The sequence below is a fragment of the Pinus tabuliformis genome, chromosome 7 (genome assembly GCF_031772625.1).
Source record: "Pinus tabuliformis cultivar Carrire ecotype Pingquan chromosome 7, CPIR1, whole genome shotgun sequence".
Classification (NCBI taxonomy): Eukaryota; Viridiplantae; Streptophyta; class Pinopsida; order Pinales; family Pinaceae; genus Pinus; species Pinus tabuliformis.
Window position 1 is genome coordinate 1,965,378,351 of NC_142293.1, and position 72,089 is coordinate 1,965,450,439.

The 72,089-nt window shown below is 35.2% G+C and overlaps 2 protein-coding genes across 2 annotated transcripts; both read right to left on the reverse strand.

The window, feature by feature from the left end:
- Nucleotides 1-15,011: 15,011 nt before the first annotated feature.
- On the reverse strand, nt 15,012-24,261 carry LOC149256336 (cysteine-rich receptor-like protein kinase 44). The gene is made up of 8 exons (XM_089455321.1): nt 23,617-24,261; nt 23,352-23,439; nt 23,126-23,265; nt 22,810-23,024; nt 22,668-22,697; nt 15,720-15,917; nt 15,431-15,575; nt 15,012-15,317 (listed from the first exon to the last, which is right to left on the reverse strand). The coding sequence occupies exons 1-8, from the start codon at nt 24,259-24,261 to the stop codon at nt 15,012-15,014; spliced, it is 1,767 nt and encodes a 588-aa protein (XP_089311447.1).
- Nucleotides 24,262-46,083: 21,822 nt separating this feature from the next.
- On the reverse strand, nt 46,084-49,353 carry LOC149256337 (cysteine-rich receptor-like protein kinase 2). The gene is made up of 6 exons (XM_089455322.1): nt 49,243-49,353; nt 48,717-48,804; nt 46,905-47,009; nt 46,687-46,743; nt 46,343-46,577; nt 46,084-46,198 (listed from the first exon to the last, which is right to left on the reverse strand). Exons 1-6 carry the CDS (start codon nt 49,351-49,353, stop codon nt 46,084-46,086), a joined length of 711 nt encoding a protein of 236 aa, XP_089311448.1.
- Nucleotides 49,354-72,089: the final 22,736 nt, after the last annotated feature.

A 72,089-nucleotide genomic window follows, 5' to 3' on the forward strand; every position in this document is an offset into this window, starting at 1 on the left:
GAGGTTAGTAGGTTCATGTATATGTAATTAAAAATGTGGTGCAAAATAATTTATTTCCATATTTTTATTTTGTATAAATAATTATCTAATTAGTTTGAATTTTAATGTGTTATATTGTAGTGCCAGCTTATGGACACTTATTTTGCGTGACATAACTCACGTAAGAGTTGTGGTGGTACTTAGAGTGTCATAGTTTGTATATTTTAAGGCTCGTTTCATAGGGCATATATCCACATGTGTGATACAGACTTTGTATATTTTCATACATGGACATTTTATGGATGTACATCATGGACATTATTTTAGTTTATGGATCCTTATTATTTTAGTTTATGGATGTTCATGTGATATTTGCACTTTTTATACAATTTCATATGGATAGTTTATTGATACATGTATTCACTATTTCACTTTATGGATTTGTATTAGTGTTGTTTATGGATGCTCATTAATTATTGAAGTTTATGTATCTATTAAAATTATTTTGTTAATTTAATCATTTTTCTAGACACTATAGCTTTTATTAGTAAACTATATATTCAATTTTGATTTCCAATTTCATAGACTAAGAAAATAAGTACAATCTTAAGTTATGATGCAAGTCACTTTGATACTTAAAATGAACTAAAATATATGATTTATCAATTTAATATTTAACATGGAAAAATTCCAATCATGCTTCATATTGGCTCGTAGAAAGAGTCTTAGTGAAATCAACATGTATGTTATTACAATTCAATTTTAGAAATAAATTTTTTGAATTATAAACTCATCCGTGGTATATATATATATATATATATATATATATATATCTATATATCTATATATATATATATATATATATATATATATATATATATATATATATATATATATATATATATATATATATATATATATAGATATAGATATAGATATGAAATTTTTTGTGACCCAACCATATACCATTGCATGGACAACTTTTTTAAGTATTTCAATCAATTTCTTATCTCAAGGTTCAATTAAAAAACAAAAATATGATTGAAATAGGTTTTATTCAACATTATTTATTTTGAGATTATCTACAAGATCTTAGTCATAACATGATATAATTCAATCATATTGAAATTTAATATATCGTTCAAACAACAATATATGGCAACTTTTCTATACATTTATATAATGTTATCAAGTTTCCTATATTTACAAGTAGTTATCCAAGTATTTTAACCAATTCGTTATGATGGAAATTTAATTTTTATTCAATATTTAAAAACTCAAATATGATTGAAATAAGTTATATATTCAGTTTTAAAAGATGTGGAGATGTAAAAGTTACAGATACAAATTTTATTCGATTTTAGTTTGTTTGAGGTTTTCTACAAAATCTTAGTCATAAGGCACGTCGTCAATAATTTTTTTGTGCTTACACTGAAATCAATGCACAATGGTAAACTAATTACTTTGAAATTAATGTACACCATATATTTAGTTACATCATTTATCAGAAATCAACATCTTCAATGAAGTCAATGCATCTAATGCAAGCAATCAAATAGGATGAGAAATCAACATCTACATTAAAATCAATGGATCTAATGCAAACAATCAAATAGGATTAGAAATTAGCATCTACACTTTAATCAATGCATCTAATGTTGCAAGCAATCAAATAGGATTAGAAATCAACATGTACATTGAAATTAATGCATCTAGTGCTAGAAATCAAATAGGATTAGGAACCAACATCTACATTGAAATCACTGCATCTAATGAAATCTCAATCAAACAAGATTATAATAACATCTTTAATGAAATGACTGCATCTAATGCAAGCAATGAAGTAGATTTAGAAATCAAAATTTACACAGAAATCAATGCATCTAATTTGAAAGAAATCAAATAGGATTATAAATCAACATTTCTACATTGAAATCAATGCATCTAGTGCAAGAATTTTTCTTCCCTTTTTCTTCCCCTCCATCTATATCGATATCTCCCTCCATTTCTCCTTCTTTGTCTATCTATCTCACCGCCCCCCTCAAAAAAAACATGCACTTTATCTCTCTTCATATCTATCTATCTCTCCCTCTGTACCTCTATTTCTCTCCTCTTCCCTCTCTCTCCCGTCCATCTATATCTCTATCTCTCTTTGTCTATGCTTATTCATCTCTCTATATCACCCCACAATCATACACATTGTTTCTGCATATCTATCTATATCTTCGTCCCTCTCCTTCTCCCTCTCTCCCTCTCTTCTCCTTCTCTCCCTTTATCTCCCCTTATATCTCTCTTCCCTCCTACTCTCCTCTCTCCCCAACTCCCTTATCATGCCCTCTCTCTCTATCCACCTTTCTCTCTCTATATGTATTTATTCTTACCTCCTTCTCTCTCCGCCTCCAAATCGATCTCTCTCTCTCCTCCTCCCTCTCAATTCCTCTCTCTCTTCCTGTCTCTCCCACCTCCCACTATCTCTCCCCCATGTCACCGACTGACTCTCTCCCTCTCTCTTGAGCTTCATCCTGCAACTATACTGACTATCTCCCCCCTTTCTCATTCTCTCTCCCCCTTCTCTCCATCTCTCCTTCTTTGTCTTTCTATCTCACCCCCAAACATACACACACTCTCTCCATCTCTCCCTTCTCACTTTCTTGCTCTCTCTCTCCACCTATCTCTCTCTATATGTCTTCAAATTCTTCCTTCCCTATCTTTTCGTCCAACTCCATCTCTCGACCTCCCTCGCTTTCTCAAAGATTCTCTTCTCCCTCTCTCCATCTTTGTGTCCCCCTCTATCTCTCTTAGCCTTCTATGCCACTTTGTTTCACTTTATATTTCAAAAATTTTAAAATCCTTTGGAAATTAAGATATTATGTTTAAATATATATAATTTTTTTTTTGATGTCATACAACAATTTTCTTATATATATAATACATCTTTAAAATTCAAGATTTCAAAAGTGTGTTGTACATTCACCTAGAGGGAAAATGATAATTTTCCTTGTAAATATTATCTAAAGTTTTCCAAAATATTAATGTCCCAGCTACCTCCATCAAAGATACATAGAGCGCTTCATGTCTTCCAATTTAAACAATTTAGGTTTTGTTTCTTTAAATGTGGATTTAGGTTATGATTACTTAAGGATTTTAAAAATATTATATATTTTATCTTGTTAGATTTATAAAAAAATAGGTTAAATAAAATCAACATATATTGAGTCAACTTAAATGACTCTTTTTGTGTTAGTGACTCATTTGTTGTTCATGCCTATGGTGTATATCAACCACATTTATTAATGTGGTTTCTTTAATATATGTTATAATGTAATAAATTTTATATTATATTAAAGTTAATAATATTATATTAATCCAAAATTAACAAATTTAATATTAACATTAAAATATATTAATATTAATTTTTTTATATTAATATCATTTCATCATTTAATTTAATAATATTACTATTAAATTTAATAAGGTTTTTATATGACATTATAACCAAAATTTCTCATAAGATGTGGAATTTTAAAATGAGATAAGAGTTTAATTTTAGATCATTCAATTTTTTTTATAGAGGCCCAATCGAGCTACATAGCTCGATCAAGCCCCTGTTAACCACGTATATGGCTCGATCGAGGGTTTATGAAACCCTCGATCGAACTATATAAATTTGAAATTTAGGTGCTAGATCAAGACTCTTAAGTCCTAAAATCAACAATTTCAACACCGTTTCTACAAAAAAAAAATGAAACTCCATTTGTACCCTGGCGGACTTAGGCCTAAATTTATCATAGGTGGTGGAGTTGACCACATTGGATTTACAAGGAATCCTCTCTCTAATGGCATATGAGTGAAACATTAAGTTCATCTGATATTTTTCATCTAATTTCTTTTAAACATAATGTTTGATTTTTTTTTGAATTGTTTTAAAGAGGTTGAATAAAAAATCAATATCATAAAATTACACAATGAAAATATTTCAAAAATACGGCTATCTTCATTTACAAGCCCTCTTCAAAAGGGTACTTTTAGTTTTCAATTTATTTAAATAGTTGAAAAAAACCTTATGTGAACACGTGTTTGCAAAATGTATTTGAGATATTACTTTGCCAACTTCGAAAAATAATTAAAAAAATATATTTTTGCATAAAAAAAATAATATGAAAAGACTTAGCTCTATAAATGAATATCATTCTCTCTCTCTCTCTCTCTCTAACACACACACACACACACACACACACACACACACACACATATATATATATATATTAGACATTAGACAGACTAGGTTATGCTAAGTGAACACAAACATACCTCTTAAGATGTGTCAACATTTGCAAGGACAAGAATTTAATTTAATAGAAAATTTATATATTATAGGACATTAAATATCTTTGAAAAAAATATCATTAAGACAATAAAATAATTCTCCACAACTTGTCTCTTTACTCTCAATCAAAATTCATAGTGCTTATATGAATTTTGGGGGCTTCAATTTGATAAAAGAGGAAAAACTTGAAATTTCATCCCTACATTTGGCCCAAAAGTGTAACCCATCTTCATGCTTTCACCCTTAAGTTTATTAAATTATTAAAACTAAAGGAAAAAATGAAGTTAAGATATTATGAAAAAGTAATCAATCCAAATGTTAAAAATTAAATGTATTTATTTCTCTTAATAAGTGTAAAAAAAAACATTATTTAAAAAAATAATAAATTTTCATTGAGTTCTATAGTTAAAATGGACATTATACAATTTCCAAAAGTCGTTAGGATGAAAGAGTTTATAGACTTTGTGACACTAACAATGCTAAAGATGAAAATCATTACTCTTTCAACATATCCTCAGATTAGGTGTAAATTTTAAAATAATTGCGACAATGCCAACTTTCTTGAAATTTTAACTCAACAAAATTATGGAAATCAAGCATAAAAATAAAATTCTATTATTTTTATAGCTATAAATATCTCATAAAATTGTTAAATAAATAGTTAGAATCCAATTTTATAATATCTTATTAGTGAATTGATTATACATATATAAAATGCTAGGAACAAAACATGTATATAAGAATGGTAAGATTGTGTGGATGGATGAGTAATTTCATTTTACTATTAGACATGGATAGATTTTCATCCGAAACAAAATTTGAATGAAACACAATAAGGTTAATATTTAATTTTAAATGTTACACATAATTCCTCTTGTTCTACAAACTATAAATAAATAAAAATAATGTGAAGGGGCATTGGACTGTGGAACCAAGGGTCACCTAATTGTATATATCCAATTGAATGTTAATGTAAAATGATAAATTCAGGAGTTGCATTTGATAATGGTATCAAAGTCATGCTCAACTCTGAACTTTATATACTTGCAGACATGCTTCCCTCCCTCCACGAGAGTTTCATTGTTGCATAGTAATTCTCATGTCTAGCTCAAACGTTAAACCTCAAGACTACACAATGGTTTTTCAGCACAAACCTCCACTTGGTTTGCATGCTCACCTTCCATTTTGTCCTACTCTTCTTCTTCATTTTCTTTCTCTCACTACCATAAATGTATTCCCACATGCACATTCCACTCATCTATGTTCTATAGTCCCATGCACTCATGCTCTCCATGATCCATCTCGAAACTTCATTGGATTTACAAACATTGTCTTCCTCATAGTCCTATAAGTGACCACATTTAACAAAACCGCTACAAAAATCATCATTGTTCACAAACTTGAACACTTTATCTCCATTCCCAATATCTTTATTTCTGCTTATCCCTAGAGTTGTATTGCTATTAAATCCCTTATAGTATTCAATTTCCATTTCCATTATAGGTAAGTGAAACAGAAAATGGTGAATCTATAGCCCATATAGAAGGTTTAATGTGGAATTCTAGTTAGATTTTAGGATGGGATGAATACAGAGAAAATATTAGTATTTTCACATTAAAGAGAGATTATGCAAGTGAACAATTTGTCGACCTACTTGAAGTTCCAACATCTTGTCCAAGTTTCAATGATAAAGAAAGGATTGTATGTAAAAGTTGGAACATAGACACATGGACGTATGGTAAGGAAACTATTGCTTATGAATTCTAGGTGCTCCTTAAACCACTACATTACAATATATGTTTAGTTGGGAGCAGAAAATCAAAATATATAGTTCAATTAATCTCCTATTTCTATCCATCCATAAATACATACTATTTCATTAAATTATTTTCATGGAAATTCTTTAAGGTACATTATTAAGCTCTAGTATGAAAAGTTTTATGCTAAAATTCTCAAACACTTGCCAAAATGGACTTTTTCTTCCTTAAGGAGGGAACATAAGGATGTTAGGGTACCTTTCTATTTCTTCATGAAGGCCTGACTCTTATAGTTGAATAGAGAAAAGTGGGACATTATCAATGGGACTACCATGATTAGCATATCTCCCGATCTAAGAACATTGACCTGTGAGGCTATCTTGTTTTCAATTTAAAGTTCAAGCAAAATCCATAGTTTTCTTTCTATTCAAAGAGATATTGCTTATCCAAGCCTCAGTTCAAAGCTTGGTTGACGATGCATTTGTTCATCTCTATTGTTGTGATTTTGCTAATTGGTAAGGAGAACTATAGAGAATGGCACAAAATATTAGGCACACCATCATTTTTAATGACTTATGGAAAGTCATATATGAAGTAGAGGAGGACAATGCACCTAACGAGATGACACTAGATAAGGAGTTAGCCATTTGGGAGAGTAAGGAAAACAATCGTATGCCTTTGTTGTTGCTTCTCTAATGAAATAGGTGATTCATCATATAGTTTCCATTACAAATTATTATGGTTTATTAAATAATTCATAATATCTATATTACTCACATTTTGAATTAGAGCTTATCCAGCTCATGATTACAATTTTCAACGTTGAGTTGAAAGACGATAATCCCTTGCCTCTATCCTTTAAAATTAGATCCATTATACTTGATGTATATTCCATTGGAGTGAAAATGGACATTCCACTCACATAATGCATCAGAGGCATCTACCTTACAAATTCCATTTTCTTGAATCCTTGGAAGAGTGTGAACAACTTAATTCTGTTAATTTTGAGTCTATCACAGAGAAAATTGCCAAATCATAGAAAGATTTTGAGAAGAAGAATAAAAAAATTCAGTCCTCTAAACAAGTGGTTCATTGCTTAGAAAGGGAATAAGTAGTGACATGATTTTCCTAAAGGTAGTGGCATATAAAGAGAATGTGGAAGAAATAATTTAATAGGCAAGGGGTTAAACACCATCAGGGAGAAAGACTGCTCTTCACTTTATTCATTCCAATAGAGATGGATGGGATGCATTAACTTGTAGAATCCCTTGGGAGAGAATCAAAGAAAATAAAACCAAAAAGAAGATAGATGTAAAATGCTAGATCTAACTAAAGTGAAAGCACCTGAATCCACTCATTATATTGTTTCTCATTGCAATATTGGAGTAATGAAATATTTTCTTCACATCTAATTTTCTTCTTAGAGAGATTCATGGCCACTTGATATACACAACATGCCACATGAAATTCCAGATATACTTGTTTGAAGACTTCAACAACAATGTGTATGAAACAATATATTTTGTAGACAAATCAAGGCTCAATTCCTTAGGACATGGCACCATCAAGTTTAAACTACAAATATGTCTTGAATTTCTTCTACATGATGTGCTCTACCTTCTAGGGTTGTGAAGAAATTTATTGTCCCTTGTGTATATTTTCTAGCAAAGCTGTACTATTCATATGTTTTACGGTAAAGTAGGAATAAGGGAAGATTCTAAAAACATGGTTTTCATGAATAGAGTGGAGGATGAGACAATACTAAATTTGAAAGGGACATATTCTCATACACATTCTTCTGCATATATCTATCATCATGATAAAGTTACATTTCCATCTAGCCTTCTATGGCATTTTATATTTGGACATACCAATTATGACATGCTTACTTATTGAAAAAAATGGTGTTTCCACTTTTCCTAGTATTCCTAGGAAATGGAAGAAATGTGATGCTTGTATCCTTAGAAAGCATAGTGAATAATCTTTTCATCATTCCACTTCTACAACATGTAGAAAACATGGTCTAAGACATTATGATTTATTTGTCCATATGTCAGTACTTTCTACGAATGTAATTAAATATATGATAAATTTCAATAATGATTACACCATAATGTGTTAGGTGTACTTGTCAAAAAGTAAATCTCAAGCTTTTCAAAATTTTAGAAATTTTCATGCATGGATTGGAAATGAAGCACGATCACATATTGGCTCTCTTCATACTGATATGGAGTAGAATATACTTCAAACTTATTTGAAAACTATATTGTCCAACATGGGATACAAATTCAAATAACAATTCCATACAATCCTAAACAAAATGGTGTAGCTAAAAGACTGAATAGGACTATCTTGAAGATGGTTCATTTAATGATGTTTTAAAAAAATGTAAAGTTGATGTTTTGGGTTGATGTTGTTATATGTCTATTGTCTGTGAAAAATAAATGTCCATCTCATGTTCTTACAAATAAGACTCGTGAAATGTGGTATGGATGCATTCCTTCGGTAAAGGATCTCAGGGTCTTTGGTTCTATCTTCTATTCCATAATTCCTAATGAAAAAGAATCAAGCTTGATGTAAGGATTTAGAAGTGCACATGCTTGGGGTATTAATATACCAACAAGGAATATGATTTTGATTATGAGGTAAGCAAGAAGTTTATTCTTTCTAGCAATGTTATTTTTCTTGAATCTTCTAAAAATGACAACATTGTTGAGAGAGAACTTGATCATTTGAATATATTCAGTCATGCAAAAACATATCATGAATTTAATAACAGGATTCCACATCTTTAATGGGGGTCCCTATCTTGAATCAATATATGGAATCTTGTCTTAAACAATATCTTCCCCTCATGAAGTTCCAACCACCCCTTCATATCAAGAATACCTTGTCAGCTACCCAGCCCACTAATGGTTGATTAAAGATATGGGGTTTATATAGATATGACCTTCAAAATTAATTATGAATATTGAGTTGTCAAATTTCCTCTTATTTTAATCACCTATGACCTTTTTCTGATACCATCATCATATTTTTCTTATTGAGAGCTTTCCAACAATATAAATTTCGTCCTATTTTGAGCTCTACTCACAAAGTATGCCCATTTGAAAATCTACCCTTTAAGGCCACATTCAACATTCATATAGTACCACATGGATGAAAAGTGGTAGTCCTTGGACACATGTCATGCCTGCACTAGTCCATGTCTACTAGCCTAAAACACTAGTAGGTATATCGACTTTCATCCCCCCAAGTGATGTTTTTACCATTTAAATAATCTTAACCCATTTTTGCCAAAACTAAAATTGGGATATCAAATAATGGAGCCCAAACTCTCCATCGAATTTGTTCATGTGAAATAATTTTGGGCTTGGATAGTACTAGTCATTGGGTCCTTAGGAGACACAAGCAAAATTCTCGTCTCCTCAGCGTGATATAGGAAGAAACTATTAAATTAAAAGGTCTGACCTTTCTACCACCTAATAGACTTATTTGGTTGTGTTAATATTGGGCATTCAAACATATTGCAAAAATGAGGGAAATATTCTCATTGATGACCTATCTAAACAAATATATATCATCGCTACTAAATCATCTAGCTAGTCTAACAAGGCCATCACAATCACCAACAACCTCACTAGTATACATCAATGCCTTCAACATGTTATCTAAATTGTTTAAGAGTTCTCCAATGAAATTTATAACACTTTTCATTAGATATGCTATGACAAAATCTCTCATATGGGTCCTCATATTACTCTCAATTCCATTCAAATGTCTAAGGAGAAAATCTTTCCCTTCCCTTCTTAGTCATACCTCTTATTTGGTTATGGTAAATATCATCTACGATAAAAAAATTAGCTAGGACTATAGATCTACTAGTTATATTCTCTTCAAGAACATCATAAGAGAATATGTAGGTACACAAGTAGGAATAAGAACATAACAAAACTACCATCACCCTTAACACTAGATTTACTCTTTCATCAAGGCATCACTGGAAAATCTACTAGTATATATCATAACAAGTAACACATAGGCACTAATATCTACTTAACAAGAAAGTCTTAGATACAAAATATATTAACATAAATTCCATTTCATTCATTATGGTTTACATTACACACTTATTATATTAAGTATTTATCTAATTACAAACAAATATCTCATGCAACTAATGAAGGATGAAACATATTCCACCCCACCATAAGCTTAGCCATAGTGAAATCTTTCTGATAGTTGGTAAAACCCAAGCTAAGGGAAATTTTCTTAGCAGCATATGGTGGCTTTTCTGAAGGCGGTCTTCTTCATCCAATAATGCTATATGAACCCATGTTCCCAAGGTCTTCATTCCTAACACCATGAAATACTGATAGCTTCGAAATATCTACCACCTCTAGTTGACATTCCCCTAGCTCTAACTATTATATGTTGTGATGAAGTCCCTCCTAACTGACTTAACTAACAATGACTACTAGGTTGAATCCCCCCACTTCCTTTACTAATTACAGTATGCAACACACTACTAGGAGAAGTTACCAATATGGATAGCATTGCATATGGGGTGGTAAGTTTGGCGCGAGAGTTATTCTAAGCAGGGTCCTGAGGTTGCACATTATTTGCCACTCTCTTGCTAGGTTGTGAAGATTGTCCTTCCTCTTCTGGAAACAAGATGTCAACGTGTGCTAATTCCAAACTTGTTTAGTATCCACTACTATTTCTCCTCATGTGTCCTCTTATCCTCTCCTCTTGAGTACTTTTGTCAACCACAGGTATTGATATAGACCTTTCTCTTCTATCACTAGGTCCTCTAAATATTCTACCACTATGCAAAACACCATCTTCAAACTCCATCTCAACCTATCTCTTCCACACTACTCAATTGAATCTCCCTTGGCATACCCCTTATTTTGTCCTAGTTAAGAATCTCCTCTCCCTTCTTCTTTCCTTATTTTCCTCTCTTGTTGCTTCCCATTCTTTTCTCCTCAGATCTACCCCCTGACCATCCCCTGGCTTACCTTAAGCACATAAGGAATTTAGCAACTCATGGCGTGAGGCTCCATCTTAAATACACCTTTGTCACATAACAACATATTTTCAAATTTTGGAAGTGTTCTAATAAATCGTCCTTGTGGTCCTCCCAACAACTTGTGTTCAACAATCGTATATGAAACAATAACATCAATAGAAAAGTATGTGATATACCCTCTAATTACACTCTTCACCCATAATTCAACAACTTGTGTGATTTGATTATCCATAGATTAGAGTCTTCGAACATGTTCAAGAGTCTAAGTCTGATGCTTCTCCAATCTCCAATGTGGGTTTTGGTCATTCAACCTTTTAATCCACCTTGCAAGTAGTTCTATGAATTCACAAAAGAAAATTTCATAAAGATATTAGAAAAACATGTATTTCTCCAACCATTTCTCAACACTAATCTTACAGTTCCCGATTTCACCCACAACAAAGTCACACAATTTAGTTCAGAACAACCAATTGATTTCTTCTTTGGTGGGATTCCACATCCCCTTCACTCCTAAATCCCAGTCTTTGCATGGTGGACCTAACAAAGTACCTAATGGTATTGACCCTTGTGGAAACGCCTATAGAACATATGAGGTCTCATCTAAGGAACCTAAGGGGGGTTGCGAGAACTAGGTTTTTGAAACCGATAAGAGGATGGGAGCCAGTTCACATCATTTCCTCAAAATATCTAGTTTCTTAACACCCAGCAAATTTGTTCAATACCCTCACTACATGTGCAACACTTTATCCATAACAAACTCCTATCACATGTGCAACATCTTATCCATCACGAAAATTAGTAGACAAAACAAGAGTGAAAAATAAAAGGCTCCCCATAGTTCCATAGCGAAATAGACGGTTTATTCATCATTAATTCTCAATGATAACCAAAAATAACAACAATAAAATATTCGAGACTTGAGATCATCAACAACAAAATAATTAACATCAAAGCATATTAATACAACATATATGCCCAATTCTATGAAAATGGATGGCTCACTAGCCTAATTTCTCCTTATAAAGCACATTGTAAAGATACAAAGTTTCATTCCATAGTCTCACTACAAATACAAAATACTAATATGCCAAACACTAGCCAAAAATACCCAAGACACCATATGCAAGAATGCTCCAAAAACTCCCTTCTCCCCTCCAAAACTTTAAGCGGAATTAACTCTCCCTAATTTATACATCATTACATTAACACCAGCGTAGATCCATCTTAAATATGGACCTAACATGAACATAAAGGGATCCAATTTCTTCACATGTAATATTTTTTATGAACTGACATTATTGATCCGAGAGGCTCATTTTATAGCCCAGTATGATGTGTAACGATGCCATTCTATAGCCGAGTATGATGTGTAATGATGTCATTCTATAGCTGAGTATGATGTGTCAAAGTTGAAATTTCGCTCATGTGGGCCTGTTAGCTCCGCTCTACAATGCCAAGTTTTTAAGGACAAAGACAAGCTTGGTCGGTGTTGTTGCGCTCAAAGGAAAGCTCACAGTGGTCATTTTCTTCTTTCTCCCTTACCCTGCTTATTCTCCTTCATCTCCGTTTGCTCTGTTTTTCCTCTAAACTCGACAGATTAACCCCTTCGGCCTTAGCCCTAAGCGATAAACCCCCAATCTTGCCATAAAACCTCAAACCATATGACATCGCACTCATTAACTCATCGCCTTTTATCTCCGTTGTTTATCTTCCTCGCTGATCTAACGGTTCCCACCACGCCCGATAAAGCAACGTGCACGATCATTCCTCCACCGTCCGATCCATTTCCGCCCGATCTGACGGCATTTTCTCTGCCCGCGCCCGTAACCTGATCGAACGATAGCCCGTGATGAGAGCGGTTTTTCTCTCTCATCTGCCGCTACGTCTTGATTGCTGAGTAGCATCGCACGCCCCTGTCCTTTTACTGCTCAATGCCCAAAAGCGGTGCGATCAATACCAAAACCGCCCGACCAATCCGCTCCCGCTCGTTAACACCTGCGTAGCTCCGCCGCCCGATCACCGTCCGATCTGTCTGCCGAAGATCTGACGGCCCCGATTCACCCCGCTATTACCATGGCCGATAGCCTCTGCCAAGCCATCACTGCCATCCATCTTACTGATCTGAAGGCCATCCTTCCCTCTCATCTAAATCATCCACTCGCCCATGCAGTCCACGTCCCCTGACCACTCTGCTTGCCTGAGAATGAAGATAACCGGCTTACTAGTACCAGTCACTGACAGACACCAACAACCATGTTTAAACAGACAATGTGGCAAAGGGGAAAAAGGACGCAACATGACCCTGTGACTGCATTTATTAGTTATGGAACCCCACTGCTACAAGCACTCCAACTGCCTAAGAGGACAACAAAACACCTGAGAAAATCAGATTCATACATTACAACAAGCAAACACAGTCAGAGACTCCATCAGGCAGTTAAATGTAGTTGGTGGTCGATTATGACCCCTCCATACCTAAATGGCTAAGTGCCCTTGTAATGTAAATCTATAAATACCCAGAAACAAAATGTAATCAAGGTTGATGGTTGGTATTTTGATGTAAGGTTCAACTTCTGGAGACTGTAGATATTTTGTCACTTGTAACGTTTCGTCTTCATTTTCAACTAATACAAGCTTCTTTTGCTGTTAACTACTCACTTTCCATTTTCTTCTGCTCTAAGTTGTGCCTGATGTGATGTATTCTTGGTCTTTGAATTTTAGCACTACAGAGTTGTCATCCTATCTATGTGTTAGATTATTGAATGTATTATTGAATAGGTTACTCAGGTTTCTTTCTATCTAGTGCAAGAGAGTTGTCATCATGTCTGTGCATTAGTAGAATAGATTTACAGGCTTCTTACTGGTTGCAGCCGGCCATCACATGGTCTTATGCATCTGTTGGTATGGTCAGTATTATCCGTATTCACCCAATCTCTAAACTATGAGCATTTGGTGGTCTAAAGCCTTGTAGTCTGACGGTGTTCGTGCATGTCTGGAGTGAAACAAAGTAGAAGTGGTTATCTGGCTTCGACAAGCATCATTCCTTCCGAACTACAACCTAGGAGAGTTTCTTTGGGTGATAACAGGGCCAAAATAAAAAAATCGAAAAATACAAAAAATAATGTAAGCTCATAAAAACATTTATACCTAAAGAAATTGGATCCGACTCATTTTAAATCCGTATTTAAGATAAATATTTTAAATATTTCGTATAGTTGTTTAGGAAATAAATTAAGAAAAAACCAAATAATTAAGAAAAAAACCAAAAACATTGGTCATTTAAAAAAAAAAAAACAATAAAAAAACTAATTAACATTTATGCTGAAAAATATAAATAAACACCTTAAAATAATTTAAAAATAAGCACATTCTCATTTTATTGTATAAATATTAGGAACAAATATAAATGAATAAACAAAAATCACATTATCAGCAATTTTAAATAAAAGGAAAATAAAAACATTTTTATGTAATTACATATAATCTTTCGTCTCATGCATGATAAGGTGAATTGAATACTACTCGGGATAGATTTATTTTCAAACTAAATTCCGTAGTCGTTCTCAAGGTAAACAATTTGAAGTGTTTACATAGCTTAAACACTAAACTGTATCATGATTTGTGATATCTAGTTTCAGTGATGTAATTAATGGAACAAGGGTGCTTTATAATAATATATAAAGAATTTATTATTTCTTTATATAATTTAAAAAAAATTATTTAATTTTATCCATTACTTAAGGGATTTATTCAAAATATAAAATATAAAATTCATAATTTATTAATGATCTCTTTGAAATAAGACTTCAAACATGAAATTCAAAATTCAATCCCATGTAAGTTACGCAATAATTATTATATACATTGCCATTGCCGGTGGACAAATAAGTTCTATAAATTTTACCATTGGCTATTTTCACCTGGGCTCCACAGTGCCTGATGAAGGATCGACACCTCCTGAATGGCTAGGACGCCGAATTTGGTGAGGTGTGTCCACACTCTCCACATCTACGAATGCGGGCCTTGTCGGCGAAGAAACTTGTTCTCGCTCACTCGTCAGCATACACACCACGCGGGACATTGTAAGCCGCAACACTGCAGCCGCTTGGGTGCACAGAAGACCAATTTTAATCACTCTCATCGCTTCCTCGCACCAATAACTGCCCTCCAATGAGGGATCCATAAGTTCTAACGTTCTCTCTTCCTTATATATTCTCCATGTCTGGTATTTGACCAATATCCACAAAATATAAAACATCAGTTAAAAATAACCATAATTCTATGGACGTTTTACTAGCAATTTTATTTTAAAGATGAGATCTACGTGAGCCATACCGCCTCGAGAAGAAATTCCGTGTGTTGGGGCAAACTCTGATTCTTTCTTCCGCTGATAATCTCAAGAACGACTACTCCGAAACTGAATACATCTGCTTTCTCTGTCAGCTGTCCACAGAAGGCGTATTCAGGCGCCATGTAACCACTGCACAATGAAATCCACATATCTTAACCTTCTTAAAATTATATGATGATTTCTCACAGATGTGAATTGTAATGGGTTCATATCCTGTAATTTATTAATAAAGTTGGGGACATCAAGATATTGAAATCTGAAGAGAATTCTTACAAAGTTCCAGCAATCCTAGTGCTAACGTGGCTCTGATCTTCTCCAAAGAGTTTGGCTAAACCAAAGTCTGCTATTTTGGGTCTGTATTTATTGTCAAGTAAAATATTGCTGACTTTAATATCTCTGTGGATGATCCGAATCTCAGATTCCTCGTGAAGATAGGCCAGCCCACGCGCAGTTCCAACTATGATTTCGTACCTCTTGTTGAAAATATAATTTCAACTGTGCAATAGTTGAGCCATGCAGCAGCATGAAGACTATAGCCGCGCACTTCACCAAGGATTGGGAGGCAGAAACACTCAAAATTCAAAATTGCAGGCTTAAGAATCCACTTTAAATCTCAACCGTTAAATCTGGCCGATCAGCGGTCCAGATCGTGTTGGCGTATCGGCAAGTCGGCATATCGGCGGGTTGGAGCATCGGAGGCAGGCAGCGGCAGCGATATGAAACATCGCCGATGAGCGATCGCCGATATCGCATCGGCGAAGTCGCAACGGAGGACTTACAAAGTGGTTTTGTTTTTGTGCGATGAGCGATCGCCGATATCGCATCGGCACATCGCTATCGGCAATGTCATAGGGTCGGGGTTTTTAACATAAGTAATGTTGCGATGCGATGGAGCGGACCCGACAACATTATAAATAGTTTTTGATAAACTTACAAGTCCACGCTCAGGGCATTTTCAATGTATTTAATGTATTTTCACAATCGGGGAAACCATGGGTACACAACTTTTTATATATGAGCACTATGCGATGAAGCATGAACCCAATGGGTTTCCAAAGTCAAACTATATAATATTTGAAATCCGCCCAAGGCCATTTTTCATGATTTAGCAGTGTTTTGCATATGTTTTCAAATATATATGAAGAAGTAGAGGTTTGGCGCGGAGGAGTTAAAGTGAGCATGGAACAGTACAACGTAGCAGGTAGAAGCTTTCAATTTTCAGCATGGGCGAGAAGGAGGCAGGTTGCACTCAAGCTCCTGCACATTGAATTTTCAACTACCAGAGTAAAAGCTCAACTCAGCCAAGGACGAGAAGGACAGCCTCGAGCAGTTCCCAGTATGGGACTCCATTTTTGTTCATTAAAACTATTCAGATTATGTATGTAAGTTAGATGTGTATTGTATTTTGTGTGTGTGTGTGAACAGAAGCGCAGCAGCGCAAGTGTATGTTTGCAATATGCAGCAGCGTAGACTGTAATGAATGTGTTTTTTCTTTTTGGTAAATCCCTCTGAACAGCAGAGGAAGAATATTGTATCAGGCTTTTCAATTTTAATGAATACATATCCTTGTTTATGAGTGTAATACTCTGTTCTGATAAATAATTTGTAGCCTTCCGCTGAGTTAAGATTCTGGAGAGAAACAGAGCATTGTCTCTGTGTGCATTTTATATTGTGTTTTTGGGATTTTGACAGAAAAATCCCCAACAGTGGTATCAGAGCTAATCCAGGCTCTTTGAAGCAGTCAAAGAAGCTGAAGGAAAGACTTTTGCTGTAGCACCTTCTCTAGCAGAGCGAAGTTCAGCAAAAGAATCCAAGTTAAAAGAGAAAGAATGGCAGGCACCAGCACCAGCAATAGTATGGGTATGCAGCTCCCACTATTCGATGGCAAAAATTATGACTATTGGGCAATAACAATGAAAGCCCTCTTTGCTTCCCAAGACTTATGGGAAATTGTTGAGGATGGTTTTGAACAACCAGCAGATGAAAATGAGTTTAATGCATTAACTCAGGGAGAGAAGGATCTGTTAAAGAGCTGCAAGAAGAAGGATTCAAAAGCCCTTTTCTTTCTGTATCAAGCAGTGCATGGAAGTGTGTTTCCAAGGTTAGCAGCAGCTAAGACATCCAAAGAAGCATGGCAAACTCTTAAAACAACCTATCAAGGCATGGAGAAAGTGAAGACAGCAAAGCTACAATTGCTGAGGAAAGATTTTGAGAATCTGAACATGAAGGAGTCAGACAATATTGACTCATTCTTTACTCAAGTAATTGGCCTGGTCACACAAATAAGATCTCATGGAGAGATACTCGAAGAAAGGAGGATTGTGGAGAAAATATTGAGGGTCTTACCCTCAAAGTTTGATGCGATTGTCACCACCATAGAAGAGACAAAGGATCTCTCAAACTTCTCCGTTGATGAGCTTCATGCATCACTGATAACACATGAGCAGAGGTTGAGTAGAAATGAAAGCTCATCTCTTGAGCAAGCCTTCAAGACCCAGATGTCCTTTGGAAGAGGAAGAGGTCAAGGAAGAGGAAACAAGAGAGGAAGAGGCAGAAGCCAGAACAGAGGTGGAAAGAACAGTCCAGCAAATACTCAAGGAAGAGGCAGCAATCCAAATCAGAACCAAGGCCAAGGCAGCAGCCAACAAGGAGGACAACATCATGCTCAAGGACAAAGGTATGAAAAATCCAATGTCTAATGCTATTATTGTAAAAAATATGGGCATTATGCCAGTGAATGTAGGAAGAAGCAGCATGATATGAATAATAGATCTAATGCAAATATTACTAGAGAAAATGTCAGCCAAGGTAATGTGCTGTTAGCTTGTAATATGGCTGAAACAAATAGTGAAGATATATGGTTTCTAGATTCCAGTTGTAGCAACCATATGACAGGGAACTTAGCCCTGTTTTCTGCTTTAGATCAAAGTGTGAAGTCACAAGTCACACTTGGGACTGATAGCAGGATTTCTGTTATGGGTAAAGGTGAAGTTAAAATATTTACAAAGCAAGGTGAAAAGAAAACCATAGCAGATGTCTACTATGTCCCTGGAATGAGATGTAACCTCTTGAGTATTGGACAGCTTGTCCAAAAGGGTTACAATGTTTACTTTGTAAATGATGTGTGCACCATCATGGATATACCACCCAGCAAAAGATGTATTGCTGAAGTGAAGATGACAAGGAACAGGATGTTCCCTCTCCGGATCAGGGCAGACTTGAAGAACAAGAAGGAAATGGCAGCAGTCACCCAAGAGGCCTTCCAAAGCGTGCCAAAGGATGAAAATTGGTTATGGCACTTGAGATTCGGGCATCTAAATTTTGGAGGTCTAAACCTATTAAGCAGAAAAGGAATGGTAAGAGGATTACCATTGATAGAAAAACCGGACAGCCTATGTGAAGGTTGCATTTTGGGGAAACAACATAGAGAAAGTTTTCCATCAGGGAAAAGTATAAGGGCAAAGGCACCCTTAGAGATTATCCACTCAGATTTGTGTGGACCCATGCAAGCTCCATCATTAGCTGGCAGCCTATATTTCTTGATATTCATTGATGATTTTACAAGAAAGACTTGGATATATTTCCTCAAGAACAAGAGTGAAGTCTTTGAGAAATTCCAAAACTTCAAAACACTTGTGGAGAACCAAAGCGGACTGCACATAAAAGTTTTCAGAACTGATAGAGGAGGTGAGTATATCTCAAATGAATTCCTAATGTTTTGTAGAGAAAATGGAATTCATAAACAGTTTACAACTCGGTACACCCCACAGCAAAATGGAGTTGCTGAAAGGAAGAACAGAACCATTATGGATATGGCGGGGAGCATGTTGAAGGCAAAGCATTTGCCAATTGAGTATTGGGCTCAAGCTGTACATTGTGCAGTTTATATCTTCAACAGGTGTCCTACAAAAGCAGTCATGAACGAAGTGCCAGAAGAGGCATGGAGTGGGAGAAAGCAAGGAGTCACCCACATGAGAGTTTTTGGATGTGTGGCCTATGCACACATACCAGATCAGCTAAGGAGGAAGTTGGACAGCAAAGGGGAGAAATGCATCTTCATTGGATACAGTGAGGAATCCAAAGCCTACAGCTTGTATATCTCATCTACCAAGAAGTTTTTTGTCAGCAGAGATGTTCAATTCATTGAAGAGGAAGCTTGGGATGGAAGCATAGAGAAAACAGTGAATGTTAAAAACTGTTTGTCTCATGATGAAGATGATGAGGAGGTGGCTGAAATGAATCCCCAAACAGCAGCACCAACACAAGAACAGCAAGGTACACCATTGAGGATAAATGAAAGTGCTTCTCCAAGCACACCACAAGGAGATTCAAGTGCATCTTCAAGCACTTGCACACCAAGTGAAAGAGGTAAAAAGTTCAGAAACTTAAGTGACATTTATAATGAAGGAATGAATTTCTTATTTGCCTTGTATTGTCATGTTGATGATCCTATTCATTTCGAAAATGCAATTAAAGATAAGAAATGGATAGAAGCTATGGATGAGGAGATGAATGCCATAGAAAGAAACAAGACATGGGATTTGGTAGAGCTACCAAAAGGTAAAGAAGTTATTGGAGTCAAATGGGTCTATAAGACCAAATGCAATGCTGAAGGCAAGATAGAAAGACACAAGGCAAGGCTTGTTGTCAAAGGGTACAAGCAGCAATATGGGAGAGATTACGAAGAGACTTTCGCACCGGTTGCAAGAATGGAAACCGTGAGAACAGTGCTGTCCATAGCAGCTCAAAACAAATGGAAAGTCTACCAAATGGATGTGAAATCAGCATTCCTAAATGGAGTGTTAATGGAAGAGGTTTATGTGGAACAGCCTCTCGGATATGAGAAGAAAGGTGAAGAGCACAAAGTGTGCAAATTGAAGAAAGCTCTTTATGGGCTGAAGCAAGCGCCAAGAGCATGGTACAGCAGGATAGATTCATACCTATTGGATAATGAATTCGACAAGTGTGAAGGAGAACCCACAGTCTACATCAAGGAAAAGGATGGTAAAATTTTAATTGTTGTCTTGTATGTAGATGATGTTATTTTCACTGGAAATGATATTTATCTTATTGAGAATTTTAAATCAGTCATGAAAGAGGAATTTGAAATGACTGACATGGGTTTCTTGAGATACTTCTTAGGCATAGAAGTAGATCAAAATGAAAAAGGAATTTTTATATCTCAAGCAAGATATGTAAATCAAGTTTTGGGCAGATTTAAGATGGAAGAATGCAAGGCAGCAATCACTCCCACAGTAATGGGATTAAAGCTCAGCAGAGAGGACAACAGCAAGGATTTTGATCCTAGCTTATATAAAAGCATTGTGGGCAGCCTTATGTATTTAACAGCAACTAGGCCTGATTTAATGTATGCTGTTAGTTTGATTTCCAGATTTATGGAGAGGCCGAAGGAGGCACATTGGCAGGCAGCAAAGAGAATTTTGAGGTATGTGAAAGGTACCAAAATGTTTGGAATTCTATATCATGCCTCAGAACATTCAGATTTAGTTGGATACACTGATAGCGATTGGGCTGGAAGTGTGGATGATCGGAAAAGCACATCCGGTTATCTTTTTCACATGGGTTCAGGAGCCATTTCATGGGCTTCCAAGAAACAGCCAATTGTGGCGTTGTCTACAGCAGAAGCAGAGTACGTGGCAGCTACAGCAGCAGCATGTCAAGGAGTGTGGATGAGAAGAATGTTGAGGAGCTTAGGCCAAGAGCAGGCAAAAGCAACAGTAATTTATTGTGACAATAGCTCAGCTATTGCACTGTCCAAGAATTCTGTGTTTCACAAAAGAACGAAACACATTGATACAAGGTTTCACTACATCAGAGAATTGGTGAACAATGGAGAAATTGTTCTACAACATTGCAGGACTCAGGAACAGGTAGCAGACATTTTGACAAAGCCATTGGATCAGAAAAGCCTTGAATTTTTGAGGAAGTGTTTGGGTATGATTGAATGCCCGACAGTTGAAATTAAAGGGGAGTGTTGAAAATATAATTTCAACTGTGCAACAGTTGAGCCATGCAGCAGCATGAAGACTATAGCCGCGCACTTCACCAAGGATCGGGAGGCAGAAACACTCAAAATTCAAAATTGCAGGCTTAAGGATCCACTTTAAATCTCAACCGTTAAATCTGGCCGATCAGCGGTCCAGATCGTGTCGGCGTATCGGCAAGTCGGCATATCGGCGGGTTGGAGCATCGGAGGCAGGCAGCGGCAGCGATATGAAACATCGCCGATGAACGATCGCCAATATCGCATCGGCGAAGTCGCAACGGAGGACTTACAAAGTGGTTTTTGTTTTTGTGCGATGAGCGATCGTCGATATCGCATCGGCACATCGCTATCGGCAATGTCATAGGGTCGGGGTTTTTAACATAAGTAATGTTGCGATGCGATGGAGTGGACCCGACAACATTATAAATAGTTTTTGATAAACTTACAAGTCCGCGCTCAGGGCATTTTCAATGTATTTAATGTATTTTTGGAATCGGGGAAACCATGGGTACACAACTTTTTATATATGAGCACTATGCGATGAAGCACAGACCCGATAGGTTTCCAAAGTCAAACTATATAATATTTGAAATCTGCCCAAGGCCATTTTTCATGATTTAGCAGTGTTTTGCATATGTTTTCAAATATATATGAAGAAGCAGAGATTTGGCGCGGAGGAGTTAAAGTGAGCATGGAACAGTACAACGTAGCAGGTAGAAGCTTTCAATTTTCAGCATGGGCGAGAAGGAGGCAGGTTGCGTTCAAGCTCCTGCACATTGAATTTTCAACTACCAGAGTAAAAGCTCAACTCAGTCAAGGACGAGAAGGACAGCCTCGAGCAGTTCCCAGTATGGGACTCCATTTTTGTTCATTAAAACTATTCAGATTATGTATGTAAGTTAGATGTGTATTGTATTTTTGTGTGTGAGCAGAAGCGCAGCAGCGCAAGTGTATGTTTGCAATATGCAGCAGCGTAGACTGTAATGAATGTGTGTTTTCTTTTTGGTAAATCCCTCTGAACAGCAGAGGAAGAATATTGTATCAGGCTTTTCAATTTTAATGAATACAGATCCTTGTTTATGAGTGTAATACTCTGTTCTGATAAATAATTTGTAGCCTTCCGCTGAGTTAAGATTCTGGAGAGAAACAGAGCATTGTCTCTGTGTGCATTTTATATTGTGTTTTTGGGATTTTGACAGAAAAATCCCCAACACCTCTCTCTCCAGTCAAGCAAATGGCGTTTCGTTCTATCTGCATTCATTGCATGACAGCAAGCAAAAACGTTAGCAAGCTACATTGTAAGACTCGAACAGGTCAAGGATCTATGCAGCGACTAGGTAGTTAAAGAGAGAGAATCTACCGAATAGAATCTTGTTGAGACTGCTGTTCTGGAGGTATTCGTAAACTAGTAGCCTCTCTGAGCTTTTCACGGAGCAACCAAGCAACTTCACTAGATTCCTGTGCTGAACACGACTGATAAGATTTGCTTCATTGAGAAATTCAGTGTCTCCTTGCCTTGAATCTATATTCAACCGTTTAATTGCTACCTCTCTTCCATCAGGTAGAACCCCCTACAGCAATTCAATAAACTTTAAAATTATTTCTATTCTTTATGGAAGCTGCAGGTCCCAAATATCTAATTCGACAGAAAACAATAATATTAAGCGCTTACCTTAAAGACGGATCCAAAACCTCCCTGGCCAAGCTTGTTTTCCTCATTAAAATTTGACGCAGCCTCTCTAAGTATGTCGTACTTGATTATAAGTTCGGAATTAGCTATAGTTGGTGATAAGTTAATTTCTCCTCCTCCACCTGCGAAAACGTTTAGATTGCATCTATTTATTTTGTGTTAAAAAATCGATGTAACAGTTCACATGATACATGTTTATGAAGCACACACGAATGACTTAGCAATTTCAGAACCTCTGCTTCTAGAAATGCGTTCCCCAGGTTTTTGACGACAATTCCACATCCTAAGGCCTGTGGCTGCAATTAATCCAAGAATAACGGCTACTACACTGAAAGAAATCCGATGCACCTTAAACATTTTGCCTCCTGCAAATTTGCACAGGTAGCTTTAGTAAAGTGGCTATGTTTTATTGCAGAATATGAACAAAATACCTATATCCCTTATCGTTGTAAACTACATGTGAAAGAAGATACCGGATACCGGATGACTTTCACCGGGCGGTGGCGCGCGCCGCAATGGGATGAACGAAGCATTGAAAAACCTAAAGACCTCGTAGCGCAGTTCATACTTAAGTAGCTTGCTCCAATGACTCTAGATTCGCATCCCGCACTGGATATGGTCGACCGACGGGTACCGGATATAATCGATCGACCAGTATCTAAGCAGGATCGGCAGTTCGTTTGGGACAAATCCCAACAGCGGGCTCTGCTGTAGATTTCCGGCAGACCCGGATAACCCGTTTCGAATATGTCTGTAGCCCAAAGTGTGTGACTCTGCACAGTTTTCTCGATAAGTTTTGACAGTACCTCCTCGGTAGTATTTCCGAATTGCTCTGGCATAGCGCTTACGATAGGGCTACAGGTTTGTCTAAACTTGCTACTCTCATTATAATCGTTCTGAAAATTATGATTGTCGTAACGTAAGATGTAACCGTCTATAAAAATGAATCCAGAAGTGCTTTGGCATTTCTGAAGAAGGCTTATTTTAGCTGCAAATGCCCGCGATTTGCAATCGGAGGAATCGAAATCTGGTCTGCACTGGAAAAACCCGTAAACAGTACTATACTTGTTTTGTCCCTTAACATAAGTACTGAATCCACTGGTCGAAGTGTTCCCCATTAAAGATTCCAAAACCAGGTTCAGATTACGATGGAAATCGTCACCATGCATATATTTTGTATTCCCACAAACATACCAAATGGGAGAAAATATGGGAGTGATTTCAGTTCCTAAGAGATGCAGAGGCGTCCATACAGTGAGGAAAAGTAACATGCAGCCGATTAATATCTTCATCTTTATCTCGGATAGGGCATTAGCTCAACCGCCTCTTCTCGATTCTTACTAATTTGATGAGACGTTGCAATGTTGCAGCATAAGTTATACATTTCTTTTTCGCAATGTTATATATATTCACTTTTCGTTGCAACGTTATAGCATAATTTATTCATTTGTACTAACCCTGTTTTTACGGTTTTCCCGAAGACACGGCGTCGAATGAGCCACTTGGACTATTAAAAAGAAATTCAAACCCCGAAAAGCGCGGTCTAGGTTGGGGTCCGATTTGATCGCCGTACTCTAACTAGACTGTGATTTGATGGCGGCGGCCTTTGTCTAATTAGATTGTTTTTTCCCCTTGAAAATTATAGAAATTTTGGTAACATTTTGATAAAAAAATTTTTTTTGAAATTTTGGTAATATTTTAATAAATTTTTTTTGGGATTTTTTTTGTAAATTTAGTTATAATTATCAAATTTCAAGATTTTGGTTGTTTCCAAATTTTTGATGATGCTGTCAAAAACATGAATTAAACCCTAAGTTTTTTATGGTGATAAATCTATTTCTACCATTAAAAATATGATTTAAACACAAATTTTATAAAATTTATTATAATTATTTTACCCAAATTCCAACCACTTATAATTATTTTTTTTTTTTTGACAATTCCTCATTTCTGTAGAGGTGTCTGATTTGATGAGTTGTTGCAATGTTAGTCTACTTTATTCATTTTCCTAACCCTGATTTTACGGGTTTCCCTGTGTCTGATTTGATGATGAGTTATTGCAATGTTAACCTACTTTATTCATTTTCCTGGCCCTGATTTTACGGGTCACACAAAGAGGGGCCTCACTATGAAAGAGAAATTCAAACGGCGAAAAGCGTGGCGGTTCCGCCATTAACAAAATTCAAAGCATGAGAATGTTGCATGGTAGAGGGTGTGCTTTTGATAGGATTCTGTATTCGTGATAATCACGTCAGCGCGATGTATTAGCGTTTTATTTAGTTCGTGAGAACGTTTATAATTACAATGGAAACTCGCGAATTCCAAAGGATAACTACAAGGAAGAGGCCAGCTGAAGCAGGCTTGGAGTTTGAGGTACGAAATGTTTTTAGGAATTTTAATGGTAATTAACAAAACTTTTGAAATGTTAAAAATGATAGGTTGCAAAATTGATGTGTAACTATATAAATAATAAATCATACATTTTACTAAATGATTTCAATTCTAATTAGTGGTTACACATAGAAGTTGAGTTTTTAGTTGCACCAACTATTTCTCATTACCATTTTATTTTTTCAGTTGTATCACTTATTTTTTCTTTTCAGTAATTTTGATCAATTGGTTAATTACCATTTTATTTTTTCAATTGTATCACTTATTTTTTCTTTTCAGTAATTTTGATCAATTGGTTAGAAATATTATAGAGAAAAATTAGGAAAATACTATATTCTAATTTCACAATGATATATATCTCATAAATTATTCACTTTGTTTTTTAAAGTTTTAATTCTTAAAACGATTTTTTATTCATCTCTATCATTAATAGGATTTTATTGTATATGTCCCTTTTTATCCCTTGTCTTTCTCATGAGAACCTTCCCTATTAGTGAGTGAAATTTTCATTCGTAAAATTAAATATTATCAGCCTATAATTTATTGTAAGCATGCTGTAAGCTTATAAGGTGTAATGGTGGAATTGTAAGCTTATTTTTTATGTCTAATAAATATATTGCGGCATTTCAACTCTATTTAACTTATGAGATAAGTGAGAATCTTATTTATGGAATTTAACAGTTTGATGTTTAAAGTATTTAAGATAATTTTTTATCATTATAAATTAGATAAGGGGCAGGGGCATGTGTTTCTCTAGAAAAGATTATTACTTTTTAAAATATTGTTACATTTACAGGAGAATATTTTTTGGTAAATGATCTCAATAATTTAAGGCATGGATGATTGGAAAATATATTTTTAGTGTCCATCATTCAGTAAAAAAATTCATATTTGTATTGTTTACTACTTGGTCATATGAATAACCAATTTTTAAAATAATAACATTAATAATTCTATTTCTCTATGTATTATTGAAAGAGATATCATTGATCCTACATTGCATTTTTAGAGGTTTAGAAATGGTATTTTCCATGTTTACATGTGCGTGTCAAAGTAAATGCCTATAAATAATCAAATATATCTTAGCACGCATGCAAAGATGCAAAAAAATGAATTCTATAATTACATATTTTTTAAAATATTGATTACTTAGTAGTTGAATGTTTATATAAATAGAGATATTTACTACAATATATGTCATATTATTGTATAGTTTTTTAGTACAAATGAAAGCTTCAAATATAATAGAATCTTGCTTCCTCAAATTATATTTTTAGTTGTTGCGCCTTTCCCAATTGAGAAATTGTTTTGTTTTGAGCCTTACTTCTAAAGAGTTGTGGTTTCAACAACCACTTGAACCTCGATATATTTTTTGGTGTTGTAGAGTTAGACTAATGATGTATTACATTTCATTTTTCTAAACATGAATACTTGCAAGCTTACCTCCCAACTGTTATAACAAAATTGCATATAACAACACAAAAGAAAATTGACACTAGAAAGTATACATAACAATTGAATTTACAGATATGAAAAACAAATGACCATCATCAAATATCCACTTGATAGACAAGATAAATTTGATACACTGTGTCTTCCCCAGGGGATAAATTTGAAATATTGTGTCTTCCCAAGGGTATATGTTGTTGATTTGTGGGATTTCTTTGATCTAAATTTTACAATTATTCTTTTTGATATGATAGTTTTATGTGTTTTGATTTTGAGTAATAGTGATAGTTGTGTTGGATTAAGTAAAACTTCCAAAATTTCATCGTTTTTTTTTCATGTCTTGTGATATCTTTTAGGGCTTAGCATTTTCCTTGAAGAGTGTCATTTCCTTTGGTCATGTTATGTTATTAGAGGGCTTGCCTTTTTTCTGTGTGTGCCATACTCTTTGCACGACAAGACCCATGTGTGATTCGTTCCAATGGGTGTATTGATGGGTTGAGAAGACCTATGCATGATTTGTTGCACTAGGTGTAGTAGGGCTAGTAGCCCCCTTACATGTGGCAATTCCTAGAAAAAAAATATTGGGTGGCTTTTTACATTCATTTTTGATACATAATTTTCACCTTGGTTATTTTGTGGTGCTTTGTGGTTTAGCCAATGCTTTTCTAAATCTAGTTAATAAATTAATGTTACAATATAATTAATGTTAATGATTTACATGTTTTTGATGATGTGGGGTAATATATGTTGTACTATAAACAATGAAGTTGATTGATGAGAAAAATTAGAGTTCTAACTCTAACAGGTTGGATGGCTTTCTCTATTTCCGACTAAATCTTTGTGTATTTTGTGATTGTGATTTTTTAAATTTTATGTTTATTAATAATTTGCTCATGCATTTTTTTAGTATCGCCTTCATATATTAGCAAGCATGAAAGATAAGAAAAGTAATTTCGATAGTGTTTTTTTTGTTTAGTTTTAATGAGTTCCAAAAGGAGTTAAAAATGTACTCAATAGTGTATTTTTTCGTTGATATTTTAATGAGTTGAGGAAAAAGTAAAATTTATTTTGGTATAAGTTTTTGTTGTTTTAACAAATGAAAAAAATGGAGAAGAGTAAGCTCTATGGATTTCATTTTTTAATGAGTAGGAATAAGATGAAAAGGAAATTCATCTGGAAGAAATGAGTGGTATAAACGAGAAGCATCAAGTTCCAGGTTCGTGAAACCTTCCTAAGTAGAGGAAAGTAAAGAGGTTGGTAAGGTAAATTTAGTTATCCTAGTAATATCTCCAGGAAGGATAAGATTACCAGAAAAAAGAACAACATGCTACAAATAGAAAGACATAAATTGTGATTGTGATGGCAGTAAACAAAGGGAGGGAATAAAAAAGGCATAGAAATAAGCACTAGTACATTAGTAACAACAAACTTCAATAACTATAAAGCCATAAGAAAGTGAGTTGTATCATCCTCAAGATGTGGCAAAAAGTTAGAAGAAGAGAGAGATATGAGACTTAATTTCATTTCATGGTGGGTTTATAGGAGGATTCTTTGGCCTAGAACATGTCAAAACGTGGACACAAAAATGGTAAGATGGTGTTATTCTAAGGTATCCATTAAGGGTAGGCTCTACCATTCAAGTTACTATTTTTAATAAATAAGGGGTTAATTTTGTAGCCTACAGGGGTCGGACTTATGACACATTGAAGAAAGCATAGATAATTAACAACGAAAGTGAAAATGTAGAGAGTGACATAACACTATATGTTGAGATTGAAAAAGAAACCTCAAGTTCAATGAATATCCCTAAAAATGTCACTCATACCTATAAAACAATCCAAAAGTCAATACCCTTGGTTAAATCACATAGAGAAAGAAACCATGGATAAATTAGGTAAGAACATGATCATCTACTTTATTTTTTCTTTTGGATTTTTTTATATTTTACAAAACTTTGGATTTTTGGATATGATGTACTAGCTACATGCGATTCAACTCTTACTTATGAAATTAAATTAAGTTATTTTAAATCTGTGTTTTGTATACATGCATGTTTGCATCAATCCTTATTCCTTTTGATAAACATCAACATAGTTAAAAGACTAACGTATGTAACCTTATAGATTCATTGTGGGTGTACTTATGAAAAGGGTCAAGGGGATTTAATTGACAAATATGAATTAGCAGCAATCATGATAAACATAAAACCAAAACAAACCACATGCAAAAATAAAATGCGCTCACATCACACACCAAACCAAAATATTAAATACATAATATACTAGGTGCAATGCACTCTGATTGGTTATGCCATGTAGTGTCCTTTGTCAAACATAGGCCAAGAATTCTTATTTACATGTATGAATTTATGGGTCTATTTCGAAAACATACAACACACCATGAAGGGGGCCTGCCACATATTATTCTATTTCCATGTTCCTAAAGGCTAATGATTCCAGGGAGACCCTAGAATCATGTCATTGTCATGAACTACGAGAAGAGTTTAAGGGTAAGTGGTCTTATGAGTTCTTACAATTCCTTGATGATTTCCATCAAGGCATAAATAAGGTACAATATCCTCATCAATGGGGGGTTTGGAGTGGTCAATTTAATTGCAATTTCAAGAGAATAAATATAAGAGTTAAATTAATCCAAAGATGGGACTTCACTGGATGACCCAAGAAATTCCCCTTGGCCTTATTCAAAATTTTGTATCCCAAGTTCCATGATTTTAAAATATAGGAGAATAAAAGCATCGTGAGGCATATTCATCCATATATTCTCAATTGAAGCTATGAACTCCATGATCCTAGTGGATATTTTTGGACACCCACGTATTCCACGGGCTCAAAGAAAATCTCTCCATCTTGTTATTTTTTCTAAAAAAGAAAATCTCCTGAACTTTCAGGGCCATTTTAAGGCCTTAAACAATTTTTATTTTATGTGCCAGAACTTCATTGTTAGTTGCAAGCTCTCAACTTGACCTAGTGGGAATGCATACTTCTTGGCTAGACCTTTCCAACAAGCTATTGAGTTTTCCATGCAAATATCATATGCAAAAGTTAAAACCCTCGAAAGTTGACATACCAACTAACTCCATCAAGGCTGACAATACTATTAGTGTTTGATCTCCTATGGTTAGCATTTTGGATGTTAGGGTTTCCTCACTTTTCATTTATGTTAAAATCTCCTTTTCGCCTCATTGTAATGTGATCTGGCCTTATATTCTTACAAATATACTCCTGGAATGATTTTATTAAAATTTTGGGAAAGTGTTTTTTTATTCTAAATGACATAAATTGATATTCAAAATAACCAAATTTTGAAACAAATGTTATCCTTTCTTAGTCATATTCTACTATGGGTACTTGATTAAATACCTTGAGAAACTGTTTTTGAATGAGTAGTGCTCATGCCTTGCAACTTCATTTATAATTTCATTAGCGAGTGGAGTTCGCTATGGATCTATTACTGTTAACATATTCATACCACAAAAATCAACACACCTTCTTAATTTCTTCATGTCATGCTTCTTTGGTTGCACAACCACTAGACTTGTCGAGTCTACATTCCTATAGAATATATGATGTCAACAACTAGCATCCCTTCAATTTCTTTTTGTACAATTGAATTTTACTTGCGGGCCAATTTATAAATCATTTCTTAACCAACTTGGATCCTAGCATGAGGTTGATTTTCATCTCCCCCATTTCCTCTACAAGTCCCTTCAAATATTTATAGCCTCTTGTGAATGTATCCTGATACTCCTTAAGAAGGTTGATGAATTCAATGGTTTATTTTTCTAGCCAGTAATCACCCACTCAAGAAATTTTTAGTCAACCATCATTATATATGTCGATTTTTTTATTTTTAATTCGACATCCATCTATTTAGGAGTCTTTGAATCCTCGAGTTTCTAGTATCCTACCTTCACTTCTTAGTATGAATGTGGGAAGTCTAGATTCTAAGATTTTTATTTTTTTCTCTGTATATATCTTAAGTATCATCCTAATTTGTTTATGGTTCTTAGGGTGATCCTTTTTCCATCATAATATTTTCCCCAAATATTGATGCTGTTCATGTTGATTTGGGAGGCTTCCATTTCTACTGGTTGTTGAAATGATATATATATATTTATTTATTTATTTATTTTCATCTCAAAGTCAATCAATAGTTGACTTTCACTTTTCCTATTTCCATTAATTCTACAAGAGTTTCTTTCTTAATAATGTATTCAATTTGTTGATCTACTTCAATTAATTCTTTCTCGGCAGGATTAAACTCAAAGCATACTATAAAATTACTCTTTAATTCATTCAAATGGAGTATTTATCCCTAAGCTTCTTCAAATTTATACCACTTATTAGAAATGCCATTGAGATTACTGTGGAACATCTATGGCTAGAATCTCTCATCTTTGTACACAATCCTTTTCCATTCTATTTCAAATTGTTCAACGTGGGTTGTAACATCACATCTTAACTTAAATTGGGGAATGTTGGCCAATATATATATTTTATTTCCCCAAAAATATTCAAAAAAATATGTAGTAGTATTTTTCCATGTCTAAAGTTGAGGGGCATGAGTATCCCACGATCTTGTTTCTTTTATAGCAAAAGTTAGAAAATAAATCATATTCTTCCTTATTCATCTACTAATTTAGAAACATTATCAAGATGATTTGAAGGAGAATTATGTTTTTAAATTTTAGGGAGGTGCCAAATTTCTTCTTTAGCTCTTTTGGAATTAGTGTCATGGATTGCATTAATTTTATTTCATATATAACGGGGACTTATTTCCCTATAAAACATGGTTAGGTCTTCATAATTGGTACTACTTTAATATAGAAACATTCTTTAGCCTTGTATTCATAGTTTTGAATCTTCCATTCATAGATCTTGGTATCCGAGTTTTGTGTAATGGGAAGGGGTGAGCCTAAAATAATTTTACTACTGCATTAGGCTCGATATTGTCTTTGTATTCCTGCATGACTTGGTATTGTCATTTTTATTTTGCATCATCATGCAATGCTTTAATGTGTTGTTTTCCTTCATGAGGATTAAGCATGATTACAATTAGCCTGTTATTTCCTTTCAACTTTATTCATTTTCTCTCAAGGGAAATAATAGCTTTCATATTTAGACCCCATGGGCAGTCAAACAAATTTTCATAAGCTAGTATTGATTCGGGTGGATACTGGTAGTCCCCCATCTATTCCTTTGGTTCATAGCATAATTTTCCTATTTTGACACTTCTATTTTTATCAAATTTTATGTCGTGAACTTCTGGAGCCATTTTGAGGCCCAAAACAAAATTTCTTTGGGAAACATGGCAATTGGAATGTGTTCTCCTCAGATAGACCTTTCAAATGGGATATAGTGTGCACCAAAAAAATATCGTATGATAAAGTGACAACCTTGGTAACTTGATCTTCCAACTCACCCCATTGATGCCTATAAGCTTTTGGTGCTTCATCTCCTAGGGTTAGGGTTTCTAATTTTTATTGTTTCTCATTATTCATTAATGATAAAAATTCTTGTTATGCTCAATATAATATAGTTGATGAAGGTGTGTAGGTGTCACAACTTTCCTTAGAGATAAGCTACCATTGTTCGAGCTAGTTTGCTTCATTCTACTTGTATACCATTTTTAATATTTTCCCACTATTTAATTGAAGTCACATTTCATTGTATATCTATGTTTTTTTATTATTAATATGTATTTCATTTTCTTCCCTTCATAAATTTTGATTAGTGGTATCAAAGTGGTATATTCTTTCTCTATTTTTCTATGCACGTCCCTGACGAGGTTGGGGTATAAAGAGATCGGACTTAAATTGTTTGAATAGTTGCAAGACCATCCTCGCTGAACCCAATTTCATCCCATGAAAGAAGAAATAAAAGATGAGGGAGTAGGACATCTTATTAAGATGTTGCTTGAAGAAGCCCTCGAGTGAAAAAGGAACAAAATGATGTATAAAGTTTCCTGGATCCTTCGAGGGATGCCAATAGGAGATGCATATTCATCAAATGGTGACTTTGGAGCTGCCACCCCATTTAAAGTTCAGTAAATATTTATATGCCTATATTTGAATATTAGATAGACAAAAATGATCTAGAAAAATGGTGAAATCTACTAGAATGGTATTTTTTATTCTACAAATTTTCCGATAGAGAAAATATTATATTTCCACTCTTTAAGGCCACCCCCCATGTCAATGATTGGTGCTAAAATTACTGTGAGCAAAGGGCTAGAGGGGAATCCCCACTATTAATAGTTGCAGCCAGGTAGGACTCGTTTAGAAATGCTATTAGGAACAATATTAGCTTGTTGGAAACGATGAAGACTAGTACATGAGATGGGCCACACTATGGTAAAAAAGGGAACAAACCATGCAAGAGTTCACATATATCTTTCACACCTTGTGCACCAAGTTGGATATCAAAAAATTTGAGTGACATCTAGTGCTTAAGTGTCACGACTAGTTACTCTACATCAAAACAAAATAAGGTGTTTTGGACATCTCCTTTCTTGGTGCAACATAGTAATATGCTACTAAAATTGAGAAAAAGTTTAAGTAGAAGAAGTAAGGCCTTTGATTCTACCAACCATTCACAAAGAAAGTAGGGCACAAGTATCCAAAAAAACATAAAAAAGGATAGAGCCAGGGCAGACCACCCTAGGACAACCCACCAAACCTTCCAACAAATAATGGCATTGGGAATATGAAGAAAGATACAGGAATGTGGTACAAGTTCGATAAGGGTGCCACTCATAACACCAAATAATTCCATGAAAAGTAGTTTCTCGTAATTGAGCTAAAAGCCTGAAAATCGAATGTAGGTTTCATCTTTCAACAAAATCTAAACAAGGGAAAAAATCATTGATGCAAAATCTAAAACCATCATTGCCACTACTAGGTTCAAACAAAGTGACCTTGAAGATTCGAAGGAAGGTGAATGAATATTCCATGCAAAAATATGGGAGAAGGGCACCCTAATTATATTCATTTTTGATAGTTGGATTCAAATGAACCTCACATCAGCAGAGGTCATTAGGTGGCTAGGCCTATTGAGAATTCAATGACTGTCCAAGGGAAAGATATTTGAGTCAACCAAAAATGCCACCTACCCTATAGCATCAAGAATTTCACGGATGAGGTATTATGTGATGTTTCTGCCCTTGAAGATTATGATTTTTTGTTAGGCCAACCATATTTTTTGAAGCAACATGTTACATATGAGTCTAGACCTTGTAGTGTTATTATTACTTTGGCTAGACAGTTATATACAATACAAGAGGTAACCCTTTTTACTAACTAATGTAGTAATATATTCTCATAAAATAGGAAAAATTTATTCCTCTTGAATTTATCTCAAAGTAATGGGATTATTGTAGCCAAATCCATGGCCTCCACACAAGGCTCCGCCAAGTAGCGACAACAAATGAATAAGATCATGGAAGAGAATGGAGACATATTGGCCTCCTCCACATGGATAACTCTTCACTATAAGGTCAACCATTAAATTGACTTGACCCCCAACGCACACATGCCCAACGAGCCAATATATCACTGTTCTCTTACGAAGAATGATGAAATCAAGCAACTTATTCAAGAGCTACTCAAAAAATGGCACATTTGAATGAGATCCTCACCATGTGGAATCCTAATTGCACTTGTGCAGAGTAAATATGGGATGTGGCGACTCTGCGTTGATTATTGAGCCCTAAACAAAATCACAATCAAGAACCAGTACCGATTGCTCAGATTGATGAGCTTCTTGACCAACTCAAAGGAGAAAATCATTTCAATAAGATTGATTTGAAGTCTGACTACCACAAGTCCCAATAGAACTAACTAAAGTGTGGAAGCCTAATTTCAAGTCCACAGAGGGTCCTTTTGAATGGTTGGTCATGCCTTCTGGCATGAAAAATTCCCCAACAACTTTCAAGAGGATGATGGATGATATATTGGCCTTTCACCAACTTTTTCATGGTTGTAAATTTAGATGATATCCTCATCTTTAGTAGGGTTTGGGAAGAACATTGGTAACATATTCATTAGGCCCTCCACACTCTATGGTAGCACAAAATATGTGCTAACCTAGAAGTATGCCTTTTTTCCATGGAAAAGATCTAATACCCGAACTAAATTATTGATGAGCAAGGAGTGCATGTAGGTTTAGCTGAGATCCAAACCATTTTTTATTGGCTAACATCAAAAACTCTAATAGAGCTTCCTAAATTCTTGGTCATTGCTAACTTCTACTGAAGGTTTGTGCCAAGGTTCGCTTATATCGCTTGACCCTTAAGTAAAGTAACCAAGGGAAGAGATAAAACACTACCTTTTCTCCACAATAGTTTTGACCCTTCCAACCCTACAACAACCATTTGAGATCCACACACATACACTTAACTATGCTCTTAGTGCAATACTCATTTAGTGAGGGCATCTGGTAGCCTATTATAGTGAAACACTATGATATTTTCTGAGGATACCCCACCTATGATAAGGAGATGTATTCCATTGTATAGGCCTGCAAATAATGGAAACATTATATGGTAGGGAAGGAGACAATCATCCACATGTATCATAGGTCTCTTCCATTTTCGTTGACACGAGGGAAGTTACAAAATGACTGCCATAAAAAATGATCCACATACTCACAAAAATTCCTTTTGAACATCAAATACAAGACAGGTAACAGCAATCATGTTACATACTACTTAAGTCGACCACCGATTATGGCACTAACCATAGTTCTCAACTATTTTTTGAAAGAGACCTCTACATGGTTGTAACTATACAACAATACTTTAGAATTCATGACAACCTTCTATATGTTGATGACCGGTAAGCTAGTTCCATATTACCACCTCTAGGATGGAATATTGTGTTGCCTAGGACACCTTTGTGTCCCTTAAAGTGAGTGTGCCTTGCTAATCTGGGAGGAACATTACAATCAAGCTAGAGAGAACTTTGGTGTAGAGAAGACAATGGAAGTAGTGTAGAAGTATTTTAATTGGAAAAAAATTCACAGAATATTGGCAAGTATATCAGATCCTACACTGCCTATACCAACGCTAAAACAACCATTAAGAATAAATTCTTGTACACCCCTCTGCCTACTCCTATCTACCCTTGGGAATTCATATAGGTTGGCTAGCCTTCCTTCTACCAAGAATGTTATTGACTATGTGTTTATGGTCACTGATTGATTTTCTAAGACGACCATTTTGGTTTGTTGCAAGAAGAGTATCACAACAAAAGACATTTCCATTCTCTTCTTGGAGCATATTTCCATATGCTATAAAATTTGAATAGAAATACATATGTTTTGATGAATAAAGGATATGAGAGATTTTGAACATTCCTTGATTTAACTGTAGTCATCGTTGTTCCATCATTGAGCCTTTTTTTGCTAATTCATTAGCCAAAGAATTCAAATGTCTATAAACATGGAAAAATTCAACATTCTCGAGCTGAGAGACAAGGAGAAAAACCACTTGAAGAGTGGGAGGGAGGTCATAATCTAACTTCTTTCTAGCCTGAACCACCTATGGAATTATAATTTTTGAATTGCTGAAGACTAGTAGATTTATAACATTTATTTTCAAAGAAATTTCCATTGCTTTATATAGAGTAAGATACTCCATTTGGTTATTTGTGATATGGCCGAGACCCCAAGAAAATTGAAACACAATTATTTTTTTGGGGCTAAGAAGATCCCCTCCTGCTCCCACCTCCCCCTGAAGGTAATGCAGGAAAGGTAGAGGAGGAAAGCACAAAATATACACACAAAAATGCATAAGCTACTACTCAATTACTGTATTAAACACAAACTTGATTCTCTCATATTCATCCACTGAGATGAAACTCGTCTCTCTTCTTTATTGTTGCTTCTAATAACAATGACCCAACCATAGGTATATAAAGACCAAACTTACTAAATATGGAACCATGGAAACTCACACTAGACTTGACTTCTAATATCAGACTTGACTTTATTTTCTTAACTCTTCATGACTTGCATGCATATGGGAGTAATTACTATTTCTAACACTCCCCCTTAATTACAACCATATGGCTCAACCTTAACTTAATCGTTACTAAACATAACTTAAACATGTATGCTGATCTAAGTCTCAGTTAGGCTTACAATGAATCAATTTTTTTTTACAATGTTGGATTTTATTTCTTGTTCCTTTGAAATAATATACCCTCGAGGATGTTTCATTCTCAATTGTGCTTTCTTGTTTTGAGATCCATATTCCTTCATTGTTGTTATTTCAATTTAAGATTTTTGAGTCTATCATCTACAACTTACTTGTCAAATATTTGTTCTCACATGGGCTGCTGACAGAACTCTTTATCTTCAACTTGTGAACCTTTCTTTTCTTCTTGCACTTTATATTCTTGATCTTTTTTCTGCCATGTTTCTTTATAGTTGAATTTGATCTCTTCTTGACTCCACTGTTAAAAGGTTGTTTCAATTATTTATTCTTTGTCTTCAGAAACTTCCATGTCATTTCTTGCATCTTTCTCTTCATCTTCTCTTTTAGTTACAATTGTAGCTATATTGTTAAACTGCACACTCAAAATAAATGTTAGAAACATCTTCATTATGCTCTACAATGAGAGAATTTTCCTCTTCTTCTTTCTTCTTTTCCTTTTCCTTCTCTTCCTATGTCATTGCATCATAATATTCATTTCCCATTTCTTTAACAACCTTTGTTGCGACAAACATGTTTTATTCCACTTGGCTTCCAGATACAAGTAGACTTCTCTCACCAAATAACAAAAAATCAATGAGATCAATCTATTACATAATGTGCAAACATTCATCACTATTTAATTGTTCTTCATCAAAGTTAATATCAACAAAATTTTCTTTTGCTCTATGGAGGGATATCTGAGCATGCATGTGCTCATTAACAATTTCAATTTCACTAAATTCATCAGTTGATAGAGAATTCATTTCTAGTCATATAATTGTCCATTCTGCTATGCCAGGCTCTTGGATCTTGTTTGAGTCGTAGAGCGATTTCTTGAATTAGTAAACTTTGTCTTCGTCATGTTCAACTTCATAACCTAGAGGTTGCTACACATAGATTTCCTCTTCCAAAAATTTATTTAAGAAAGTAGATTTGACATCTCTTTGATACCAATTTGAAAGAATGGCAGAGCAAATCACAAAATATACACGAAAACACATGATATGCTTATGAATTACTCTATTAAACACAAAATTGATTCTCCCATATAAATCTATCGAGTTATAGCTCATCTATGATCTTTCTTCTTTCTTCTCATTACAATGACCCAACCACACTTATATAAACATGAAACTTATTAAATATGGAATCATGCAAACTTTATGTAAACTTGAATTTTCTCTCGCCAACTAATTCATGCAAACTCACACTTGACTTGATTTCTAATATTAAAATAGACTTATTTTTCTTAACCTAGCATTTCATGCATTACATACATAGAAAAATAGTAATACAAAATTTATCAAAATAAAATAAAATAAATACCAAACTATTCTTCAATGATCACTTAGGGATCCAAATAGTACATTCTCGATCAATAATCTAAAATTGAAAATTGTGTTCACACATCCCCCCTTAAATAAAAAACCTTTGTTAAAAAATGTGAATGATCACTGCACAAAATTTCTCTAACATGCCTCAATTTTATTAACATTTGCTCGACATAAGATAGTAAAGTGTTGAGCCTTGCAATAGGTATTATTTACTCTTGATCACTATCTTTTTCCTCCTTACTTATCCATTTTGTGCCATGATATAATAATATATTGATAGGATTTTGATAAGGAATGAATGAAACTGCTCTTGATACGATTTGACCGACCAAACTAACTCTCATTACTTTTTATGTAGAAAAACGGCAGATGGAACAGCTGTTGTTCCAAAGTTGGAACAACAAAAGCTAATCAAGGGAAATGAGATGTGTGATGTGTGGTCAAACCAAGGAATGAATCAAGAAGATCAGCGCAAAATGAAAGAATTGTCTGAAGATAGCATTTAGTTATGAATCCCTTGGGATCTCCTGATCCCAAGGGATCACATTTATCTTTTATGTTCTGACTATAAAAGGGAAAAATGAAGAGGGGTCTCTCGTCTTTTACTTCAATTATAATTTTAATTTACAGTAGCATGACTCTGAAGAATAGGATTGTATCGTAATCAAAAGTGACTTTGATGATTAATACTTAACGTGCATTGCTATTCATTCGGATATTGTGAAGTAGCTAAGCAGTATTTGCTGGTGGCTAGGGCCTGGTCTCTAGTGGATCTTACTGCTGTTACTTATTTTATGCTTTTTCTATTTCCTGCAAGTTTATTCTACTTTACAGCTTTGCGGTTGATTTATTTTCTTTAATTCAGATTTCTGGTATTCATTTCATTAATGCGCAATCCAGGTTGGCTTTATTTAATTCATGTCATGGATTGAATTAGTTATGAGTTGAAGAATCATTTTTGGTTAGTTAAAGAATAGAGCATTATTGATTAAATGCTTTCCTTCTATATAGTAGTTTAAAGCCAGCTGAATCAGCTCAGTTAATGCTACGGTGCTCTCGGTTGATTATCATTCAAATTGGTTGATTAAGATTGAATTATGGTTTTGTTTAAGATTGAGTCATGATGCTCAGATGAATTATTTCCCTTAAAGTTACAAGCTTGAGAAGTATGATTGCATCCTTTTACTCGTGTATTGAATTTAAGAACTTATTTTAATGCAATACTCTCTGCAATTATAACTTGCACATATTGTGTACACTCATGGAATAAAAAGACTTACCCAGGTTGATAATTAATGTGAGGCAATTAGGAGTTTCAAAAGACACCTTTTAGCAGCCAACATTTTGGCGCCATTGCTAGGGAAAGTGTTGCCATTTTACAAAGATTGATGTATGTCTGTTGAGAGAGAATTGGGTATTAAAAACGGAAGGTAAGAACCTGCGTAACAAACGAGTAAAATGTTCACTCCTTCACCCACTTTCCATCAAAATTATGTAGGAATTTAAAGTATAAATGAATGTTTGTATTTTTGTATGAATTACTGAGAAGAAAAGACCAGAAAAAAGATATAATTCCTCTCCCCAAACCTGAAAATTCTAAGGGACCGGTCACCCTTGGACGATCAACTTTTATTGACGAAATCATAAGAAAAGTTGAGACTTAGTCATTAGTAGGACCCCGAGCTATTGCTACCAGACATCCTACTATTTCCCTTCAGGCCACATGATCACCATCTGTAGCTAACGTTGGGATCACAATAAGACTGAAGGGTTTGAACATAGTTTTCAAGATATTGAAAATTCACAACCACCCCCTTCACAAGAAGGGAATTCTTGCAACCTCTGCGAAGGAGAAAGAGAAACAGGTAATCCTAAAATTAAATCATCAGAACCTAGATCTCTTGAAGTAGTGAATGAACATAGGACACCCAATGTTATGGATCAAGGTATCACTGTTAGAATCATTCCATCCTCTTCTGGACATCATAGGAACAACTCTCCAGCTCCAGAGATCCCTGAAGAATATGGGCATATTTTTGAACAAATGGCGAATAATCAGCGACAACCCCAAAACTCTACATTACAATACCCTATTATGGACACAACTGTCAATGCCCCCTTGAAAGCTATCCCATTACATAATATTCCTACCTTTCATGGGCTAACTTCAAAAGACCCTGATGCATTCCTTTTCAAATTCGATGTCCTCTGTAGGATTTACGATTACACCACCGACCCCCAGAAGCTAAAACTGTTCCCCTCTACTCCGAAGGGACCAACCCTACATTGGTTTATGGGACATGGTGGAGGTACCATCCATGAACGAGAACAGATGAAAACATTCTTCCTTAAAAATTATGAAGATTATTGCTGAACTAGAGAACAAAAAATGAAATCTTTCAAATGGTAGCTAAGCCTAATGAGACTTTGGAACAATATGTGGAGCATTTCCAATATAATCTGCAAATATCTCCTTATGCAAATCTGCCTGATAATGTTCTAAAAACCACAATGATTAAATGTATGAAAGACCAATGGGTAGAAACACTGAATATAATGGGTAAGGGCGATATTTATCAAGAAGATTATGACAATATTATAAACTTGTGCATCAGGTGCTCCAAGGGCAATACAACGCTGAAACCAGCCAGATGCAATGCGATCACTAGAGATAGCAAAGCCTCAAGAGGAAGCATTACAAGAGTCGAAATCAGCAATCTATTGGAAGATTTCAAGATTGATATCCTGGGGACCTTGACGACACAATTGGATATCATGCAAGCTAAAGGAAAGTAGGCCGAAGCAGAACAGAACCTGGCTATTTTATGTCCCCGTTGTAGAAAGAAACACAGTCATAAAGAGTGCCCACTAGATATGATATAAAAATGTGCCATATGCACTAAGGAACATGCCACGAAAAGTTGCCCATCGCTCCCAGGATTAAATCAAGGAAGCGGAAGAAAAAGTGGAACCAATATATCTGCTGAGCTAGCATCGTCAATGGAAATAATGTTAGATAGGTATGCCTACCGATCCATCTTAGTTCTTTCCTCCCTCGCAATATAAATCTCAACAATATTCAGGGGCGTCATGGTAGAACCAACCACCTTTTTCTACTTGGCCACCTCAAACATTTTCTATGCCACCATGGCCCAACCAGTCAAATCCAAACAATAATTGGCAAAATCCCTCTTACCCTCCACCATTCTGGCAGAAAAATCCCTATTCATCTCAATGGTCCCCTTCCACCTCACAAAACCAGAACTAGCAATCAAATTGGCAAAGATCCACGAACCAACCTATGGGGACAATTCCTCTGTCTCAACCAACTTTACCAACACCTTACATGTTGCAGCAGAATCCTCAATCTAATATACGTCCGCAACTCCTAGCTCAACCCAACCCAATCCAACCCAAATCCCAACAACAGATCAATCCAATCAGTACAAATCATTGAGGGTCTGGACCCTGAAGCTAAGTTGAGAGAGTGGAATGAACTCAAGTTGAGATTTGGATGTGTAATCGCTCCAGACGAGGATACAAATCTGCAACCTAAAGAACCACAACCAAATAAGCCTTTAGATGTGAATTTTATCTATCCTATATCTGACAGTAAATGGGTTTCTTCATTAGTAGTGGTCTCGAAAAGGAATGGGAAATGGCGGATATGCGTCGACTACAGAGAACTCAAAAAGGCAATGCAAAAAGACCATTTTCCCATTCCATTCATCGATTAGGTCCTAGATACACTGGCAGGGATGAAATTATTCTCTTTCCTGGATGGCTTCAGTGGCTACAACCAAATTCAGATTGCCCCTAAAGACGAGGATAAAAGTACTTTTACCTGTTCGTGGGGAACGTTTGCTTACAGGGTATTACCTTTTGGATTTTGCAACAAACCTTCTACATTCCAAGAGCCATACTGAGTATTTTTGCAAACTTGATAAATGAAGGATTGGAAGTGTACATGGATGATTTCACACCCTATCGAGATGACTTCGAACATGCATTACAGACATTGGAGAAAGTCCTGGAGTGGTGTATTGCTACTAGGCTATGCTTAAGCCATGAGAAGTGTCATATGATGATGACAAAGGGCCTGATCCTAGGTTATTCCATTTCAGCAACTGGAATTCAGGTAGATCTAGCAAAAATACAGGTAATCCTCTTATTAGCTACTCCTTGGACTCAAAAAGAGGTACGTAGTTTTCTGGGATTTGCAGGATATTATCGTAGATTTATAAAGATCTTCTCATAGATTGTTGCACCATTATATGCCTTAACAAGAAATATTGATCTTATTTGGATTGACAAATGTGACATTGCCGTTACAGATTTGAAACGACTACTATCAACAACACTAGTATTACGAGGCCCGAATTGGGATATACCACTCCAAATTTCATCAGACGCATCAGATTCAGCCATTGGAGAAGTTCTTGGCCTAGAAGAAGACAAGAAACCCTATACTATATATTACATTAGCAAAAACTTAACACTTGCTGAGTTGAATTACACAGTATCAAAGAAAGAGCTTCTAGTTGTTATTTATGCTATTAATAAATTCAAACACTATATAACTGGATACCTTGTAGTTCTGTATACTGATCACTCTGCTATCAAATATTTAGCTAATAAACCCATTACGAATGGAAGAGTGACATGTTGGTTACCAATTTTGCAGGAATTTGACATAACTATAAAGGATCAACCAGGGAGGGAAAACCTTGTGGTAGATTTCCTCTCTTGAGTGCCAAGAATAGACAATGCAATGGTGTTAGAAGACTAGTTCCCAGATGAACACTTGTTTGTTGTGGCGATAAAAACACCATGGTACACAGATGTGGTGAATTACTTAGCAGTGAGAAAACTACCCAAACATATGACGCCCAGAGAAAGGAAATTAATAGTGCAACACAATACTCGGTTCTCCTGGATCAGAGGATATATTTTTCACACAGGGGCCATGTTATACTAAAAAATTACCTCCTCATCAACTCAGAGGTGAAGGATAGCTTGACTGAAGCAAAGACCACAATTGCAAGCCTTGACTCCACACTAATGTTGGTTGCACATTGAAAACCTACTTTATAAAGCATGTTACCAAGCCTAAGGGTGCGTTACTGACCCTACTAACTCAAGTTTTTAGACTAGGGGCAGCGTTAGCGAAACTAAGGGAAGTTCAGTGGGTCAAACCAATGAATCTGCTCACAAATATCTAGATATTTATCCCTAAATTTGCTCAAGAAAAGCAAGGAAATTCCCAAAAATCAAACCATTTGGGGAAATTCCAATCTGAAAAAGAAGGCAAATGGGAAAGAGATGGAAAACATGGCAGGTTCATTTATTTTTCCCTAATGAACTCTATGAGGAGCTTGGCAACCCTAACTCGATTGCTACATAAGCAATGAGAGGGTCATTGTGAAAGGGGTCAGAGCATTTGAAAGGATAGCTTACTAAGCTGTTGTGAACTGTCACATATTTGAAGAAGTGAGCTAGAAGAGAGAGAGAGAGAGAGAGAGAAGTGGAAGGGGCAAAGGAAGACTGATACAACATATGGTTGTAATCACTCTTCCGTTATTAATACAGAACTGCAGTTGTGTTCCCTACTCCATGGCATCAGTAACCTTGTTCATTAAGTTGTTCATTCGATACTTGTTTAGATGAGTAGTTCAGTTGTATGCAAATAGATGTTCATTGTGCATTCATATATTAGTTTTTAAGGTTGTATGCGGTGATTGTGTTTGCCTTTTCTTTGTGCAGGAATTGATTTGGAGCCAACTTTGAAGGAGTTCTTCTTGGCTGCATTGAGATCTCCAAACAAATATAGAAGGATACTTGAGGTAATCCTCTTTCCATACTTTGTTAATTGATATTGATAGATGAACATGTGTATAACTTGGTAGCTTCTGTAGATAATCTTATAGTTTGTCGAAGGTCCCGAGAAGGCCTTTGAGGGTAGTTTTCATTCTCCATACACTGTGAATTTTACCCTATAGCAGAATTGGTGACTCCGCTGGGGACTATAAATCTAGTTGCCGATTTACCCAGACTCTTCTCTGTTCTCTCTTCCTTCCAAGAGCTAACTATTCTTTAGCAATCCTTTTTCTGATCCACCAAATATCTTGCTGCATCCTACTAATATACATTCATCTCATAAACTGATCTTGGAAACCCTCTTTTTGATTGATTTCCCACACTAATGCAGGTTACCAGGCTACACAGAGCTTTATAAAGCAATGTTCCTGTGTACATGGAGCGTTAGTGGGCCTACTAGCTCTCTGTAGCCACTGTTACAGAGCGTTAGTCTCCCTTTGTTTTGATTTTCAGTAGTATCTATGGACCAAAAGGGATGGAAAATCTTCTCATGGGCTGAAATAAGATCTTTAACTATATTATGTAAGCAAAATTGGTGTCCTAGAAATTTATTTTTAGGAAAACGTTTTGGTTTTTCTCTCTTAAAAACATTTTTTTTTGAAAGAAAGACTAATAATTTGTTTTCATCCTTCCGTTTAAATAGTTGTGAGTTGCTTCATTTTGGTTTCAAGTAGTTGTTAGGAAATATTGGAAAAGAATCTTTTGGTTATGCATGTGTTGAAAGATTATAGATGCATAGACGAAACTATGAATATGTGAAAAGTATGAATATGTAGAATATAGCTTGTGTGCATCAAAATTAAAATTAATTTTTTCAATGCATTGTTTTTGCATGATTTATTGAGTCAAGAGTCTTACCATATTTCATATGTCAACACCCCTACCGAAGACAATTAAGTACACATAAAATTTACATTAAAATCAATGAGTTACTCTTACGAGCAAACCAACATTAGCTAGGCTAGGATCTTGGGATAAGCATGTGAGTAAACTACCCAAGGTCAAAAACCAAACTAGTGTTGTTAACGAGCAAAAAATTCCTTCTGCACTCATACTACCGGGACCACTCCAGTGAATGTGGAACGAAATACGAGACAACATTGGACTGTAATTGAAGGTAGCCTACCTTATCTTACAAATCCTTTGGGAATTATGTGTATTGGGGGTCCCTTCGGGGATTTCGGAACTGAGTCAGGGATTCAGGTATCCTGCCCACACAGCGTGCTGTCTACGACTATGTCACCCCCGGTGGTGTCTATGATCTGAGGTACCTCTAGTGGACAAACTTATAGGGACTTACACAAGGTGACTGGGACAGGCTGTCCTGGTTCCTAACACGGACAGATCTACTCTGTCTTCAGTTTTTGGGAGGGTGCTCATCTTCACGAGAGTACTTGGTCCCTCAATCTAAGGTTTGGGCAAAGCAATAAAGTAACCGTAATCATACATCTGGCCATCCTTCTCTGTTATTCATTGAAATACTGGGTTTCATCTCCGGTGATCGGTGCTTATGAGATGAGGTAATTTCCCTCTGTTTGCTGATTGATCCATTTAGTGTATTTTTTATATTTATTTAAGTACTTGAGTGCTATCATTTGAGACTTTAAAGAATATCACGATAAAATTTATTTGATAAAAAATAACGATCACCATGGCTACATCTGGTTCTCGTAGTCACTCAAGAGTCTTTCTTCCGTTGATAATCTCAAGAACAACTACTCCAAAACTAAATACATCTGCTTTCTCTGTCAACTGTCCATAGAAGGCATATTCAGGCGCTATGTAACCACTGCACAATGAAATCCACATACCTTAACCTTCTTAAAATTATATGATGATTCCTCACAGATGTGAATTGTAATGGGTTCATATCCTGTAATTTATTAATAAAGTTGGGGACATCAAGATATTGAAATCTGAAGAGAATTCTTACAAAGTTCCACCAATCCTAGTGCTAACGTGGCTATGATCTTCTCCAAAGAGTTTGGCTAAACCAAAGTCTCCTATTTTGGATCTGTATTTATTGTCAAGTAAAATATTGCTTGCTTGAATATTTCTGTGGATGATCTGAATCTCAGATTCCTCGTGAAGATAGGCCAGCCCACGTGCAGTTCCAACTATGAATTCGTACCTCTCTCTCCAGTCAAGCAAATGGCGTTTCGTTCTATCTGCGTTCATTGCATGACAACAAGCAAAAATGTTAGCAAGCTACATTGTCAAACTCGAACAGGTCAAGGATCTATGCACCGAATAGGTAGTTAAAGAGAGAGAAACTACCGAATAGAATCTTGTTAAGACTGTTGTTCTGGAGGTATTCATAAACTAGTAGCCTTTCTGAGCTTTTCACGGACCAACCAAGCAACTTCACTAGATTCCTGTGTTGAACACTACTGATAATATTTGCTTCATTGAGAAATTCAGTGTCTCCTTGACTTGAATCTATATTCTATTGGAATGTAATTTCAACTGCAGCAACAATTGAACGGAAATCGCACCTTCACCTGTAAACAATCCCAGCAGTTCATCTGTCTTTATTCCAATGGGCATTATTTGTTTCGGCTTATTCATGCCACCGCCATAAGTGTCTTTTCGCCCTTTACCTGTTTGTATTCCCAAAAGAGGAGGAAGATCAGATCCAAGCTTTGCGCAATAATTGTTCACATACAACATTAAAGAAGAAGCATGGCCGAGAAGGAAAGTACCAGCCTCGAGCCAGCCGCAGCATTCATCAGTCTTGGGTTTCAGCACAATCGACTCAAGAAATACAACAAAAGATCAAATTTGTTCATTATGTGTAGCAGAGACTCTGTCAGAGAGTTGAGGCGATTGATGGATAAGTTATGACCGCTTTTTGCACTATATATGTGTAGAGCCACAGCAGTGTTAATAACTCTGCAATGTAGTGCAGTAGCACTCAAATGTAATTTCTGTGTGTTTAAGAAAGAATGTGCAGCAACACGAGCTCACATGAATGAAGCCCTCTTGCACAGCAGTGCAGGGACTGAAAAGTAAGAGAGATAGAGAGCAAAGGGGAGCACGCAACAGCGTGAAGTTTTGCAGGGCAATACGCTGCAGCGCGTATGTGCTAAATGAATGTAAGACATAGATTGAAGTGCCTCTGAAGAAGGCATGTTGGTGAATCCCTCTGTCAAGAGGAAGGTGCTCTTAAGCACAGTCTTTGGTGAATCCCTCTGTTAAGAGGAAGATGCTTTTCAGCATAGGCAGTTGGTGAATCCCTCTGTTAAAGAGGAAGATGCTCTTAAGCATAGATTGGTAAATCCCTCTGTTAAAGAGGAAGATGTTCTTTAACATAAATTGGTGAATCCCTCTGTTAAGAGGAAGATGTTTTGTAACAGCAGTTGTGAAATTCCTCTGTGTGAGGAAGACTTATTTTTATCAGTTACTTTGTCGTTTATAAATAGAAGTTCCTTCTTGCCTGTTGCTGTTACACCGTAAGTTGAAAAATACTTGACGTCAAAAATTCTCGTTGCTGTTACACCGTAACTCAAAAAATATTTGACGTAAAAAATTTACGTTGTTGCAACACCACGAAGAGTGTTGCTGCAACACAAATTACAAAAACTGTGTTGCTGCAACACCAGTTACAGCAAAGCGATTTTTTTTTTCTGTTTTCGCTGTATTGAAACAGAGTATTATTTTGATGAGCTTTTAATCTTGAGGCAAAGTAGAGTATTATCTTATGCTCTGTTCTTGTGTTTTTTGAATTATCAGAGATTCCGAAAACAAGGTATTACTCTAGTTCATATTCCGAAAACAAGGTATTACTCTCAGTTCATATTTTTTTTGTTGTTTCGGAATTTATTAGAAAATTCCCAACAGTAGAAACAAAAGATTTTTCCACTGTATTTTGTTTGGAATAACCAGAAATTCCAGAAATATTCAACCATTTAATTGCTACCTCTCTTCCATCAAGTAGAACCCCCTACCCTACAGCAATTCAATAAACTTTAAAATTATTTCTATTCTTTATGGAAGCTGCGGGTACCAAAAATCTAATTCACAGAAAACAATAATACTAAGCGCTTACCTAAAATCTAATTCACAGAAAACAATAATACTAAGCGCTTACCTTAAAGACGGATCCAAAACCTCCCTGGCCAAGCTTGTTTTCCTCATTAAAATTTGACGCAGCGTGTCGTAGTTGATTATAAGTTCCGGGTTAGCAATACATGGGGATAAGTTAATTTCTCCTCCTCCACCTGCGAAAACATTTAGATTGAATCTAATTATTTTTTGTTAAAAAAATAGATGTAACAGTTCACATGATACATGTTTATGAAGCACACACGAATGACTTATCAAATTCAGGACCTCTGCCTCTAGAAATGCGTTCCCCAGGTTTGCGATGACAATTCCACATCCAAAGGCCTGTGGCTGCAATTAATCCAAGCATAACGTCTACTACACTGTAAGAAATCCGATGCACCTTAAACATTTTGCCTCCTGCAAATTTGCACAGGTAGCTTTAGTAAAGTGGCTATGTTTTATTGCAGAATATGAACGAAACACCTATATCCCTTATCGTTGTAAACTACATGTGACAGAAGATACCGGATAGCGGATGACTTTCACCGGGCGGTGGCGCGGGCCGCAATGGGATGAAGGAAGCATTGAAAAACCTAAAGACCTCGTAATTCAAAACGCAGTTCATACTTAAGTAGCTTGCTCCTATGACTCCAGATTCGCATCCCGCACTGGATATGGTCGACCGACGGGTACCGGATATAATCAATCGACCGGTATCTAGGCAGGATCGACAGTTCGTTTGGGACAAATCCCAACAGTGGGCTATGCTGTAGATTTCTGGCAGACCCGGATAACTGGTTTCGGATTTGTCTGTAACCCAATGCGTGTGACTCTGCACAGTTTTGTCGATAAGTTTTGAGAGTCCTCCTCGGTAGTATTTCCGAATTGCTCTGGCATAGCGATTATGATAGCCCTACAGTAGGGCTACATGTTTTAACACACTTGCTACTTTGATTATAATCGTTGTGAAAATTATGATTGTCGTAACGTAAGATGCAACCGTCTATAGAAATGAATCCAGAAGTGCTTTGGCATTTCTGAAGAATGCCTTTTTTAGCTGCAAATGCCTGCGATTTTCAATCGGAGGGATTGAAATATGGCCTGCACTGAAAAAACCTGTAAACAGTACTATACTTGTTTTATCCGTTAGCATGAGTACTGAGTCCACTGGTCGAAGTGTTCCCCATCAATGATTCCAAAACCAGGTTCAGATTACGATGGAAATCGTCACCATGTATATATTTTGTATTCGACAAACATACCAAAAGAGAGAAAATATAATGGGAGTGATTTAAGCTCCTAAGAGATGCAGAGGCGTCCATACAGTGAGGAAAAGTAACATGCAGCCCATTAATATTTTCTTCATATCGGATAGGGCATCAGCTCAACCGCCTCTTGATGCGAGGTTGCAATGTTGCAGCATAATTTATTCATTTTTCGCACTGTTATATATATTCACTTTTCGTTGCAACGTTTTAGCATAATTTTTTTATTTGTACTAACCCTGTTTTTACCTTTTTAGGTAAGGTTGTTCCCAAGTTTGTGAAAGTGGGAATACTAAATTTTAGACGATGATGAATCAATTTGTACCATTAAAAATATGATTTAAACAGAAATTTATTAAAATTATTTCACACCAATTCCAACCAAACGCAATTCCTCGACCAATGAGTTGTTGCAATGTTAGCCTACTTTATTCATTTTCCTAACCCTGATTTGACGGGTTTCCCTGTGTCTGATTTGATGACTTGTTGCAACATTAACCTACTTTATTCATTTTCCTAACTCTGATTTTACGGGTTTCCCAAAGAGGGGCCTGACTATGAAAAGAAATTCAAACGGCGAAAAGCGTGGCCGTTCCGCCATTAACAAAATTCAAAGCATGAGACTCTTGCATGGTAGAGGCTGTGCTTTTGATAGGATTCTGTATTCGTGACAATCACGTCAGCGCGATGTATTAGCATTTTATTTAGTTTGTGAGAACGTTTATAATTACAATGGGAATTCGCGAATTCCAAAGGATAATTACAAGGAAGAGGCCAGCTGAAGCAGGCTTGGAGTTTGAGGTACGAAATGTTTTTAGGAATTTTAAAGGTAACAAAAATTTTAATAAATGATTTCAATTCTAATGAATGGTTACACATAGAAGTTGAGTTTTTAGTTGCAGCAACTATTTCTCTTTACCAATTTTTTTTTAAAGTTGTATCACTTATTTTTTCTTTTCAGTATTTTTGATCGATTGGTTAGAAATAATACAGAAAAAAATTAGAAAAATGCTATTTTGTAATTTCACAATGATATATATTTCATAAATTATTCACTTTGTTTTTAAAAGTTTTAATTTTTAAAAGGATTTTTTATTCATCTGTATCATCAATAAGATTTTATTGTATATGTGTACCTTTGGAAGCAAGGTTGATCCCTTTTATCCATGGTCTTTCTCATGAGAACCTTCCCTATTAGTGAGTGAAATTTTCAGTCGTAAAATTAATTATTATCAGCTTATAATTTATTGTAAGCATGCTGTAAGCTTATAAGGTGTAATGGTGGAATTGTAAGCTTATGTTTTATGTCTAATAATTATATTGCGGCATTTCAACTCTATTTAATGCTGGATAGTAATTCCAACCACCACCATTAATACTGCATTTAGCTTCTTCTAGAATTCGACAGAGCTGGATAGCTTCCTCGAGAAGCCACTGACTCTAGAAAGACTCCAGAAGGTTCTTTATTGTGTATAAAAACCTGTTCAAGCCATCGAATGAAGACAAGTTCTGTGTTCATGTGTTTAACTGTGTGACCTCTGATTTGGTATCAGAGCAAGGTGAGTGCTGCAAGGTTCTTTTGAGAGGGTGCGTTCCAGAGAGGTTGGAGCTATAGAAGAATGTCGTGGGAGCCATCAGTGTGCCGAGAGGTGTTAAAAGAAGGTCTCAGAGAGATAGCTATGTGGAAGGGCGATCCTGGACGAAGGATTATGTGAGTGTTTTTTTTATAAAGTTGCAGTCCATCTGATATATTGATTTGCTGGTTTTGGGATGAATTATTTATGGTGTTTTTGTGCAAAACTAACTTAATCAGATGATTTTGTGCCATCTGAGATGTCTTTTGGGAATGCAGCGAAGTGTTGCAGAGGTGTTTTTTGAGAATAAGTGGAGAAAGGCACAAAGAAGACGTGCAGGAGACGGACGAGTGACACTGTGTGGAACGGTCGAGTGGACGATTCATAAGGCAATTCCAACTACCAGATAACGTGAATGCGGATGGCATCTCTGCAAAATTGGAAAATGGTGTTTTGACTATGAATGCTCCGAAGATTAAAGTGGCAGTTGTCTCTAATGGTGATGCCAAACATATTGAGATTTCTGTAAGTGACAAGTAAAAGAGAGCCATTGTAATTCGTGATTTGGGGCTTTCTCAAGTACAGATGTCAAAAAATAATTGTCATTATTGAGTGTACTCTTTGGCTGTGATTAATAGAACACCTTCTTTTGTTCTCTTTTTTATTAAAAAAAAAGAAAAAAGAAGAAGGCAACCATATTATCCAATAATATTGGATAAAATTTTTTGCTTGAGGATTTATATTTGTAAAAATTAGTAATTTTTGGTGATCGGTAAGGTGAAAATAAGTAACAATAGCTAATATATTGGCAAAATCTTATTTATCTGAATCTAACAAGTTAGATGGTGAAAATTATGCAAATTGGAAGTTTAAGTTGCAGACTTTGATGGAAGGCAACAATACATGGGCGATTGTGTTTGGAGCTGAAGTTAAACCAGTGTCTCCTCAAGCCATAGATACTGCAATTCAAGATTGGGAGGGACCAGAAAACAAAGCAAAGGTGCTTTTGCGGATGATGGTTAAGGACAACATCATTCCACACATTAGAGAGTGCAAAACATCCAAGGAGACATGGGACACTCTCAAAAATTTGTATGAGACGAAGACTACAAATCGAATATTGTATTTAAAGAGTAAGCTTCTTTCAATTAAGATGGAAGAAAATGAAAGTGTTAGTGATTTCATTTCTAGAATTAAAGATCTAAAGGATAAATAAGGTGACATTGGTGAATCAATATCTAGTACAGACTTGGTTATTTTGACATTAAATGGAATGCTTGATGAATATCAAATGTTTATCGCTGGTCTTTCAGCTAGAGAGAAGGCTCCTACTTTTGATGAGTTGGCAGGTATACTTATGCACGAAGAAGAGCGGAGAAGAAGCCTTAAATAGAAATCTCCCAATTCAGATTTGGCATTGATGGCCAAAGGGAAGCAGTCCTTCAAAGGCAAACAGTTGGAGAAAAATAAAAGCAAAAAGCCACAGGTAAAATCATTTTAAGGTACCCCTTTATGAAGGACAAATGCCAAATCAAGTAGAGATGATGTGTGTTATTACTGTGGAAAACCTGGTCATTTTGCTAAGAATTGCATGAAAAGGAGGTCTGATAAAATTAAACAAAGAAGGAATTCAGGAAATTATGTTGATAGAGATGAAGCAATTAGTCAAGATGTTAGCAATCTTAAATTGTTTGTGTACAATGCTGCTTTATTAGCAGAAACTGATGATGATAATGCTTGGTTTATAGATTCTGGTGCATCAATCCATATGTCATGCAAAAGAGATTGGTTTGATACTTATCATGAGATTAATAATGGTGGACACATCTATTTAGGAGATAATAGATAACATGAAATTAAAAGATATGGTAATATAAGTGTTATGATGCCTAATGGACATGAAAAACAAATTAAAAATGTGGTGTATGTTCCAGGATTAAAGAAGAACTTAATTTCAGTCTCTACTATCAGAGATCAACATTTAAAAGTTGAATTTGTGAAATCACATTGTTTGGTAAAGGATGTGCAGGACAACTATAAGGTTGTGGCAAAAGGAATGAGAGTTGGAGGCTTATACGAGTTGGATGTAATGAAGAATGGGCATCAATCTTTGGCATCAACAGGCATGTCAACTATAGAACTTTGGCATCAAAGGTATGGACACTTAAGTCATAATGACCTAATGATACTACAAAAGAAATTGATGGTAGAAGGTCTTCCAATTATTAAAGGAGAACACTTTGAATGTGAAGGTTGTGCACTAGGAAAACAACATAGGGAAGAATTTCATGTGCATGAGAATAAAAGAAAATGTGAAATACTTGAACTAGTGCATACTAATGTATGTGGTCCAATGCAAACTAAGTCACTTGGTGGAGCATATTACTTTCTTATATTTATTGATGATAGCACTAGATACACCTGGGTGTACTTTATAAGAAACAAAAGTGACGTGTTTGAATACTTTAAAGAATTCAAGAGTATGGTTGAAAAGAAAACAGGAAAGAGCATTAAATTTCTTCGATCTGATAAAGGTGGTGAGTATATTTCACGTTATTTTATCAAATATTGCAAACAAAATGGAATTATGAAACAATTTACAATACCACATACACCTCAACAAAACGGAGTAGCTGAGAGAGAATAGAACATTAGTTGAATGTGCTCGTAATATGTTGAAAAGTAAAGGACGTTCTAATAGTTTTTGGGCTGAAGCCATTAATACAATTGTATATCTTAAAAATAAAAGCCCTACTAAGTATCTTGAGCACAAAACACCATTTGAAGCATTTTATGATTTTAAACCTAAAGTTAGTCATTTAAGGATATCTGGATGCAAGGCCTTTGCTCATATTCCTAAAGAGGATAGAAGAAAGTTAGATGTGAAAGCCATCAAATGTATTTTTATTGGATATTGTACGGATCAAAAAGCATATAAAATGTATGATCCAAGCACTCACAAGGTCTTTGCAAGTAGAGATGTTATATTTCATGAGCATGTAGATAAACAAATAGAAGAAGATCAACATAATACATGGAAGTCTTCTTATCAAAGCTTTAAGGAAGAAGAAGAAGTTGTGGAATCAACTCAAGAACTAGAACACAAGGACATTCCGAAAGACACATCAAGGAATCAAAGTCCACAAAGAAATGAAGGCACTCCACAGAGAAGAAAAGGAGAAGGTACTCCACAAAGTAATGAACCTCTAAGAAGGTCAACACGACAAATTCAAGCCCCCATCAGGTATAAAGATTATGCTTTAATGTCTCAAGTAATGACTGTTTTTGAGCCCTTAAATTATGAACAAGCCAAAAGTCATAAAGAATGGATGGAAGCTATGAAACAAGAATATGGTTCTATAATGAAAAATGAACCTTGGGAATTAATAGAACTACTTGAAAATAAAGTCCCTATAGGATCAAAATGGCTGTACAAGACAAAATTTAATGCAGATGGTAGAAAAGACAAGTATAAGGCAAGATTGGTTGCAAAAGGTTATTCACAAAAAGAAGGAATATATTATAAAGATACCTTTGCTCCAGTTGCAAAAATGAATACAATCAGAATAATGATAGCATTGGCAACTAAATATGATTGGAAGCTACATCAATTAGATGTAAAGTCAACTTTTCTAAATGGTGACTTAAAAGAAGAGATTTATCTTGTTCAACCAGAAGGATTTGTAAGAAATATCAAGAACATCTTGTATGCAAGTTAAAAAAGGCCTTATATGGACTAAAACAGGGCCCCAGATATTGGTATGAGAAAATCGACAAATTATTCTTTCAGCAATGACTTAAAAAGAGTAAAAATGATCCTAATTTATATGTCAAGATAGACAGAAATGGGGATATAGTATTACTTTCTATATATGTTGATGATCTAATAATAACAGGGAGTGCTGATAAATTAATTATAGATATAAAAATGAAGTTACCACAGAAATTTGAGATGAAGGATCTTGGTGATATGCACTATTGTCTAGGTCTTGAAGTATGGAGGTATGATGGAAGAACCATAATCACACAAAGTAAATATACAAATGAAGTACTAAAGAGATTTCATATGAATGAATGTAAAGCAGTGAGTACTCCATTGGAACAAAATATCAAATTAAGAAGTGATGATGGAACAAAAGAGGTGAATGGAACATTGTATCAACAATTAGTGGGAAGTCTAAATTATCTCACTACCACCAGACCAGACATTGCTTATGCAGTAAGCATACTTAGTCAATTCATGGCTAAGCCTCATGAAAGCCATTGGATAGATGCAAAAAGGGTCCTTCGATATTTAAAGGGAACTATCAATTTTTGTATTGAATATACTAATGCTTGTAATGTTGAATTGACAGGTCATTCTGATTCTGAATGGGTTGGAAATCCTGATGACAGGAAATCTACCACTCGATACGTCTTCAACATAGGATCGAGAGCTATGTCATGCAACAGCAAGAAACAAGCTACAATTTCCTTGTCATCAACTGAAGTAGAATATAAAGCATTATGTAGTGGCACCTGTGAAGCCATATGGCTTAGAAGAATACTTAAAGATGTTGGTGAAGGTCAAAAAGAACCTAGAGTGATCAGATGTGATAATCAAAGCACCATCGAACTAGGGAACAATCATGTATGTCATGCAAGGTTGAAACATATAGACACACAATATCATTTTGTAAGAGAAAAGGTCCAATCAAAATAAATTTCTCTAATGTACTGTAATACAAATGAGAATGTAGCTAACATATTCACTAAGCCTCTTGGAAAGACAAAATTTGAGTTTTGTAGAAGTAAGTTATGTGTTGTAGAAAATCAAGATTATATTGTAAGCCTAGCCGAGAATTAGACCAGCGGGCATGTCAATTAACAATATGTTTACAGTGTCTTATACATAGTATATTTGTTATATGGTTGGAATTAAGGGGGAGTGTTGGATAGTAATTCCAACCACCGCCATTAATACTGCATCTAGCTCTTCTAGAATTCAGCGGAGCTGGATAGCTTCCTGGAGAAGCCACCGACTCCAGCAAAGACTCCAGAAGGTTCTTTATTGTGTATAAAAACCTGTTCAAGCCATCGAATGAAGAGAAGTTTTGTGTTCATGTGTTTAACTGTGTGATCTCTGATTTTTAATTTATAAGATAAGTGTGCATCTTATTTATGGAATTTAACAGTTTGATGTTTAAAGTATTTGAGATAAATTTTTATAGATAAGGGGCATGTGTTTCTCTAGAAAAGATTATTACATTTTATTGTTACATTAACAGGAGAATATTTTCTGGGAAATGATCTCAATAATTTAAGAATATTGTTACATTTATAGGAGAATATTTTTTATGAAATGATCTCACTAAATTTAAGGTATTGATAATTAGAAAATATATTTTTAGTGTCCATCATCAAGTAAAAAAGTTCATATTTGTATGGTTTACTACTTGGTCATATGAATGACTTATTTTTAAAAGAATAACATTAGTAATTCTATTTCCCTATGTATTATTGAAAGAGATATCATTGATCCTGCATTGCATTTTTAGAGGTTTAGAAATGGTACTTTCCATGTTCACATTAATATATGTGTATGTAAAAATAAATGCTTATAAATAATAAAGTATATCTTATTAGGCATGCAATGATGCAAAAAAATGAATTCTATAATTACATATTTTTTAAAATATTGATTACTTAGTAGTCGAATGTTTGTATAAATAGACATATTTACTACAATATATGTCATATTATTGTATAGTTTTTTATTGAAAATGAAGTCTTGAAATATAATAGAATCTTGCTTCCTCAAATTATATTTTTAGTTGTTGCACCTTTCCCAATTTAGAGAATGGTTTCATGCCTTTCCCAATTGAGAAATTGTTTTGTTTTGAGCCTCACTTCTAGAGAGTTGTGGTTTCCAACAACCACTTGAACCTCGATATATTTTTTGGTGTTGTAGAGTTAGACTAATGATGTATTACATTTCATTTTCCTATACATGAATACTTTCAAGCTTACCTCCCAACTGTTATAACAAAATAGCATATAACAACACAAAAAAAATCGCATTAGAAAATATACATAATAATTGAAGTGACAGACATGAAAAACAAATGACCATCATCAAATATCCACTTGACAGACAAGATAAATTTCAAATACTGTGTCTTCCCCAAGGGTATATGTTGTTGATTTGTGGGATTTCTTTGATCTATATTTTACATTTATTCATTTTGATATGTTAGTTTTATGTGTTTTTGTTTTGAGTAATAAGTGATAGTTGTGTTGGCTTAAGTAAAACTTACAAAATTTCATCGGTTTTTTTTCATGTCTAGTGATATCTTTTAGGGCTTAGCATTTTCCTTGAAGAGTGTCATTTCCTTTGGTCATGTTATGTTATTAGGGGGCTTGCTTTTTTTGTGTGTGCCATACTCTTTGCACGACAAGACCCATGTGTGATTCATTCCATTGGGTGACCATAATCAGATATCCACTTGACAGACAAGATAAATTTGAAATACTATGTCTTCCCCAAGGGTATATGTTGTTGATTTGTGGGATTTCTTTGATCTAAAATTTATATTTATTAATTTTGATATGATAGTTTTATGTGTTTTGGTTTTGAGTAATAAGGGATAGTTGTGTTGGCTTAAGTAGAACTTACAAAATTTCATCGTTTTTTTTTCATGTCTTGTGATATCTTTTAGGGCTTAGCATTTTCCTTGAAGAGTGTCATTTCCTTTGGTCATGTTATGTTATTAGGGGGCTTGCTTTTTTTGTGTGTGCCATACTCTTTGCACGACAAGACCCATGTGTGATTCATTCCATTGGGTGTATTGATGGGTTGAGCATACCTATGCATGATGTGTTGCACTAGGTGTAGCGGGGCTGGTAGACCACCTTCATTCATTTTTGGTACATAATTTTCACCTTGGTTATTTTGTGGTGCTTTGTGGTTTAGCTAATGCTTTTCTAAATCTAGTTAATAAATGAATGTTAATAATATTCATTTTTGGCACAATAATTTTCATTTTAGGGTGGATTTTTAAGTTCATTTTTGGTACATAATTTTCACCCTGGTTATTTTGTGGTGCTTTGTGGTTTAGCCAATGCTTTTCTAAATCTAGTTAATAAATTAATGTTACAATATAATTAATGTTAATGATTTACATGTTTTTGATGATGTGGGAAAATATATGTTGTACTATAAACAATGAAGTTGATTGATGAGAAAAATTAGAGTTGTAACTCTAACAGGTTGGATCGATTTCTTGGTTTCTCTTTCCAACTAAATCTTTGTGTATTTTGGGATTGTGATTTTTTTACTTTTATGTTTATTAAATAATTTGTTCATGCGTTTTTTTTAGTACTTCCTTCATAGATTAGCAAGCATGAAAGAGAAGAAATGTAATTTCGATAGTGCCTTTTTTGTTTAGTTTTAATGAGTTCCAAAAGGAGTTAAAAATGTACTCAATAGTGTATTTTTTCGTTGAGATTTTAATGAGTTGAGAAAAAAGTAAAATTTATTTTGGTAAATTTTTTTGTTGTTTTAACAAATGAAACAAATGGAGAAGAGTAAGCTGTATGGATTTCATTTTTTTATGAGTAGGAATAAGATGAAAAGGAAATTCATCTGGAAGAAATGAGTGGTATAAACGAGAAGCATCAAGTTCCAAGTTGGTGGAACCTTCCTAAGTAGAGGAAATTAAAGAGGTTGGTAAGGTAAATTTAGTTATCCTAGTAATATCTCCAGGAAGGATAAGATCACCAGAAAAAATAACAACATGCTACAAATAGAAAGACATAAATTGTGATTGCTATGGTGGTAAACAAAGGGAAGGAATAAAAAGGGCATAGAAATAGGCACTAGTACATTAGTAACAACAAACTTCAATAACTATAAAGACATAAGAAAGTGATTTGGATCATCCTCGAGATGTGGTCAAAAGTTAGAAGAAGAGAGAGATATGAGACTTAATTTCATTTCATGGTGGGTTTATAAGAGGATTCTTTGGCCTAGAAAATGTCAAAAAATGGACACAAAAATGGTAAGATGGTGTTATTCTAAGGTATCCATTAAGGGTAGGCTCTACCATTCAAGTTACTATTTTCAATAAATAAGGGGTTAATTCTGCAGCCTAAGGGGTCAGACTTATGACACATTGAAGACAACATAGATAGTTAACAACGAAAGTGAAAATGCAGAGAGTGAAATAACACTGTATGTTGAGATTGAAAACATGAACTCAAGTTCAATGAATATCCCTAAAAAAGTCACTCGTGCCTATAAAAACAATCCAAAAGTCAAGACCCTTGGTTAAATCACATAGAGGAAGAAAGAATGCATAAATTAAGTAAGAACACAGTCATCTACTTTACTTTTTCTTTTGGATTTTTTTGCAAAAATAAAATGCGATCACATCACACACCAAACCAAAATATAAAATACATAATATACTAGGTGCAATGCACTCAGATTGGTTATGCCATGTTGTGTCCATTGTCAAACATAGACACGGATTCTTATTTACATGTTTGAATTTATGGGTCATTATCGAAAACATACAACACACCATCAGGGGACCATGCCACATATTATTCTATTTCCATGTTCCTAAAGGCTAATGATTCCAAGGAGACCCTAGAATCATGTAATTATCATGAACTACGAGAAGAGTTTGAGGGTATGTGGTCTTATGAGTTCTTACAACCCCTTGATGATTTTCATCAAGGCATAAATAAGGTACAATATCCTCATTGATGGGGGCTTTGGAGTGGTCAATTTAATGGAAATTTCAAGAGAATAAATATAAGAGTTAAATTAATCCAAATATGGGACTTTGCCGGATGACGCATAAATTCCCCTTGGCCTTATTCAAAATTTTGTTTCCCAAGTTCCATCATTTTAAAATATAGGAGAATAGAAGCATCGTGAGGCATATTCATCCATATATTTTCAATTGAAGCTATGAACTCCATTATCCTAGTGGATATTTTTGGACACCCACATATTCCATGGGCTCAAAGAAAATCTCTATATCTTGGTATTTTTTCTAGAAAAAAAATTATCCTGAACTTTTAGGGCCATTTTAAGGCCTTAAACAATTTTTATTTTATGTGCTAGAAATTCATTGTTAGTTTCAAGCTCTCGACTTGACCTACTGGGAATGCATACTTCTTGGCTAGACCTTTCCAACAAGCTATTGAGATTTCCACACAAAGATCATATGCAAAAGTTAAAACCCTCAGAAGTTGACATGCCAACTAACTCCTTCAAGGCCCACAATACTATTAGTGTTTCATCTCCTATGGTTAGCATTTTGGATGTTAGGGTTTCCTCATTTTTCATTTATGTTAAAACCTCCTTTTTGGCTCATTGTAATGTGATTTGGCCTCACATTCTTAAAAATATACTCCTGGAATGATTTTATTAGAATTTTAGGGAAGTGTTTTTTTATTCTAAATGATATAAATTTATATTTGAAATAACCAAATTCTCAAACAAATGTTATCCTTTCTTAGTCATCTTCTACTATGGGTACTTGATTAAATACTCTGAGAAATTGTTTTTGAATGAGTAGCGCTCATGCATTGCAACTTCATTTATAATTTCATTGGCAAGTGGAGTTCACTATGGATCTATTACTGTTAACATATTCATACCACAAAACTCAACACACCTTCTTAATTTCTTCAAGTCATGCTTCTTTGGTTGCACAACCACTAGATTTGTTGATTCTAACATTCCTATAGAATATATGATGTCAATAGCTAGAATCCCTTCAATTTCTTTTTGTACAATTGAATTTTACTTGCGGGCCAATTTATAAATCATTTCTTAATCAACTCGGATCCTTGCATGAGGTTGATTTTCATCTCCCCCATTTCCTTTACAAGTCCCTTAAAATATTTATAGCCTCTTGTGAATGTATCCTGATACTCCTTAAGAAGGTTGATGAATTCAGTGGTTTATTTTTCTAGCCAGTAATCACCCACTCAAGAAAGTTTTAGTCAACCATCATTATATATGTCGATTTTTTTATCTTTAATTCAGCCTCCACCCATCTAGGAGTCTTTCAATCCTCGAGTTTCTAGTATCCTACCTTCACTTCCTAGTAGGAATGTGGAAAGTCTAGCTTCTAAGATTTTTCTTTTTTTCTCTTTATATATCTTAAGTATCATTCTAATTTGTTTATGGTTCTTAGGGTGATCCTTTTTCCATCAAAATATTTTCCCTCAAATATTGATGCTTTCCATGCTAATTTGGGAGGCTTCCGTTTCTACTGGTTGCTAAAATGAAATATATATTTTTATCTCAAAGTCGATCAGTAGTTGACTTTCACTTTTCCTATTTCCATTAAATCTACAAGAGTTTCTTTCTTAATAATGTATTCAATTTGTTGAGCTACTTCAATTAATTCTTTCTCGGTAGGGTTGAACTCAAAGCATACTATAAAATTACTCTTTAATTCACTCAAATGGAGTATTTATCCCTAAGCTTCTTCAACTTTATACGACTTATTAGAAATATCACTGAGATTACTGTGGAACATCTATGGCTAGAATCTCTCATCTTTTTACCCAATCCTTTTCCATTATATTTCAAATTGTTCAATGTGGGTTGTAACATCACAACTTAACTTAAATTGGGGAATGTTGGCCAATATAGATATTTTATTTCCCCAAAAATATTCAAAAAAATATGTAGTAGTAATTTTCCATGTCGAAAGTTGAGGGGCAAGAGTATCCCATGATCTTGTTTCTTTGATAGCAAAAGTTAGAAAAAACATTATATTCTTCCTTATTCATCTACTAGTTTAGAAACTTTATGAATGTGATTTGAAGGAGAATTATGTTTTTAAATTCTAGGGAGGTGCAAAATTTCTTCTTCAGATATTTTGGAAGTAGTGTCATGGATTGCATTAATTTTATTTCATATATAATAGGAACTTATTTCCCTATAAAACATGCTTAGGTCTTCCTAATTGGTACTACTTTAATATAGCAACATTCTTTAGCCTTGTATTCATAGTTTTCAATCTTCCATTCATAAAACTTGGTATTCGAGTTTTGTCCAATGGGAAGGAGTGAGCCTAAAATAATTTTACTACTGCATTACGCTCCGTATTGTCTTTGTATTCCTGCATGACATGGTATTGTCATTTTTATTTTGCATCATCATGCAATGCTTTAATGTGTTGTTTTCCTTCATGATCATTAAGCATGATTACAATCAACGTGTTATTTCCTTTCAACTTTATTCATTTTCTCTCAAGGGAAATAATAGCTTTCATATTTCGACCCCATGGCCAGTCAAACAAATTTTCATAAGCTAGTATTGATCCAAGTGGATATTGGTAGCCCCCCATCTATTCCTTTGGCTCATAGCATAATTTTCCTATTTTGACACTTCTATTTTTGTGAAATTTTAGGTTGTGAACTTTTGGAGCCATTTTGAGGCCCAAAAAGAAATTTCTTTGGGAAACATGACAATTGGAACGTGTTCTCCTCGGATAGACCTTTCAAATAGGATATAGTGTGCACCAAAAAAATATCGTATGATAAAGTGACAACCTTGGTAACTTGATCTTCCAACTCACCCCATTGATGCCTATAAGCCTTTGGTGCTTCATCTCCTAGGGTTAGGGTTTCTAATTTTTATGGTTTGTCATTATCCATTAATGATAAAAATTCTTGTTCTGCTCAATATAATATAATTTATGAAGGTGTGTAGGTGTCACATCTCTTCTTAGAGATAAGCTACCAATATTCGTGCTAGTTTGCTTCATTCTACTTGTATACCATTTTTAACATTTTCCCTTATTTAATTGTAGTCAAGTTTCATTGTAGATCTATATTTTTTTATTATTGATATGTATTTCAATTTCTTCCCTTCATAAATTTTGATCAGTGGTATCAAAGAAGTATATTCTTTCTCTATTTTTCTATGCACGTCCATGACGAGGTTGGGGTATAAGGAGATGGGACCTAAATTGTTTGAACAGTTGCAAGACCATCCTCGTTGAACCCAATTGCCTCCCATGGAAAAAGAAATAAAATATGAGGGAGTGAGATATCTTATTAAGATGTTACTTGAGGAAGCCCTCGAGTGACAAAGGAGCAAAATGATGGATAAAGTTTCCTAGGTCCTTTGAGGGATGCCAATAGGAGATGCATATTCATCAAGTGGGGACTTTGGAGATGCCACCCCATTTAAAGTTCAATAAATATTTATATGCCTATATTTGAATATTAGATAGACAAAAATGCTCTAGAAAAATGGTAAAATCTACTAGAATGGTATTTTTTATTCTACAGATTTTCCGATAGAGAAAATATTATATTTCCACTCCTTAAGGCCACCCCCCATGTCAATGATTGGTGGTAAAATTATCGTGATCAAAGGGCTAGAGGGGAATCCCCACTCTTTATAGTTGCACCCAGTTAGGACTCTTTTAGAAATGCTATTAGGAACGATATTACCTTGTTGGAAGTGGTGAAGACTAGTACATGAGATGGGCCACACTATGGTAAAAAAGGGAACAATCCATGCAAGAGTTCACATATATCTTTCACACCTTGTGCACCAAGTTGGATATCAAAAAATTTGAGTGACATCTAGTGCTTAAGTACTGCGACTATTTACACTACATCAAAACAAAATAACATTTCTTGGACATCTCCTTGCTTCGTGAAACATACTAATATGCTATTAAAATTGAGAAAAAAATTAAGTAGAAGAAGTAAGGCCTTGGATCTACAAACCATTCACAAAGAAAGTAGGGCACAAGCATCCCAAAAACATAGAAAAAAGGATAGAGCCAGGGTAGATCACCCTAGGACAACCCATCAAAGTTGCCAACAAATAATGGCATTGGGAATATGAAGAAAGACATAGGAAAGTGGTACAAGTTCGATAAGAGTGCCACTCATAACACCAAATAATTCCATGAAAAGTAGTTTCTCGTAATTGAGCTAAAAGCCTCAAAATTGAATGTAGGTTTCGTATTTGAACCAAACCTAAACAAGGGAAGAAATCATTGATGCAAAATCTAAAACCATCGTTGCCACTGCTAGGTTCCAACAAAGTGACCCTGAAGATTCGAAGGAAGGTGAATGAATCTTCCACTCACAAATATGGGAGAAGGGAACCCTAATTATTTTCATTTTTGATAGTGGGATTCAAATGAACCTCACATCAACAGAGGTCATTAAGCAGCTAGGCCTATTAAGAATTCAACGTTTGTAGCTGTACACCATTGGGTGTCTCCACCAAGGAAAATATCTTTGAGTCAACCAACAATGCTACCTACCATATAGCATCAAGAATTTCATGGATGAGGCATTGTGTGATGTTTCTACCCTTGCAGATTATGATTTTTTGTTAGGCCAGCCATATTTTTTGAAGCAACATGTTATGTATGAGTCTAGACCTTGCAGTGTTATTATTACTTTAGGTAGACAATTATAAAGAGTACCAGAGATAACCCTTTATACTATTATTTCTTTGATATCTACTAACTAATGTAGTAATATCTTCTCATAAAATAGGAGAATTTTATTCCTCTTGATTTGATCTCAAAGTAATGGGAATATTGTAGCCACATCCATGGCCTCCACATAAGGCTCCGCCAAGTAGCGACAACAAATGGATAAGATCATGGAAGATAATGGAGACATAAGGTCAACTATTAAATCAACTTGACCCCCAATACACACATTCCCAATGAGCCAATCTATCATTGTTCTCTTACGAAGAATGATGAAATCAAGCATCATATTCAAGAGCTACTCCAAAAATGGCACATTTGAATGAGATCCTCACCATGTGGAATCCCAATTGCACTTGTGCAGAGTAAATATGGGACGTGGCGACTCTGCATTGATTATTGAGCCTTGAACAAAATCACAATCAAGAACCCGTATCGATTGCTCAGATTGATGACCTTCTTGATCAACTCAAAGGAGAAAAGTATTTCAATAAGATTGATTTGAAGTCTAACTACCAGAAGTCCCAGTAGAACTAACTAAAGTGTGGAAACCTAATTTCAAGTCCACAGAGGGTATGGTTGGTCATGCCTTTTGGCATGAAAAATTCCCCAACAACTTTCAAGAGGATGATGGATGATATATTGTGGCCTTTCACTAACTTTTTCATGGTTGTATATTTAGATGATATCCTCATCTTCAGTAGGATTTGGGAAGAACACTGGTAACATACTCATTAGGTCATCCACACTCTATGGTAGCACAAACTATGTGGAAACTTGGAAACATGCCCTTTTGCCATGGAAAAGATCTAATACCTAGACTACATTATTGATGAGCAAGGAGTGCATGTGGATTTAGCTGAGATCCAATCCAATTTTTATTGGCTAACATCAACAACTCTAATAGCTTCCTAACTTCTTGTTCATTGCTAGCTTCTACTGAAGGTTTGTGCCAAGGTTCGCTTATATCGCTTGACCCTTAAGTAAAGTAACCGAGGGAAGAGATAAAACACTACCTTCTCTCCACAATAGTTCTAACCCTTCCAAACCTGCAACAACCATTTGAGATCAACACAGATACAATTAACTATGTTATTAGTGCAATACTCATTTATTAAGGGCATCTTGTGGCCTATTGTAGTGAAACACTATGATATTGTCTAAGTATACCCCACCTATGATAAGGAGATGTATTCCATTCTATAGGCCTGCAAATAATGGAAACATTATATGATAGGGAAGGATACAATCATCCACATGTATCATAAGCCTCTTCAATTTCTGTTGACACAAGGGAAGTTACAAAATGACTGCCATAAAAAATGATCCACATACTCACAAAATTTCCTTTTGAACATGAAATACAAGATGGGTAACACCAATCATGTTACAGACTACTTACGTCGACCACCAATTATGGCACTAACCATAGTTCTCAACTATTTTTTGAAAGAGGCCTCTACATGGTTGTAACTATACAACATTACTTTAGAATTCATGACCACCTTCTAGATGTTGATGACCAGTAAGCTAGTTCCATATTACCACCTCTAGCATGGAATGTTGTGTTGCCTAGGACACCTTTGTGTTCCTTAAAGTGAGTGTGCCTTGATAATCTAGGAGGCACATTACAATCAGGCTACAGATAACTTTGGTGTGGAGAAGACAATGAAAGTAGTGTAGAAGTTTTTTAATTGGAAAAAAAAATCACAGAATATTGGCAAGTATATCGGATCCTACACTACCTATACTAGCGCTAAACCAACCATTAAGAAGAAATGCTTGTACACCCCTCTGCGTACTGCTAGCTACCCTTGGGAATCCATATAGGTTGGCTAGCCTTCCTTCTACCAAAAATTGTATTGACTATGTGTTTATGGTCACTGATCAATTTTCTAAGATGACCATTTTGGTTGCTTGCAAGAAGAGTATCATAGCAAAAGCCATTTCCATTCTCGTCTTGGAGCATATTTCCATATGTTATAAAATTTGAATAGAAATACATATGTTTTGATGAATAAATGATATGAGAGATTTTGAACATTCCTTGATTTAACTGTAGTTGTCGTTGTTCCATCATTGAGCCTTTTTTTGCTAATTCATCAGCTAGAGAATTCAAATGTCTGTAAACATGGAGAAATTCAACATTATCGAGCTGAGAGGCAAGGAGAAAAACCACTTGAAGAGTGGGAGGGAGGTCATAATGTAACTTCTTTCTAGCCTTAACCATCTGTCGAATTATAATTTTTGAATTGTTGAAGACTAGTAGATTTATAACATTTATTTTCAAAGAATTTTTCATTCCTTTATATAGAGTAAGAGACTGAGACTCCATTTGGTTATTTGTGATATGGCCAAGACCATAAGAAAATTGAACCACGGCTATTTTGTTGGGGCTAAGAAGATCCCCTCTTGCTCCCACCTCCCCCCAAAGGTAATGCAGGAAAGGTAGAGGAGGAAAACACAAAATATACACACAAAAATGCGTAAGCTACTACTCAATTACTATATTAAACAAAAAATTGATTCTCTCATATACGTCCACTAAGATGAAACTCATCTCTCTTCTTTATTCTTACTTCTAATAACAATGACCCAACCATAGGTATAGAAGGCCAAACTTACTAAATATGGAATCATGGAAACTCACACTAGACTTGACTTCTAATATTTGACTCGACTTTATTTTCTTAACTCTTCATGAATTGCATGCATATGGGAGTAATTACTATTTCTAACACTCCCCCTTAATTACAACCATATGGCTCAACCTTCAATTAATCATGACTAAACATAAATTAAACATGTTTGTTGATCTAAGTCTCAACTAGGCTTACAATGACTCAATTTTTTTTACAATGTTGGATTTTATTTCTTGTTTCTTCGAAATTATATAGCCACGAAGATTCTTCATTCTCAACTATGCTTTCTTGGTTTGAGATCCATATTCCTTCATTTGTTATTATTTCAATTTAAGATTTCTAAGTCTGTCTTCTATAACTTCCTCGTCAAATATTTGTTCACACATGGGCTGCCGACACAACTCTTTATCTTCAAATTGTGAACCTTTCTTTTCTTCTTGCACTTTATATTCTTGATCTTATTTTTGCCATCTTTCTTGATAGTAGAATTTGATCTCTTCTTCACTCCACTATTAAAAGGTTGTTTCAATTATTTCTTCTTTGTCTTCAAAAACTTCCATGTACTTTCTTGCACCTTTCTCTTCATCTTCTCTTTTAGTTACAATTGTGACTATATTGTTATCTTGTTAAACTGCACACTCAAAATCAATGTTAAAAACATCTTCATTATGCTCTACAATGAGAGATTTTTCCTTTTCTTCTTTCTTCTTTTCCTTTTCCTTCCCTTCCTATGTCATTGCATCATAATCTTCATTTTCTATTTCTTTACCAACCTTTGTTGCTACAAACATGTTTTATTCCACTTGGATTTCAAATACAAGTAGACTTCTATCACCAAATAACAAAAAATCAATGAGATAAATCTATTGCATAATGTGCAAACATTCATCACTAGTTAATTGTTCTTCATCAAAGTTAATATCAACAAAAAATTCTTTTGCTCTATGGTGGGATATCTGAGCATGCATGTGCTCATAACAATTTCAATTTCACTAAACTCATCAGTTGCTGGAGAATTCATTCCTGGTCATATATTTGTCAATTCTTCTATGCCAAGCTCTTTGATCTTGTTTGAGTCTGTTATCACTTAGAACTAAAAATTTGATGCATATAATCCTCTGTCTTAGTTCGATGACAAAGGTCCGTGTTAAGTTGATTTCATTTTATTTTTCCTCACTTAGGATTTGGAGTTTTAAAGTTTTAAACTCAAACCATACTCAACTCCTATTGGTTCTCCTCCACCCATCATTGTTCCATAGCCATGTATTGTCACATCCAAGTCACCGTGTCTTTTAGTGATTTCGCAGCGTAATCCCATTTGCCAGTTTCGCAGCGCAATTATGGTTAAGCGATTTCGTAGCGCGTCATGATTAGGCCGTTTCGCAGCGCATCATTAGAATTTAAAACTAACAGCGCTGCGAAATCATGGATTCGTGCATTTCGCAGCGAATCTTTCCCGAAATGTCAAGTCCGATAGGTGAGTCACCAGTTGTGTCCACTCATGTCAGTTTATGTACCCCTCGTTTCACGTTTGAACGCTCATTTGCCACTACCCCACCAATAGATCTGTTAATATGCACAGAAATATCATTCCCAAGAGATTTTACCGTACACAGACCTTAATGATGGTCGTAAGTGCTGCATGAGCGACAAATATGCCTGTGATTATGTACTGAAGTGTTTCAATGAAAGAATTTGAATTTCAAGCGAGGCTGATTTCAAGCGAGCCTGATTACAAGCGAGGCTGAATTAAAAAGAGCTGAATCACCATTTCAACCGGAGCTGTTAGACTTTGTGTGTGAAGATCTCGAAGGAAAAAATGGAGAGAAAAGAGCACAGATCCGGTAAATGCCAGAGGACTGAACCTGAGGGCCTGGACATAGCTTTGAGGGATGAAGGCGTGAAAAAAGCGTTCAAAGATGCTGGGTGCTGGAACTTTTGCAAAAAGCTACAAGGAGGACATGCGCAGGTAACTAAAGAATTTGCGCTAAACTTCACTGGTTTAAATTCAAAGATAGCTATGCTAGAAGTCCAAGTTTCTCCAGAAGCCATAGCTGCTGTGACAGAGATCCCAAGAGGACGGGAAGAATGGTTTAAAAATTTTAAGTTTGATATGAACCCTTGTAAAGAGTTTTTAAAGGAGGCATATGTAAACGAAGACTTAACAAAAGCAGTGCCCAGAAATTATGTCAAGGAACATTACGCTCTTCTTCTTACTTGCATACATAAATATTTGACCTGTGAAGGAAGGTACAATAAGGTTTATTCTTATCATTTCAAACTGCTTTTGCATTTCACTGGGAAAGTCTCCATAGACATTCCTTTTTATTTGTTTCGCAGTTTGAGTAAGATGTGTGACAAGGTGCAGTTAAGGAAAGAGGACTGTGAAACCTCTTTGTTTCATCATGGTTTGATCAAGTTGCTAGTTTTGGATGGCCTTCAAAAGATAGGCAGAGACTGGAATTCGTTTATTTTCATGGCTGGATTCCAAAACAAGACTGGCCTTACTCCACAACCAGCCAAAGAATTCACAATAGCTGAGCTCCAAAAAGAAGCAAGAGCTAAAAAGCAAATCAAGTCACAGCAAAGGAAACCAGTGAAGCCACTAATCATTCAAGATCAACCTCAGCAATCAGCAAAAGGAAAAACTCAGGATAAGAAGACTATACCTGAAACAAGCAGATCTGAAGCAGTCTCAAGGGTAAGGACAAGAAGCCAGATAAATAAGGAAAAAGGTAAAGCCATAGCTGTTGAAGAGAGCCCAACATCCAAGGCAAGCTTGAATGATTTATTACAGGCCATTGAATTCGAGCAGTTTGAACCAGTCCATATTGATTTGACACAGTCACCACAAGAAGGTACCAAGAAGTCTAAGGCCTCAAAAAGGCTTAAATTCGATGAGCCAGGTCAAGAATTCATTTTAAAACCCAGAAGACCTATTACAAGGAAGCAAGTAAAAGAAGCGCTGTCAAAAACAGAGGAAACCAGGAAAGTTAGGCAAAGTGATACAAGCAGAACAGTCATCACATCTCAAGGAGATAATATAGCAGTCATAAAGAGCCAATTAGAAGCAGCTAAATATGAGATTGCCAAATTGAAGCAAGCAGTTAGAAAACATGCAGATGTGTATACAAATTATCGTAAAGCTCTGTGGAAAGGGACTGAAACCTTTCAAAACCAGTTGAATTCAGTAGTTGATGGCCATGCACAATTTCACACATGGACAGTACCAGCCATCAAAGAGGCCCAGTTCATTAGAAAAATAAATATGCAATTAAGAGCTGAGAATAAAGCTCTGAAGAAGAAGATTGAAGACCTGAAGGTACAGCTGGGCCAGTTACCTGCTAAATGAATTTTCTCTTCAAGAGAGGTTTTGTTCCAAATTTTGTCAAATTTTCTTAGTCTTATTGTTTTGAAGAAATGTAAATCCCTGTTATACATATGAAAAGTCGAAGGGAGTTTTTGGCAATCAGATATTTGGGTGATAAAAATTCAGGGTCAAAGGCGAGCTGTTTCAAATAATTCAGCAGTTTCGTAGCGCGCTACGAAACTGCTGTAAGTGATGATTTTAACACAGAACAGGCAGTTTTGTATTATGAGCGGGAATTTGAAAGGGAAACGCCAAAGGGTATGCAAGACATCAGCTGGAGCAACAATAGTCAATCAGATCAAGACAGGTGGATGCTTTAAAGGTTTGAATATTCAAATCCAATTTTGGATTTTTGTCATAAAGTCCCTTTATCACCGTTCAAGAGGTATCAAATGATGTGAATACAAGGAATTTTTTCCTGCACACATGTCCATCGATGAAGCTCACAGCACATCAAGAACGTGGCAGTGTTCCATGTTTTGGGTTATTAAAAGCTAGAAGACATGCTTCTGTACATTTGAGCATTTTTGAGAAGAACTGAAGCCGAGAAACAAGGAAAATCTCCTAATACTTCTGAGCAGTTAGAAGATTCAGTGTTCAAGGTCAATATGGAGTATTAAATATCCAGCTCAGCCAAATCGAAAGAGGACCAGGTGTCAAAGAACAAGGAGAAGTCGTATGCATGGAAAATAGAGTTAGAGTCATAGTTAATTTAGAACTCTTTAAAAACTCCAGTCAGCACTTTAGTTGTATTTATTAGTTAGTTCAATAGCTGATAGGTGTCAGTAGAGGTAGTTATCGACTCCCCTCATGTTGGAGGAGGAAGCTCGAATTAGTTAGAATAAGGATTCTATATATAGCTGAAACAACAATGTAACAGGGGTTGGAAAATTTTATAACAGAGGACTGTTTTGGCTTATGTAAAGACAGAATTCAGTAATATAAGTTGGCTGTTTTTCTTCTCAGGATTCATGAGGGATTTCCATGTTTAGAATGTGTGATTTTATTCTTTCCTTAATGTCTTTTACAGTTGCATATATGTATAATCACTCAGAATTCACTGATTGTGCTCTGACTTCCTGTATGCATGTATGAACTGTGGTTTTATATGAGTTGTGTTCTGAACATCTAAATGCTAAATGCCCTGACTTCTATGTAAAGGCAGTATCATTATTTACTGAAGTATGATTGACTCCATAGGCCCAATGGAAATTAGTTCAATATTTGTCCAACCTTCATATTTGTCAATGTTATTCCACAAGAGTTAGCCATCTTATTATTAGTCAAAATCAATAACCCTT

Coding starts and splice junctions, on each gene's coding strand:
- LOC149256336 (XM_089455321.1), bottom strand. CDS start 24,261: ATGGGGAACACTTCGACCAGTGGATTCAGTACTTATGTTAAGGGACAA. Junction 23,440..23,616: donor TGAAAGTCATCCGGTATCCG/GTATCTTCTTTC, acceptor GATTAATTGCAG/CCACAGGCCTTAGGATGTGG. Junction 23,266..23,351: donor GAAATTGCTAAGTCATTCGT/GTGTGCTTCATA, acceptor ACGTTTTCGCAG/GTGGAGGAGGAGAAATTAAC.
- LOC149256337 (XM_089455322.1), bottom strand. CDS start 49,353: ATGCCAGAGCAATTCGGAAATACTACCGAGGAGGACTCTCAAAACTTA. Junction 46,744..46,904: donor GGGATTGTTTACAGGTGAAG/GTGCGATTTCCG, acceptor TGAAAAGCTCAG/AAAGGCTACTAGTTTATGAA. Junction 46,578..46,686: donor TCTTAACAAGATTCTATTCG/GTAGTTTCTCTC, acceptor CAATGAACGCAG/ATAGAACGAAACGCCATTTG.